This window comes from Bidens hawaiensis, unplaced genomic scaffold (assembly GCF_021521415.1).
Source record: "Bidens hawaiensis isolate Kalapana, Puna unplaced genomic scaffold, B.hawaiensis_p1.1 tig00002935_1, whole genome shotgun sequence".
In the NCBI taxonomy this organism is placed as follows: domain Eukaryota; kingdom Viridiplantae; phylum Streptophyta; class Magnoliopsida; order Asterales; family Asteraceae; genus Bidens; species Bidens hawaiensis.
The window spans coordinates 218200-290288 of record NW_027491158.1 but is presented as its reverse complement, the minus strand read 5'-3'; the positions used below and the strand labels follow the sequence as shown (position 1 = coordinate 290288).

The 72089-nt window shown below is 35.0% G+C and overlaps 6 protein-coding genes across 7 annotated transcripts; 5 read left to right on the top strand and 1 right to left on the bottom strand.

The window, feature by feature from the left end:
- The first annotated feature begins 18893 nt into the window (after window positions 1–18893).
- On the top strand, window positions 18894–21438 carry LOC143621713 (cyclin-U4-1-like). Its single transcript, XM_077093047.1, has 2 exons — window positions 18894–19304; window positions 20985–21438. The coding sequence occupies exons 1-2, from the start codon at window positions 18970–18972 to the stop codon at window positions 21289–21291; spliced, it is 642 nt and encodes a 213-aa protein (XP_076949162.1). The 5' UTR covers window positions 18894–18969; the 3' UTR covers window positions 21292–21438.
- A 3273-nt stretch (window positions 21439–24711) lies between these two features.
- LOC143621752 (brefeldin A-inhibited guanine nucleotide-exchange protein 5-like) lies at window positions 24712–35436 on the top strand. 2 transcript variants are annotated; one of them, XM_077093082.1, is made up of 34 exons: window positions 24713–24911; window positions 26414–26492; window positions 26600–26852; window positions 27064–27185; window positions 27281–27339; window positions 27438–27495; window positions 27573–27657; window positions 27753–27869; window positions 28024–28082; window positions 28181–28250; window positions 28342–28410; window positions 28520–28642; window positions 28723–28776; window positions 28848–28930; window positions 29100–29196; window positions 29516–29614; window positions 29727–29915; window positions 30048–30158; window positions 30254–30438; window positions 30695–31303; window positions 31378–31795; window positions 31889–32128; window positions 32206–32329; window positions 32418–32566; window positions 32795–33148; window positions 33243–33409; window positions 33495–33628; window positions 33691–33747; window positions 33889–34055; window positions 34128–34244; window positions 34323–34459; window positions 34539–34809; window positions 34897–34992; window positions 35082–35436. In XM_077093082.1, the coding sequence occupies exons 1-34, from the start codon at window positions 24809–24811 to the stop codon at window positions 35142–35144; spliced, it is 5118 nt and encodes a 1705-aa protein (XP_076949197.1). In that variant the 5' UTR covers window positions 24713–24808; the 3' UTR covers window positions 35145–35436. The 2 variants fall into 2 exon arrangements, with proteins under 2 accessions (XP_076949198.1, XP_076949197.1); XM_077093083.1 differs by lacking the exons at window positions 34128–34244; window positions 34323–34459; window positions 34539–34809; window positions 34897–34992; window positions 35082–35436 and having other exon boundaries at window positions 24712–24911; window positions 33691–33788; window positions 33852–33905.
- Window positions 35437–38631: 3195 nt separating this feature from the next.
- LOC143621711 (casein kinase II subunit beta-2-like) lies at window positions 38632–42446 on the top strand. Its single transcript, XM_077093046.1, has 5 exons — window positions 38632–38764; window positions 40033–40251; window positions 41700–41809; window positions 41893–42058; window positions 42153–42446. The coding sequence occupies exons 1-5, from the start codon at window positions 38632–38634 to the stop codon at window positions 42281–42283; spliced, it is 759 nt and encodes a 252-aa protein (XP_076949161.1). The 3' UTR covers window positions 42284–42446.
- Window positions 42447–50374: 7928 nt separating this feature from the next.
- On the top strand, window positions 50375–51964 carry LOC143621678 (uncharacterized). The gene is made up of 2 exons (XM_077093027.1): window positions 50375–51601; window positions 51682–51964. Exons 1-2 carry the CDS (start codon window positions 50375–50377, stop codon window positions 51877–51879), a joined length of 1425 nt encoding a protein of 474 aa, XP_076949142.1. The 3' UTR covers window positions 51880–51964.
- A 162-nt stretch (window positions 51965–52126) lies between these two features.
- On the bottom strand, window positions 52127–53618 carry LOC143621710 (large ribosomal subunit protein eL43). The gene is made up of 5 exons (XM_077093045.1): window positions 53537–53618; window positions 52774–52813; window positions 52562–52650; window positions 52399–52481; window positions 52127–52317 (listed from the first exon to the last, which is right to left on the bottom strand). The coding sequence occupies exons 1-5, from the start codon at window positions 53537–53539 to the stop codon at window positions 52254–52256; spliced, it is 279 nt and encodes a 92-aa protein (XP_076949160.1). The 5' UTR covers window positions 53540–53618; the 3' UTR covers window positions 52127–52253.
- A 14215-nt stretch (window positions 53619–67833) lies between these two features.
- LOC143621751 (disease resistance protein RUN1-like) lies at window positions 67834–70105 on the top strand. Its single transcript, XM_077093081.1, has 2 exons — window positions 67834–68412; window positions 68605–70105. The coding sequence occupies exons 1-2, from the start codon at window positions 68207–68209 to the stop codon at window positions 69431–69433; spliced, it is 1035 nt and encodes a 344-aa protein (XP_076949196.1). The 5' UTR covers window positions 67834–68206; the 3' UTR covers window positions 69434–70105.
- Window positions 70106–72089: the final 1984 nt, after the last annotated feature.

The window sequence follows — 72089 nt, the reverse complement described above, 5'->3', positions numbered from 1 at the left end:
TGTTTGGAATTATCTGAGCTAGCAGAATGTCAGAATCATATGAATCAGAATCTTCCTCCATTTTTGTTTCGCATGTACTTTCATCGCTAGATATAGGAATTGGGAGAAAAGACGTTCCCATAAATCCTTTTCCTTTGCCAGATCGAGGCTTAACCGATTCTTCGCTAGATTGTCGATCACACATCTGTACGAGGTTATATTAGGGATAGGTAGACGCTCATATCTTATTTGTATTGATATATCTTATCCGTATTAGTTTTGAAAAATCTCTAGCTACTTTTCAACTAAGTATCTAATTTGCTTAAATCAATATTTGTATAATAAGTTTCCATAACTTATCCTTATTCAAAGCCTAGGTATAATTAAATACCTAATTCGCTAAGATTGATGGCTCTGATACCAACCTATCACACCCCGACTTAGGGCCTAGGCGTGTGACCAATAATTGGTACATGTTTTGTAAATAAATCAGAGTTGCGGGTTTCATTTTAGCGGAAGTCTTTTTTAAAAATATTATTATATTGAAAACTTATTAAACTCTCGGGTTAAGATACCCGTTTGATATTTCAAATACATTTCTTTATAAAACATAACTCTTTATAATATTTTAAAATAAAATATCTGGGCCATCAGATAGCATCTAATGACTATAACTTCAATCCTCTATTCCTTCTTGCTTGTCTGTTCTAACCTTTCTTGTTTCCCTGTAACATGGGTGGGAAAATACGTCAGCACAAAGCTGGTGAATAACGCTGACTCTAAAATCTCTTTTCAATACCTTTGTTAAACCAACAATAATACCTTTGTGACTACTCATTAGGCACCCAACTAAATTGGGATCAAATTACCCTAAGTATCATGTACAATTAATTATATACACAATATCATTTCTCTGAACAGTCCCGTAGACCTTCAGAGGCATGTTGATGATATGCATGGCCTCGGGGAACTCCGAGTCACCATGTATGTTTGGATCCAGACACATGTATACTCTTAATCAGAGTGTTCGTTTCTTATTATTGTAACACAAAGTTTTTAAGGATTCGTAAATCCTATGCAAGCATTCAAACTCATTATAAAAGGTTCGGGGCGTATTCTCCTTTTCTGTTTATAATCACTTTCTGTTACTGATTCATGTTTTCTGTTTCCTTCTTCTTGTTTTGTCACCTCGGATCTATAGTACGAGAATAACCTTTGTATAAATAACTAGTTCAGCGATCTAGCTTCAGACCTTTACTCCGTTTTGTATAGCTTTAACCTTGATAAAAACATTTGTTTATTCAAAACATTTGGACCTTTAGTCCCTTTGTTTATTTACCAATGATATGCAACGTTTCTTCTTCAGGAAGAAACGTCTTTACTAAGTTTCTTCTTCAAGAAGAAACATTAATCAAACTATATTCTTTGAATAAAGAAATACTATTTTAACTATAACCTTTGCTTAAGAAAAGTTATATTATTCTTAATCGTAATCAAGGTTCGGGCTATACCCTCGACTATGGTCTAAGCCATTTATAATAATAAAATAATAACTTAAGCAGAACCACTTACCTCGCACGGGTATTCGGAGTTAGATATTTCTAAGTTTATATGGGCAGCACTTCTACTCTACGCACGTTTATCGAGACGTTCTTGATTAACTCTTCTTGGCACGCAAATCGAGACGATGTTCAGATGTCGCCGGCTCGTGCACGTACTTCGAGGTAGAATGTCGAGTTATTTTGGTGGCATGCACTTTGAGGAAAACGCCGGGTAATTGGCACGGATTACAATGTGATATTTGTCGAGTCGGTGGCACGCAAAACGATATTCGGCACGCAAACCTAGGTAGAGAGAGTGGATTTCTAGAGAGAGAGTGGGTGGTGTGTGAGAAAATGAGCCGATGGCCTCCCCTTTTATAGCCAATTTTGGATCCCATCGCGGTACGCGATGGGCTCCTCTTTCAACACCGTCGCGTATCGCGACGGGTACTTTTCTGAGATCGCGCCACGTGTCGCAACGTGGCCTGACACATCTGCCACGTGTCCTGCCAAGCTGACACGTGTCACCAGAGTGTGACACGTGTGTGATACGTCATCACGGCCCATCGCGGTACGCGATGGCCGTCTCCTTGGACTCATCGCGTAGCGCGATGGGTCTCTGAATATTACTTTTCATTTTCAGTCCCTTGTCTTTTATAGCTTGTCACTTCTGGTCTAATTCTCGTTGTCCAAAAATATTAAGGCGGCCCTTAAGCGGCGATGCAAGCGTGCGAAGTGCGCCATTAAAGCGCCACATTGCGCCCTTCGCCGTTGCCCGTGCCCGTGCGCGTCGAGTGCTTCACACCTCCGCTAGGACCATTTGGTGCATGATATCCATAAAAGAATATTACTATGGAAAATCTCTTCCTTATAAAGTGTTTTCATTTCTTTACCACTTTCCATGTGGGATGGATTCCATCTTCCTTATTTATACCTTAGTGGAATGCTTCCACTTTCTTACATCTTTCAATGTGGGATAGAATTTCTTTCATGTAAGTAAACTTTAATTTAGGAAATATTTTTATTTCCTTTTCTTATATTTCCTTATTTAATATTTTCTCATGACTTGTCTTGATATTATTTTTGATCCCTCAACTTTATTAAATTGTTAATTTTGGATCGAAATTTTGGGGATGTTACAATCAAATACCACATTTCACATACAGCCCCAATAAAACCTCATAACACCCCTTTAGAGCCCCTTCTATCATGAATACGTGACAAAAATTTTTTCATCTTAAAGCCCTTTTGAGCCCCTAACAACATATAATCGTACATTTTTCATTCTCAATCCAATCACCTTTTTTCTTTGTTTTTTGGTATGTTAATCGTTTAGTATTAAGATTGGTTTTTGACTTTGAGCCCTTATAAATTATGATGTACGAAACAAACTAGTCAATCATGTCACATTTTCTAAGAGATAAGGACGCTAGAATAAACTGTAAATTTTGTGAAAATAACAATCCATAAAGAGAAAGGAGCCGTGTAGTATACAGGAGACATTAAGGGGGTGTTTGGTACAGAGAATGGAAAAGGAGAGAAAATAGAAATGGAAATGGAATTGTAGAGAAAGAGAATTGGTATGGAGAATGAGAATCATTTCTCTTGTTTGGTACACGAGAAAATAAACAGAGAACTCTTCCATACACAACCCCACCTCCACCCAACCTGACACCACTCACCACCGCAGCCCCACCACCACAGCCCCACACCACCAGCACCACCACCACAGCCCTTTCTTCAACCACAGCCCACCACCACCGGCTGCCGCCACCAAATCCCCTTCTTCAACCACAGTACACAAGAAATTAAAAAGATTCAAATTTTTGGAACATAAAATATAGAAAAAGGAGGCTCAGATCTGTCATCACTGCCTCTTTGGAGATTTTGTGGTGGTGGTTGTGGTGGCGATGATGATGATGATAATCAGAAGCCACCTGCGACCACCGCCGATTTCCACCACCACTGTCACCCACCTGCGATCATAATCACCCGACCATCTGAAAACCCTAAACTACCACGAACCACCACTTGAAACCCTAATCTCCGTTCACCCGTACCACCTGCAACCTACAACCGGTTACCATCTCTGTGTTCACCACTACGAACGGCGGAGACGGGGTGGTGGTTGCAGACTTGGAGACGAGGTGGCGGTTGCAGACTTGGAGACGAGGTGGCGGCCGGAGACGGGGTGGTGGCCGGAGACGAGGTGGTGGCCGGAGACGAGGTGGTGACATGCTATGAGGAGGCTGCTGAGAAATGGATTTCTCTTTGTTTTAAAGAGAAATGGAATTCTCTAGTTTTAGAGAAATAGAAAGAGAAATAGAAATGAAAAGTAGAAAACAAACAAAAGAAATATTTCTAATTCCATTTCTCCCCAATCAAATCCCTCTACCAAACACCCCCTAAGAGTTTCAGATGTTTCCTCTAGCTCTAAGAAAAGCCATGGTCTCACACATGAGGCAAATATTTAAACCCTACAAATAGTTTGTTGTAAGTGGAATTCTTCTGTGTATGTTGGTTTGCCTTTCAGTATTCCTTGGTTTCGAATTCAAAGAAAAAGAATAATCTTGTTATTCTTTTTAAAAGTCTTATACAAAGTAGCTCCGCGGTAAAAACAAAAGTAGGGTTTTATGTTAAGAGTCGTTTGGATTAGGGTGACAATTGTGACTCATGGGTTGAATAGATTATATCAAAATGTATATGATGGGTTAGAATGGGTCAAAATAAATATAAAAAAATGATTAAAATGTCAAAACGGGTTGGCATTTCTCGCGGTTTTTATTTTTTTTATTTTTTTATGGAACGAGAAAAACGGAGGAAAGTCTTTAGTATTTTTTACTTTTAGGTTATTGATTTATATTTCGAATTATAATTTTGAATTTTTTGGTGAGGGGTTTTTGAGATTTCAACCCATTTTGACTCATTTCAAAACCCCTCATCAAAAAATTCAAAAAAATAGTTAAAAAATTATAGCTCGAAACATAAATCATAAACTTAAAAAGTAAAAAATACTAAAAAGTTTCCTCTACTTTTTTCGTTCCATAAAAAAAAACCCTCGAGAAATGTCAACCTGTTTTGACTCGTTTCAATCATTTTCTTTTTTTAGTTTCACCCCTCATATACATTTTGATACAACTCATTCAAACCAATGGGTCACAATTGTCACCCCTAGTTTGGGCTGTTTAAGTATATCAACATGCGATCACAAAGCAATAAAGGTTCAGTATTTTTTGTACTGTTTTTTTTCTTTACATCGAGGTTGCTATTACATGTAATTATATTTATTTACATGTCATGTATTTAATGTAAGAATAATATATAATAATATATATATATGGTCATTATAATCATTTATATTATAATAGATCAAAATATTAAATATACCTTATTATATATTAGTTTGGTAATTGTTGATGGATCATATTACCTATAATTAACTAATAAAGGGTTTCCCATTGGGTGTACATATAGAGAGATAAATATAACATCATAACCTAATAACACACACATAAAAATTTTGTGTGCGACCTCTCTCATAAAATCGGGTTCCTCTCAAGAACCCTAACACCATCCTTAACTAAACATCCTAAAGGGGAACTCGATCAAGCTGACAACTATGTTGTCTACATCCATACTCTGCTGCGATTACTACTCTCCATGCTGTAACAGGTTCATATGTTTAATATTTATTATGTTTTCTATTACGTACATGAAGAACTGATCAACATGTGGCATCAGAGTGATGTTGATTAATCAGTTCTTCATGTTTTCCCTAAATCTGGAATTGAATCAGAAGACATGGACTAAAACTTGATAAACCCTAATTTTTCGGTTTCTTTTTCATGTTCAATTACGAAAACAATATATGAAACTGTTTAAATTCGCTAAAATTCATATTTAATAAACCCTAATATTTTCGAAATCTGTTAAAATCATGTTTAAAGATTTCGATTCCAGTTTTTTGTATACGTTTAAATATTAAAATTTTCAATGATGTTCTTCGTGTTCATCATAATTTTTAAAAAATTATAACATATTTTGGTTTAAATCTGGATTAAAATCTGTTAAATTAATTTAGAGATATAATTTTTCAAATCTTGATTTAATTAAAAGTTTTGGTATTTTCTTAAAAAATTTGAATCCTATTAAAATAAGAAATAGATATAATTGTTAATCCTTAAAAGATTTGAACCAAATCTTATTATTATCCTTTTAGTTTTCGAAATCTGCTTAGGGATCAACTAGTTTACGGAATTATTTGTATGAGTTTTATTATTTTTTTGTGTTTTCAGTTTAATGAGGATAATATTAATTTTTGGATTTTAGAGTTCTCGGATTTTAAATTATATCGCCTTATACGAGTTTTTTTTAATGGTTTTCCAATCTTCTTCCCGACACGCTAATTTTCCGAAAACTCATTACTTTACCCAAAAACCCATAATACTTGAAAACATATTAACCAAGAACCCATGTCATCCGAAAACTATAATTTACCCGAAAATGTTATTTCTCGAAATCCTTAATTTTACCCAGAAAGTTTTTACTATTAACTTATTAAAATGTTTTGTTGATACTTAAATATTATAAAATTTTACAAAACATAAAGGCTTAACTTAAATAAACTTTTGATGTATTACTTCTGCCCAAAGGTGATGTGTTACAATTTTATTCAGCAAATCTAGCATGTGCTTAATTAAAATAATTGTCTCACTTCTGCCCAAAGGTGATGTGTTACAATTATTTTGCGCACATACTTAAATAAAATTTAATTCTGCCCAAATGTGATTTATTTTTTGTTTAAGTAGAAATTTTAATTATAGTCTATTAGTTTGATGTTAATAATAGACATATCACATCTTCAATAAAATATAATGATCCTCACATTAATGATCCTTCATTAATTAATAATCATAAATTTTAATATGTATTATCTTAATATCTCATAACATTACTCACTATAATTTTCTTCTATAAATAGCTATCTCATCAAAATCATCCACTCTAATCTCAAAACACAATTGAATTTTGTCTCATAAAGAGTTTTAATAACAGTTAGCTCTTCTCAATTTTAATGATCTATTAAGACATTATATGACTATCATACTGCTCTTTCTAATAACAATTATTCCATTGAAAACTAGAGCCTAACAAATGGAATGAGTCAATCATAATGTCTATTACGATAATGATAATCAAGAACTTATATAAATAAATGCTATCATTAGAGTTATTCTAGATTTAGTTTTTCCTAATACTAATCAAAATAACTCCCAAGATTCATGCACTCCTTAAAAATTCTAACTATAAGGTTAGATGGTATTATTGAATATATCTTAATGTACAATCATGACCCAAAAAATTAAGGGCTAACACATGATATTAAGTATAATATTCTAGTACATTGCATACTCAAATTTTCAATAGTACAATTTGGTGCCTTAAAAATCAACTATAATACTCAGAAGTACCAAAGGAAAATGAGTGTGTTGATCATCAACATATGTACAAGAAAAGAAGCATCCAGTACTGGAAAATAAGATGTTATTCAACTCACTACCACTAAAACCTAAAAGAGGATTATTCTAAGATTCATAGACAAAATACAAGTATTACTTCTAGCTTTAAGTTCTCTAAATAGAAGTCTCATTGCAAAAATATGCCATTGGATTAGGCATATGCATTACAAGATTATCTATAATTCAAAAGAACAACTGGCTAAAATTGATAGTTATATATTAATGATATTTAAGTCTGCTAACCTAATATTCTCATTAACGCATGATTGGTTGAGTCTAGTTCTATATGTTTACACAAATAACTAACATGAGGGTTAGTGACAAATTTAAATGTTAAGGTTATTAGAACCATGATAAACTGTCTTCAAATTACGCTTTATGATACATTAAATATTCTGGAGATTAATCAGAATTTAGTATCAACACTTAAGCTACATTATGACAGTTATAAAGTTTGCATAGCCAACATAAAGTCACTATTACCTTAAACTCTCATATGATTTGTTATCAATATTTGGATTGAAACATTTATAAAATACAACTAGATGATACTATATATTTTCACAACTTTTATTATCATGCAAATAAAAATGTAACAAAAGACAAATGAGGCATATAAAATTCATCAATTAAAATCAAATTTCATGAGAAATCATGACATGGTTAATAAGGATGATTTTTCATATAATCTCATTCTCAGTGATTTTAAATCATGATTGTTTGGCTTAAGAAATAAGTATGGGTCCACCAGAAGTAATATTTCACTTACATTAGTGGAACTTATTCATACTGAATATTCAGACATAATTATTTTATCATTTAAAATGCTATTTACTTGTATCTAGTCTGTCTTCTATCATTCATGGTCTTAAAGAGACCCATTCATATATAGTTAATATGATTTCTTCTAAATATGTCCCTAAGTTTCTTATGACACATAAAGGAAATCAAATTAAGTCTAACGTATGTATGACAAATTCCCACATCACGTACATCATTGAAACTTCTCATGTAGTTTTTCCTAGAGATATCGAATATTAGTGGGAGCCTTAAGTGTCTCAATCATAAGTTACAATATTTGCAAGAGGTGGAGGAGTGAAAACTTGATATTATCTTAATTACACCTCTTGTACAAGACACTGCTCCATCACAACACTATTTCATCAAAACTTATCTCTGTAGAATTTACTACTACTCTTACAAAAGTTTCGGTGTTTCTTAAATGTGGGCATACTCCGATTTCTTACTGAAATAATCCTCACAAGAGAAACTACGACGACTTACATCATTAACTCGTTTTTCAATTAGAATCTATTGGTCTTTAAATATTGACCCTAGGCATGCAAATTTTTCTAAAGGCTTCTAAGGTCAGTGAGAGCAGTAAAAGTCTTTATAAGGACTTGTAAGAAGTACAAGATGAGGGGGAGAGAGTCATTAAATTTTACTCCATATTTAAACTCCAATTACACCTCTTGTACACCCTACTGCACCAACTCTTATATACTTAGAATCCTAAAACTGATAGCAACCTAACCAAGAGCTAATCCATAAAACCGAGACTTTTAAAATTACCCAATAATCAACTCAGGAGGCCATCTAGGTGTTAAAGCCTACTAACATTGATGATTATGTAACCTCCCTAACTAAAGTCGAAATGGATGTTGGAAAGTAGGGGTGTTCAAGAAATCCGAAAAAAAACGAAATCCGAACCGAAACCGAAACCCAAATAAACCGATCCAAATTCTTTTTCGGATATTCGGATCGGATCAATCCGAATATCCGAAAAAGAATTCGGATTCGTATCGGATTCGGATATGGAAGTTGAAAAAATTCGGATTGTTCAGATTATTCGGATATCAGTTTAATCCGAATAAAAAACATGTTTTTAGTGGTATTTTCCGGATCAATCCGAATATCCGAATAACTAATTCGGATTCGGATCGGATTCGGATATGGAATTTGAAAAAATTCGGATTGTTCGGATTATTCGGATATCCATTTAATCCGAATAAAAAACATGTTTTTAGTGGTATTTTCCGGTTTCGTATATTTATTAGACTATTATTTGAAGTTTAAACTTTAAATTTGTGTTAAGAGTAATTCGTATTTTTTGGTTTGTATGTTTATTGTGATTCTAAACTATTAAATGTTAGGAACAAAAAAATACAAAAATTTTTTAGGTTTATTTCGGATTATTCGGATAATTTCGGATTATTCGGATATTATCCGAATCCGATCCGAATTGAATTCGGATAGATTCGGATCGGATAGGAGTATTCCTAATTCGGATCGGATCGGATTTCGGATAGGGTCCAATAATTTTCAAATCCGAATAACCCGAACCGAATAACCCGAATAATCCGTTATCCGATCCGATGAACACCCCTATTGGAAAGTTTAATGATCCTACGCCTTATAATTAAACCATTAACATCAATCATAATTGACTCCATAAGTCAGGATAACGTTTTGAAATTTGGTTGAATCACCTTAGAGTGTTCATAACTAAACTAAATCTCAATACGAAACGTTAAGACAATAAGAAGCACGATTGATTGTTAAAGGTTATATTCAAGGATAAACCAATTATCAAAGAATCTTCTTACATATATTACAAAAGATTTCTTTTAAGGATCATTATTGTTCTAGTAGCTTACAATAGTTAAGAGCTACATTAGATGTACATTAAAACAACTTTCCCTAACAATCGGCCTAAATATTTATATGTTCAGAAAACAACCTAAAAGCTATAAACTGAAGGTCAAAGAACATTTAGTTTATAAGTCAATAAAATCCATATATGGGTTAATGCAAACATCAAAATATGATGAAATATTTATACAATTATTTTCATCAAAAACAAGTGGATTAATGTACCTACATCAAGATGAGTGGGAACAACGAAAAACAAACTTGTCCTTTTATAGATGACATTCTTCTGACAAGTATATGTTACATGAGTCAAAGAATTTTCACACATACTTTGATATTATAGATCTCAGAGATATTCCTTACACATGTAACAAACACTATTGCTCTACTTTAGAGGATAATATGAACACATAGATTATTTCCTTATGCTTCATTAATTAGAAGCCTTATATAAGTTCAAGTCCATACTTGTTTATATATTACTCAAAATTGCAACACACTAGATATGTCTAGATTAATGTGAAGCATCTAAAAGAGTACTAAGATATCTTTAAAAGAAACGAAAGACTTAATTTAAAAGAAGAAGTGAGAATTCAAACCGGTAGATTACTCTAAACTTTGTCATATTCAAAGATAAGAAAATGTAATTTTTGGGATATATTCTTATGTCAGTAGACAAATCTATCTCATGGAGGAGTCATAATGAACTGATAACAACAACCTAAGTCACAACGACATAATATGTTGATTAATTACAACGTTGTTGTCAATAAATGTTGTTGAACATTTATTAGTGGACTCATAAATTTTTATTAAACTCCAAATAAATTTATCTTATGTCAGTAGACAAATCTATCTCATGGAGGAGTTAATGGCCATTTTCGTCCCTGTGGTTTGCTACTTTCGCCACTACAATCCAAAATTTGTATTTTTGTCAATTTAGTCCTCATAGTTTTAAATATTAGCCAATTACGTCCTATCCGTCTAACGGCATCCAGCTATGCCGTTAGTTTAAGGGTATTTTTGTCTTTCCCCTTTTTATTTTGAGTTATTGGTCATTTTCGTCCCTGTGGTTTGATACTTTTGCCAATTAAGTCCAAAGTTTGAAATTTTGTCAATTTAAGTCAGTTTTTTTTCTATAACCCTAGAGAGCATTATCCAAGCCCAAACAAGTCTGCATTTACTCTGTCGACAATAGTAATCATACCCCCTTCTCTCGTATTTAGTTTCTAGACGGTTCCTAAAATCTCCCCCATGGTGGAATTCAATGGTAAAGTGGTCAAAGCAATTTCGTGAAACCGAATTGTACGGAAAAAACTAAAAATCGTTTCTTTGATGAATGCATAATATTTAGGGTTTAGAGATTAAAATATCATAACGAAAATCTGGGTCGTAATCAACTATTATACATTAATCAACAAAACAATTTTTAGTTTTTCTGTATAATTCGATTTCAGGGAATTACCTTGACCACTTTACCATTGAATTCCATCATGGAGAAGATTTTAGGAAATGTCTAGAAACTAAATATAGGGGGGTGTGATTACTGTTGTCAACAGAGTAAATGCATACCAGTATTTGAGGTTGCTCGATGGTATTGGGCTTGAATTATACTCTTCAGGGTTATAAAAAATAAAAAATAAAAAAACTGAATTAAACTGAACATTAAATTGACAAATTTTCAAACTTTGGACTGAATTGGCAAAAATATAAAACCACAGGGACTAAAATGATCATTAAATCAAAATTAAAAGGAGAAAGACAAAAATACCCTTAAACTAACGGCATAGCTGGATGCCGTTAGACGGATGGGACGTAATTGGCTAATATTTAAAACTATGAGGACTAAACTGACAAAATTAAAAATTGTGGACTGAAGTGGCGAAAGTAGCAAACCACAGGGACGAAAATGGCCATTAACTCTAATTTAAAAGAAGAAGTGAGAATTCAAACCGGTATGTTACTCTAAACTTTGTCATATTCAAAGATAAGAAAATGTAATTTTTGGGATGTATTCTTATGTCAGTAGACAAATCTATCTCATGGAGGAGTCATAATGAACTGATAACAACAACCTAAGTCATAACAACATAATATGTTGATTAATTACAACGTTGTTGTCAATAAATGTTGTTGAACATTTATTAGTGGACTCATAAATTTTTATTAAACTCCAAATAAATTATATTGAAGACTTATTGTGATAAAGTCAGCTACCATGTTTTTTCAAACAGTAACAGTATGAGAGGTGCTACATTAAATTTTGATATGAAATTAATTATTCGTTTATGAACGAATTGAGGAATCTAAATTTTCGTACCGAATACATTCATGATATGCTTAAGGATCCGATAAATAAAAGTCTCACCCATAAATATTATGAAAACGCTTATAATAATGATGGGTTATTGATGACTATGCGCAACTGCATATCATACTATGAATGATTAACTATTAAATTTTCTCATCAGTTTTGATTTGTATGTCTCTTAATATGTTCTACATGCATAATGATATATACACAAATTATTATACAAATCAAGCGTTTGAAGGGCTTACTTGAAAATTTTGATCATAACTACTTAGGTTTTAAATAAGGACTGCAGTATGATTAATGGAGGTCTTGAGCTGATGTTCAATTCAGTGACTGTATTTCTCTGCGTCAGTTTAAGTTTAAAGCTAAAATGAGTGTTAACTCCTGATCAGGCTTATCTAATACTCATAATAAATGATTACTCGGCCAAGTGGGAGAATGTAAGAAAAATATATAATAATATATATTTATATATGGCCATTATAATCATTTATATTATAATAGATCAAAATATTAAATATACCTTATTATATATTAGTTTGGTAATTGTTGATGGACCATATTATCTATAATTAACTAAGAAAGAGTTTCCCCTTAGGTGTATATATAGAGAGATAAATATTAACATCATAACTTAATCACACACACATAACAATTTTGTGTGCCTCCTCTCTCATAAAATCGGGTTCCTCTCAAGAACCCTAACACCATCCTTAACTATACATCCTAAAGGGCAACTCGATCAAGCTGACAACTATGTCATCTACATCCATACTCTGCTGCAATTACTACTCTCCATGTTGTAACAGGTTTATAGTTTAATATTTATTATATTTTATATTACTTACAAGAAGAACTGATCAACATTTAATACATCTTTGGGTAGCATTAATCTCCATGATAAGAACTTCTCAACAAGCTAAGTCACGTCTAAACTAAAGTTAAGATAAAAAAACAAAATTTTGCCAGCTAAAAGAAAGCTATATTAGGTCTCTTTATTGATCAAAATTTTGATGGATCAAGACCTGAGTAACATCTCCAAGTCTCCAACTACACCTAAAAATCGTCCATGATGAGGTAAGCTAACATGCCTATTTTTCTACCTCGCTTAGTTTCACTAGGCTCATGCACATTCTTTCACATGGTTGAAGTTTGATCTACAAGAGCATGTCTACTTTAGAATAAAGGACTAAGGTTAGTTTCATTTCATCATACAATCGTCATACTTATAACTAAAATATCAATATATATATTATTTTGAATATTTTTTTTTCAAAATTAACACGAAATCTATATTCATTTTCTATCTATATTTCTATGCATTCACAATATCCTAATTCCCAAAGCCTAAGGGTACTTTGGGCAATTCTTCTCTAGTCTTTTAAGTGGAAGAGAGATCTTGTGGAGTGGCTAAAAAGGAATTGAAAACTTGTTGTAAAGTCACTATCTTCCTCATTTCTTTCTTTCATGTCCTTCACAAAACTTTAAAAAAATTTGTCACCACTGGTTACCGACAATGTAAATGACCATTTCATCCGTTGATATTATATAAAAATTATTTATTATATTATACTTTTCTTTCTATGCAAACCTAAGTTTTATATTCTCATCAAAAGCCACATCTTTTCAATAGAAAACAAGTGTAAGAGTGTAATTAGATGATCACTTATAAAATGGACAAATGGTATTGTAACACATAACTATACTTTTATTTTGTGTTTTTAACATTTTCTAATCTTCATATAACACTATAGCTACATGTTTATATAAATATGGTACTAAAATGTCTTGGATATTTATATATTATAAGATTATGATATCTTGTTGATAATATATTCCTTTAGATAGTGACAAGTTATTTATTAACTTGTATGTTTATTCAAATTTTATAAAACTATGGTCTGAAATTCATACTTATCATTTCTCCATCTCTTGATTTTGATCTCATTTATAACTGATGTTGACATTGTTGTCTTAAGTTTATAAATATCCATATTTTGCATGTGGTTTTCACTCTTTAGCTTCAACTTTTCACCGCTTAAACTGTTTATTTTACTATTAGTTATAAAAGGTAAAATGCTCATAACTATTATTTTACTCTTCTAATTTTACATTGTTTTTTGTAATTCATTTATATAATAATAACCCGTTATATTAATATATATGCATAACTTTGTAGGCTAGTATTGATTTGCCGGTCCCACTGAGATTATTGGTTTATTGGCTTATACATATCCCTACTAGTTTTGTTATCTATACATTTTTTTATGGATCATGTTTATAACTTATAAGATATGATAGTGGTTATAATGCTGGTTACTTAAACTAAAAGATAAAAGAAAAAGGTATGAATATTCTTACCTCTTTTTTAATTTGACGACTTGGTAAATGAACAATAAAAAACATTGGGTGGTTGAGTTGAGAATTGTTTGGTAAGAGTTTGTGTGGTTGGGTGAAACAATTTGATATTTGAATCTAACCTTTTGATTTTCTAAAAAGTTAAATTGTAATTTTGGATAATGGTGTTTTGTTGGTGTGATGGAAAGTGGAAACAACGGTTAGCTTAGGTGGATATATAGTGGTTTTGTTAGCTTATATAGTTATGTTAGAAAAATATCACCGCTATAGTCAAACAAGATTCTCATGATACGTGATTGAAAGATGATAGATACACAACAAGAGATCATATTAATAATGCATTTATGAACACAGTAACGAATTATGAATGGGTGGTACACATATAAAAGTACACATATATAATATGTGACTATAGTGGTGATTTTAACGTTACTATAAAAATATACCACGTCTTAAAGGAAAATAAATAAGTTTATAGAAAATATGTGACTAGTTTCATTACTTAATATGTGACTAGTTTCATTACTTAAGTTTATATTTTTCCCATCTAATCTTTTTAAAAAGGTTAGATTTGGGAAAATAAATAAACTAAATCTCAATGATGGATTGATGGCATCTAATCACCAACAAACACATATATATCAATTTTTATATTTGATTTGTATGTCATGTTACATTCATTATATATTGTTTATGTAATAAAATAATTAAAAATAGGGATTCTAACACATGCTGTTGTCAATTATTATGAGGTAACAACCATTAATTAATTTATTCATGTGTTGCTTAAGGTATTGTATTACTTCATATAATTAAGTGATTTGTGATCCACAATTTGGGATTTCTACTTCCCGGTTCTTCTATTTGTGTGGCAACAACTTGCAAGTGGTAACCATACCCCTATTATGTTTTTTTATATATATTGTAAGATTAAATATATAATATATTTATATTTATATATAGCCATTATAATCATTTATATATTAGTTTGGTAATTGTTGATGGGGTCATATTACACTTATTAACTAATAAATGGTTTCCTCTTGAGTGTGTATATATAGAGATAAATATTAACATCATAATCTAATCACACACACATAACAGTTTTGTGTGCCTCCTCTCTCCTAAACCGGGTTCCTCTCAAGAACCCTAACACCATCTTTAACTATACATCCTAAAGGGGAACTCGATCAAGATGACAAACATGTCGACTACATTATACTCTGTTGCGGTTACTACTCTCCATGCTGTAACAGGTTCATAGGTTTATTTTTATTCATATTTTCTATGAATTACATGAAGAACTGATCACCATATATAAGGTATTTGTAATTATATAATTAAAAATATCATGATTATCATAATTCTATACTTTTTTTTATTATGAAATTTATTGGTTAGTGTTTTAATGTGGTTCTTTAATTAGTTTGATCTTATATATAATTTTACACTATCTTTTTAGGTAACATTGTATGTTTATTTACAGTTACAGTGTTATTGTTCATTGGCCCTTTCCTTCCCGTCACCCTCTGATAAGACAAACTCTTTTCTCATCTTCTTGTTGGCTCGACTCCGAAGACACGTTCTATACATATATAGATTAAGTTTTATTTATTATGTTTTTTCATATTTTCAGATGTTTTATCATCGTTATCACTACCGTTGTTTCTCTCATCACAATTGCATCTTCTTTCGCACACGCTGCAATTACCGCCTTCTCGCAATAATATTTTTGTTTGATATATGTTTTATCATATAATATTTTCGTCGGCGAGAGTTTACATATTTTTATTTTCTCTCTTTTTGTCAACCGCAAGCAATACTCACCAAACACCACATTTGTTGACTATTTTTTTGGTTGACCAAATGTTGGTAACGTCCTTCTTTCCTTCTCAACAATCAAGTGATTGTGATTTTATACCATATAAATGCATTTTTCTTATAAATTCTATTTTCTAATGTTTTTTATATATATATTGTTTTCCCTCTATTCCAAATTATCACTCCTCTTACATAACACTGTATGTTAATAATTGATCATGTAAACACGATGGTCTTCGTATTTATACAATTTTACGATTTTTACCATAATTGTTTAACTTGCATTGCGTGCATAGTGAAAATGATTGCTATTGTCATATAAGGCATTGAGATCAAACATTTTGGTTTTACGGCTTTAAGCAAGATATGATGATTATACTTTGAAAATTTTGGTTTTATGGTTACAAGCGCTACATACTCGAATTACAATGAGAGGTTACATGAGGGATTTAGCCATTAAAGAATACCCAACAAGATCCAGTTATTCATAAACGACAAACATTTCTACAAACTGACATCATTAAAAGTTCAACTTATCATACGTATATAAAAAAACACTCAATTTTATACAAGTTGACACATGGAGTATTAGGGATTTAGAGTATACATGACTTGCTATTAATTTAAATATAACTATCGTTGCAAAAGATTTAAAAAATAATAGTGATAAAATAACTTATATGAGGTAATAATAACCGTTGTTATGGGTAGTGGACCTATAAGAATGTAAACACATTGAAAGTGATGGCGAAAAATGTTATTGGTGATTATCTAATATGCACTCCACACAACTTGTCATGTAGACGAAGTATCGTAAGTGAACTCAATACAATTCTAATATCTAAACCAATGAGTCTATATACCATGGGTTAAACCGACATGTATAATTAACTAGGTTCAATATCATATCTCTTTAGTTTTCAATATATATTTTTTTGGGTTAACAATGCTAATTAAAATTACACTCATTTTGATTTTAGGTTCAAATTGATTTTAATGCAGAGATTTTTTTATGATATAGTTTGATTAAAAGAATTACAATATTATATGATATATTTCATAATTATGATATTGGTTTAGATAAATTGTCAAAATGACACTTCAAATTAAAACCAATAACAGGTCTGTGATATTTTTCTATTGAGATCGTTCTTGAAATAGATGTTTGAATCAAGATCACTTTACGTATACAACACATCAGAAAACCAACATCAAATATTACGTCACACTAAAAGAAATTCTTTGATGGCACTTGAGCTATGTACCCGACATTTGGGTATGCTCTAAATAAACCTAATCTAACCTTTAACCAACAATTAGACCAACCATTAAAATCATTATGTTTGTGGTGACAACTAACTAACAGTTATAAAGGGTAGTTCTAGTCGGGTCGTTTTATCGGGTTCGGACCTAACAAAAGATGCTCTATGACTACTTACAAAAGAATCACATAACATGCAAAAACCTCACCAAGTGGGACCCACAACCAATAATCACCATTGATCCACATGTATTCACATGATAACATTTTGGCAACCGTCACCTTTTTAATTAGTTATTTTTTTCTATTTTCACAAAAAAAGTACCCATTTCTTTATCATTATTATTGTTGGTTCATTTCCAACTATAAATTGCATTTGGGAACCCTTTTTAATGCTTTTCAAAACCATTTTTCAATGCAAAAGTTTTCCCTTTTTACAAATAAAACCCAACATGATATTGATATTTTTCTAACCCTCTTTTAGATTTTGTTTCACATGACATCAAATACATTGCTGTCTCCTTTGTTGATTAAATGGGTACTTTATAGTAGCTAAAATGTTTATCTTTTCATGTTAATAATTTTTATTATGGGATGCGTTTAATACATGGCCAACTGAAATATAGAACTATGAGAACCGTATAAATGTTGATACATTATATTTGTGTGACAAAATGGGACGATTGTATGGTTATATAATCGTCTTATGTATCAAAATTAAAGTAAATGATGCAAATATTTATATGATTTGGATATTTGTTAATATTGAATACTATTGTGCTCGATGCAAGTTAAACTTGGTTATAGTTGGTTTCCCTTCGAGAAGGCATTTGTTGAAGGTTGTACTAAAGAAAACAATGTAAAGAATCGTTTCTGTGGAAATAGATAATCTATCCAAACTTAAAAGAACTAAAAATACGAGTTTAGATAAATGATAAAGTGGCCATTTTTAAAAACTCAACGACTTCCACCAAAATATTAAAAGTGCAAGCAACCAACAAAAACATCAACCAAATTCATAAACGTAAAATAAGTATAAAATCTAACGAAAAATTTCATTTTAAACAAAATCATGCATTAATTAATGTAATTTATTTTAACCTTTAGAATTTACTACATTGATGGTTAATCTGGTATACCGGTATTGCGATTTTAATCATAATTTTCCAGAAACTATAGATATAGTCCTGCCGAATACTATTCATTCGACTATTTTTATCCTTTTCACTAACCAACGTATACATAAATGTGAATTCATATGAAACGACTTATCATAATTTCATTTAAAAAAAAAGTTAAAAAGCCAAAATAACATACAATACTTTTTATAATAAATATCACATGGTCGAACAGCCTGGTGATAATATACTCCAAACATCTCAAAGGGTAAAACCGTAACTTCACAAACACCTACCAGCTAACGACCACCCTACCACTGGTCGTTATATATACATATACATATATATACATATATCATCACCCCACCTTCTCTTTCTTCTTCACCTGTAGCTCATTAACTCATCAATGGCGGACCTCGAATGTCCAACAGTGATGACCAACATAATCACATTCCTATCCTCTCTGCTTCAACGCGTAGCCGAATCGAATGATCTCAACCCTCGGTTCCACCCGCAGAAGATCTCGGCCTTCCATGGCCTCACTAGGCCCACTATCTCTATTCAAACCTACTTGGAAAGAATTTTTAAGTACGCCAATTGTAGCCCCTCGTGTTACGTCATCGCCTACGTTTATCTTGATCGGTTTACGCAGCAGCAGCCCGCGCTTTCGATTAACTCGTTTAATGTCCATCGGTTGTTGATTACCGGTGTCATGGTTGCTGCTAAGTTCATGGATGATTTGTAAGTTGTTTTTGGTTATAATTCGAGTAATTGAGTATCGAATTATGTTATAGTGAATGTAATTGAGGGTTAATTTGGATCACATTATTGAAATCCAATTCAATTGCGGTTAGGGTTAATTTGTTTTATTGATTAATCGGGTTTCGGTTAATCAGTTTGGTTCGGTTGATGACCAAAGCCAAACTTAGGCTATAATTTATGCTTCAAGATACATGAAATTGAGGTTTAAAAAATGAAATCGAGGTATAAAAGCTAAAATTATATGAAAATGTGAATGTTTCGGTTCAATTCAGTTAATTTCGGTTAATTGATGGTGTAGAAAAAATGATAACTGATTTTCAGTTATTTGTTTTTCGGTTAATTTCGATTCGATTTTGTCGGGTTTTGGTTAATTTTGGTCGGTTTTGTTGGGTTTTGGTTAATTTCAGTTAACCGAGGGTATAGAAAAAATGATCACTGATTTTCAGTTAATTGATTTTCGGTTAATTTCGATTCAATTTTGTCGGGTTTTGGTTAATTTTGGTCGGTTGTGTTGGGTTTTGGTTAATTTCAGTTAACCGAGGGTATAGAAAAAATGATAACTGATTTTCAGTTAATTGATTTTCGGTTAATTTCGATTCAATTTTGTCAGGTTTTGGTTAATTTTGGTCGGTTGTGTTGGGTTTTGGTTAATTTCAGTTAACCGAGGGTATAGAAAAAATGATAAATGATTTTCAGTTAATTGATTTTCGGTTAATTTCGATTCAATTTTGTCGGGTTTTGGTTAATTTTGGTCGGTTTGTTGGGTTTTGGTTAATTTCAGTTAACCAAGGGTACACAAAAAAAACGACACCAATTTTCAGTTAATTGGTTTTCGGTTTTTGGTTTTCAGTTCAGTTTTGTTAGTTTTTGGTTAATTTCGGTTCGATACAGTTCGGTTTTTGGTCACCACTACTAAATTCTTTGCTTCAAACTTCTGTTTTCTCTATTGTGGTTTTGAATCATATAATATTCAATGAAATAATTGATATAAGTTCAAAAATTCTGACTTTTTATGATTGAATGAGAATTGTTATACCTTTAGTAATTTGAATTGTGCTTGAGACTCATGGAGCATCTTATCAATCATTATGATTGTAAAGAAAAATCTACTAGTATGCATTAAGTGGTTGTACTTAGGTCATTAGTAGTTGTAACTTGCTCTTATTGTCCCCCACATCATGAATGGTCCCTAGAAAAGAGTATTTGCACCCACCACATAACAAATCATGGGTGTACCTTCTTCATATCTTGGAGTTAAAGGTCAACTAATCTTTAAAGTTAATTAGAGTAGATGATTAGTGGTTGATTAAACATATCAAGAATGTTAATTTTTAGTGATCATTTTGCACTTTATGCTTCAAAGGTTGTAACTTTATATCATAATATCTTATTGTCTTATAGTCATAGTTTGTAGTTTGGAAGGGCAGTTAAGGTATAATCACATAATGGTGGTTGATTAGATATAGACATAGATAATAGATATAAAATTTGGTATAGTTAAACCTAATTTGATCACTCACTTGCAAAGCATACAATTAGTGGTGAAAGGTCAATTTCAGCATAATTATGTGACTTAATGTGACTTGTCTTTTATGCATTAAATTTGTAAAATCATGTTTTAAAAAAAAAAATTATTGAATTTTTTTTATTTTTTTTCAGATACTATAACAATGCATATTATGCAAAAGTAGGAGGAATTAGCACAACTGAAATGAATTTTCTTGAAGTTGATTTCTTATTTGGATTAGGGTTTCAATTGAATGTGAATCCCACAACTTTCCACACATATTTCTCACACCTACAAAGAGAAATGTTGCTTATTCAACCGCCACTAGAACACCATAATCTAAACTTATCACCGTCATCGTCTCCATCATCGTCGCCATCGTCGTATAAGTCTATATCAACAAAGCTTCTTCATTATGAGGATGATCATCAACAGCACCAAGAAGTGGCTGCAGTGTAATGAATCTTTTTAAAAAATTGGATCTTTTATCTTGAACTTTGTTTGTTGTGTTTGTAGGTAGATTTGTAGAGTATTGGATATTGTGTTAGCAGTTTAAACCTTTTTATGGCAGTGTGTTTTTTTGGGGTGCATTTGACTTGAATTGATTGGTTGTTAACAGAATATACAGATTAGATGATTGATATAATAATATAATATATAATATACAAATATATAAATATAATTTAGAAGTATAAAGCTGAAAAAAGGGAACAATGTGTAAGATCCAATCTGGAGAGGTGGAGGAACATAAGTGGGTGTGGGTCAATGACTATATATGATAATGGGTTGATTTTTGTCAAATAGGAAGAGATGAATACTATATGGAATAAAGATCCCATCCATCTATTTTATATTTACAAATTTAAAGATATTTTTTTACAAAAATTCCAAAATTGATATGGGTCAGGTCAAAGAGAGGTAAGAAATAACGGATATGAAACTTACTCTAAAAACTTGTAATATTATGTCGAACGGTGTAATCGGTATATATGATCTTATAATGTAGTGCAACAATAAAAATCTGATAAAAATTTGGTTTGATAAATAAAGGAAAAAGGGGAAACCAAAAGAAAATGGGTATGAGAAGTAGTGGTTATTGAATCTTTTGGGGAACATTCAACATGTGATTACATGTACATTTATAGTTGGCCATGTGCATTGTGGATAGACAGATTCAAAGACACTACTACAAATATTAACCCTAGACATGGGTATGGGAATAAAATAAAACAAAGATTATTGTCCTTCCTTTATTCATAAATGAGACCAAAAGGTAACAAAACTGAAAAAAAAGGTGACCATAAATTTAGTAAACTAAAGTTGCATTAGTTGCTCTCAGTTTGTTGCTATAATGGTGATGTTACATATCACCCGAAATGGAATCGAATTTGAAAGGATTTGTTTGAAAATTTATACGGTATTTGATTCGTAACAAGTTTTGTTAAAAGAAAAAATAAGGTGAGTTGTTATGGTATCGCATTTGCAGCTACAAATCAAGGTTAATTTGAACTTACAAATACCTTAATAAGAGATCTCTTGTTAAAAATATTAATGGTCAAATTTGTAAAAATATTTGCATCATAATGTAAAAAATTAAGTTTCTGATGCTTAACTTCTATTTGAAAAACCAATAGTTAAACTCATATGAAACCAAATTTTAAAACTTTAATCATTAGATAGAGTTACAGGTAGAAAGGACATGTCATATTGTCATGTGGGTTGGGTAGTGGGTCCAAACACAATTGGGTCAAAATGGGTTGGGTTGATATAGAGTAGCTGGTAACCTGCATATACACTTTTAGATTTATATAAACAAAAATAGGAAACAACTAATGTGTAAATTAAATGCATAAACAATACTATTACAATAATAACTTAGATAGATACAACGATTTAAAAGGTCGTATGCATTATAAATAAACAGTCGAAACTTTCGACTATGTGGTACATCCATAATACATGGAAGATTTGAACTTGACCAACATTATGAAAACTTTAAGATTGGTTTAAAGACACCCGTATACGCCAAGGTTTGAGGCTATAGATCATACAATTTTCCTCGTCTGAAAAAAAAATCCAAAAACAACGTTATGAAACATCCGCTAACAAGTTCTTGACGACATTATAAGGTTCGTTTGAAGAAAAGTTGCATGTTCAAAGAGACCAAGATATGGATTTTATATTGTTAGGCTCACTCCCTAGTGAGTTTGATTTGAAAAGAAGAACACTGGAAGATGTTGGAGATCCAAGTACATGCAGAGATCAAGCCAATTATCCAAATATGAATGCATACCATGTGTTTAGTTCCACTGCATACTATGTGGTGGTTTATTTAATAACTAGAATTCTAATTTTTTGTTTATTTTCACAATCTACTTATTTATTTATATTAAGTTGATAACAGGTTTTAAAACCTTTCAACAAAATACTAAATTTCAGTTGTTTGATCAACTAGTTAACTCTTTGTAGAAGACTGGAAGTTATGCATTTAACATTTGCAATTTACAAAAATTGGTAAGAAGAAAAGTCATTCTCGCAATTTATTTAATATTTTAATAATCTAATTATTTCAAATGAACGAAAAACTAAAAAATATATATGATTTTCTAGAAAGGATGAGTTAATGTAAGGTTAATACCATAAAAGAATTTGAAAGTTTGGGTTTGGGCTTATATGAATCAAGACTAAAGAGAGCATGTCGTGGATCAGCCAATGTGGCCTGGGCCCAGGTCCATATTCCCAAAAGGGAAAGAAATTTGATGTGAGGTGGGCTGAGGCCTGAGAGGGGGTGGAGTAGGTCTAAACTTTTCAAAAGTAGGTAATTTTCAGAACGGCATGGGCTATATAGATACCGGATACCAAGTCCAATCTATATGACTCGTATAGGTCCGTCTATACGGGTTGTATAGATGGTAGAGTGTGTCAGAAGACGTTTAATTGGAAACTGGAAAATATACGCGACGTGTAGAGCTATACATGTCATATATAAGTAATATATTTATTCAATTTATGTTTTATAGTTTTAAAAATTACAACTTTTAATATGAATTCATAACAAATTCCTCTTTTTGTGTTATCTTTTATACAATAAGTGAGCTACGTCCTCTAGTATATAACAAGACAAGTATTTCAGACAACATGTAAAACTAGTTGCCTATATGATTTGCGTAGGTCTATACATATTGTATAGGACTAAGGCTCTGTACGAGACATAATGTCCTACTTGCTTTGTATATGCATAGGTAAGCGAGTAGGTCTATCACTTTTGTACCTATAATACTCCTATTTACCACACATTGAATTGAATGGAAACTTTTTAAGATATGGAAATTTACCAAAGTGGAAAGAATGAGCATGTAACATCGTGACATATTATTCTTTAAGAGAAGACGTAGCGGATTGTAAAAGAGTTAGGGAAAGCCATCTCTAGACTTGGAACTTTTGGGAAATCCATCTTTAAAAGGGATATTATAAAAAAAAATCACATATTTATTCTAATTTTTTACATTACATTGAAATTGTATGTCATTAGCACTACACATAACCGACTGTAAGAGATGATACATGACACACAATCACACACACATTTCCCCCGTTAAAATATCATGAAAAAGACAGAAACACAAACACATATCATATTACACCCCAAAATTAGCCACATCCTAAACAAATCATTTTCGTGATTTACTCCTAAAAAATTTAATTTAACACTACATAAAAATTGCGTATCTATATTCTATATCTATAAGTATAATATTATTGTTTCGACACAGCAATAGTAATAAAAGTCTTAAACCCACCAGTTGAATAAAAATCAAGGGTTCCTTGTTAATTAATAAAACTTGATCCACCACACCAGAGATCTGAAGCTCCAACTGAAACCAATATCTATACATTCATCAATCAATCAATAGCTACCAGATCAACGACTTCGAATTCAAACCATTTCACAACACAGACTAATTGTTAATTGAAGATGGCTGCGGGAGGATTCGTTACTCGAGCATTTGAATCGATGCTGAAGGAGTGTTCCGGCAAGAAGTACACCTCTCTCCAGACTGCAATTCAATCCTATTTAGGTATTCTTCTTTCTTTCATCTGTTTTCTTACCTTCAATTAGCTTAGATCTTGTAATTCAATGCGAATGTGTGTGTAATTTCTGATAACTTTATTGTTTCTATTAACATTTTGTGCATCGGTTAGCCGTGATTCAAGGATCTATGTTATAGCTAGTTAGTATTTGGGGACTGTGTACAAGCTGTTCTTGATTACATACACTTAGGAAGTTGTAGCAAGGGTATCAAACAATTGGAACTGAACTCTATGATGTTACATTTTAGTTAGGTTTTCACTTTTCTATTTCTAGTTTCTACATTTTACAACTTTCTTCAGTTTTTTCCTTCATCATTGTGTGTTATATTTTGCGATCCATTGAGTCTTTGTACTTTTTCTAAATTTAGGAGACCGTGTAGGATAAACTTAACCTGTGAATATAGCATATAAGTGTCGATGAATTAGAAAGTTATAGTATGGCAAAAACACAATGCCTCAGCAGTAATGTTCATTTGACAGTAACATTGATCTATTTGGTGGTTATTGAGTTGTTGTTATTAAGATGAACACTTTGCATACTGTTAGAGATGAGCTTTGAAATTCTTGTTAGCTTGGTGTGAGGTAAAAGTCAAAGTGATAAAATCGAGTTCGTTTTTAGGGGATGAAGGGAGGCTTTTGCTCTCATCACACATTGCTTTAATTTTTATGCTTTTACATATATTTAGTTGTTAGAAACTATTGTAAGTTAATTACTAATTGGTCTTTGGTATTCCGTGTTTAAAAATGGTTTCTAGTGACTTGCCCTTTTGATAAGGGGAGAATGAAATAATTAGATTTGAGTCACTAATGCTGCTTTAAGTCAATTGATACGGGTAGGAATTGGTAAATGAAGGCGTGGACTGTGGCTGTCATTAACCATTATCATTGTTAAGAAAAGTTGAATTAGCAGTGGCTAGAATCCTACATTTGTATAGAACAGAAATCATTAATTTCACATCACTTTCTTCCAACATTTCTTTCTTTAAGGTGGGAAAACCTGGGAGTTATATAGTATAAAGGACATACTTAAGTTTTTGGGTAGCATTTATTGGAATGTGATGATATGTGAACGCTGAGTCACTAACCTAAGTAATATCAGGTGGGTACCATTGATTAGAATGATTATTACTGAAGTTTGAAACATCTAAGTGTTATGGAGTGTTGTTGTCCTTACTTTCCCCTTCATATGGTAGTTAAGATTTTGATTTGGTTTAACTTCTTGACTAGCTAATCTTCAATCATCCGTTTCTTTTCAAAGCAGTTTATCTGATGTAAAATTGGAAATGTGTTTTAAAGGAAACTGCCTTATAAATTAAATTTCATATTTTAACAGTTCTATCCAGAAATTAGTACGTACACTAGTTAACAACCAGGTATACACTAAAGTAGTTTAATCGTGTACAGTGACTGAAAATGCTGAGTCGTATGCTAGTTTTTCTTATTGGTAATTTCATCCCATATTAATTTTCGCTTCTTCTTGCATTTTCAGACAATTCAAAGGATATCAATAAAGAGTCGGTATCAAGTGACACAAACAAAGTGACATCTTCAGATGGAGGCGAAAAGAGGTGATTACCATTTATGTTGTTATAAATTATAGTTGACTTCAATTATATATGTTGTCATTGACTATGACCTAAGAGTTTATAACCATTAAACTTACATGTCGTTTTAGTGTGCCTGAAAATGATGATGGGACTGCAACAAAGGAAGCGGAGTCGGATGCAACAGCTTCAGCTTCACACGACACTGAGGCGGTGGAAACCAGTGGTGGTCCAACAGCATCAAGTGGCAATGTCAAGACAACTTTGGCTAGTGCTGGCCATGCCTTGGAAGGATCTGAGTCTGAGCTTGTTCTTAATCCATTAAGGCTTGCATTTGAGACCAAAAGCCCCAAAGTCATTGAGCTTGCATTGGATTGTCTTCACGTAAGTCAATCTGTTCTATTCTAGCATTAATCCTAGACAGGCTTGCAAAATTTGTTTTACTCTACAAAAGTTGTAGAATTACTCATATCTTGTAGCCCCATTTATGTTTAAATGTCTATATTGTAACAAAAGTTTATAAAGCTTATGATTAGGATGTTATGTACAAGAGATGCGTGTTGAAAGTTAATTGTCACTTTTTTTGTAAGTGCAGAAACTCATTGCATATGACCATCTAGAGGGTGATCCTGGTCTAGAAAATGGTAAAAATGGTCCTCTGTTTACAGAGATTCTGAATATGGTCTGCAGTTGTGTGGACAATTCCTCACCAGACAGGTAACTTATTTTTGTATTTTCTTTGTTCTTCAGACTAGTGCTCTTTCCCAAAGAATACCATCTAATTACAATAATGTATGTGGAAATTCATGCAGTACAACTCTTCAAGTCTTGAAAGTGCTACTTACTGCTGTCGCATCTGCCAAATTTAGAGGTAATCTTGTTATGTGCTGTGAAATAATGACACTATGCAATAAGAGGAATTTACATTTAATTTTGCTTATTTGTTTGTCTTCTTTTTATTTAACACAGTACATGGGGAAGCTTTGCTGGGGGTAATTAGAGTGTGTTACAACATTGCTCTTAATAGGTAACTGTTAAAGTTATTCCAGAGTTCATTTCACTTTTGACGAAGTGAACTAATCAACCTCTCTTTTGAATGCTTAGTAAAAGTCCTATAAACCAAGCTACATCCAAGGCTATGCTAACACAAATGATCAGCATAGTTTTCCGGCGAATGGAAACGGATCTGGTTTGTAATTTTGAATTCTGCATTGATTATTGTTCTTGATCTATTCACAAGAAGAAATTAGCAGATTGTATTATATTTCTTTTTTTGCAATTCAGATGTCATCAAATAGACAAAGTAGTTCAACCACAAAGCTTGAAGAAAGTTCTTCAAACGATACCCCTATTGCACCTCTCGAGGAGCTTCAAAATCTTGCTGGTGGGACTGACATAAAGGTGCTTAAATGCTCGTTATTTTAGAAGCTCATGTTCCAAATATTAGTTGCATTAAAGTTGTGGTTTTTCTCACACTGGCCAATTGAATAAGTTTAGCGACGATTCCAATATTTTTGTGTTTGCTTTGTAAGATGCGTGATTGTTTATTATACAGGGTCTAGAGGCAGTTCTTGACAAGGCTGTGAAACTTGAAGATGGTGGAAAGACTACTCGGTATATATTATATATTCTTGTCTAGAAACTTTGGTTACATATGATACATGGAAATACTTACACTTTGTCTTGTTTATTATTATTATTATTATTATAAGTGGGATTGACCAGGAGAGCATGAGCATTGGACAACGTGATGCTTTGCTCCTTTTCCGCACCCTTTGCAAGGTTTCAAGTTTTCCTTATACATGCTTCTTGTAGCCAAAAACTTTTTGGCTACAAAATGAATGGAATTTTTATTTTATTTCGGTTATTACAGATGGGTATGAAGGAAGATAATGATGAAGTTACTGTGAAGACACGTATTCTCTCTCTCGAACTTCTACAGGTTAATTTTTTTTTTACTCTTTTAAATTCTAATGGTTGGATCCTTGATCTTCCTTAGTTCTGACCGATGGGCATTTATTAAAATAAAATCTGACCGATGGACTTTGCAGGGGTTGTTGGAGGGTGTTAGCAACTCCTTCACAAAGAACTTTACCATCATTGACTCTGTTAAAGCCTACCTATCATATGTGTTATTACGCGCATCAGTTTCACAATCACCAGCCATCTTTCAGGTAAGTTGGATGCTTACATCAATGTTTTTTGAAATGATTGTATTTCTTGCTTATAACATACATTTTTTTTATCTTGCCAGTATGCAACAGGAATTTTCGCTGTGCTATTGTTGCGTTTTAGGGAAAGCCTTAAGGTACTCATAAACTTTAGACAACCCAAATTTATATATGTTTTCTTATATCTTGCATTAATACTATTTTTCAGGTTGAAATTGGTATCTTCTTTCCGTTGATTGTTTTGAGGTCTTTGGATGGTTCTGAACTCAACCTCAAATTAAGTGTTCTCCGGTATGTTTTTTCCTTAATTATTGTCTCATATTTGTTTAAATCCTTGTTTTTCATACTATTCATATTGGTTCTCTCAAATTTATTAAGTTATTTCCTTTCTCTACAAAATTCAATTAAATCCCTGAATAGATTTGTTTTTTATCTCTCTTATTTGTTATAAACGTTGCAGAATGCTGGAGAAAGTTTGTAAGGATCCACAGATGCTTGTTGATCTCTATGTGAATTATGACTGTGATCTTGATGCTCCAAATTCATTTGAAAGAATGGTAATCTGCCACTTTGATCTCTGTACAGATGCCAATTACCACTCATTTACTTATGAATCAGTTGATTTAGGTTATGTTTTGTTCCAAACTAGCCAAGTTGAAAAACTTAGCGAAAAGGGGAACTGATCAGGTGGATTAAAACTTAAAAGTCACCCAAAGTTTTTTCTTTTCTTAACGCACTAAACATCCTAAATCCTATTTTGTCAAAGATCTAAGTTGTTATTTCAATAATATTGTTTTTGTAATAGCAATTAACTCATTATAAATAAAAGAATAAGAAATGAACAAATAGTTATTGTCATTTTGTCTTTACATTTAGGTAACAACCCTATCAAGAATTGCCCAAGGGACACAACGTGTGGATCCAAATTCAGTTAATGCTACTCAAATTGGATTAATCAAAGGCTCATCACTGCAGGTTTCTATATATTCTTGTATAATTTTTTTTTTTTGCATGCGCTTTTCAAGGGTGCCAGCATTGTTTATTCTTTAAACTTTAAACATGTTTACTTTTGTTCCTCATGTTATAGTGCCTCGTGAGTGTGTTAAAATCACTAGTTGACTGGGAGAAGCTGCGAAGAGAGGCAAAGCAGAATGAAGACCAAAAATCAATTGAAGAAGATTCTTCAGCTACAGAATCTCAAGGTACTGGTGATGTGGCAAATAACTTTGAGAAAGCCAAAGCTCATAAATCTACCTTGGAAGCTGCAATTGCTGAGGTACTTCATATGGTTTGACTTTTGAGGTCAACGTGGCTTTCTTTCTATCTCCAAAGTTACATGAATTGATCTTAAGATTTTATAGAACTGCATTCAGCTTTATAGTAATTCTTAAGTATTAATAATTTGCAGTTTAACCGTCATCCTGTGAAGGGTATTGAATTTTTGAAATCGAATAATTTGGTGGAGAATACACCAGTTTCAGTTGCCCAGTTTCTTAGAAATACACCCAGCTTGGACAAAGTATGATAGTTATTTTTTTAGTCTTGACAATTTAAGATAATAAGATACATGCAGAATTAGCTTTTTATTATTTATTTATTTTTCTGGACTTTTAGGCGATGATTGGTGATTACTTGGGTCAACATGAGGAATTTCCTCTTGCTGTAATGCATGCTTATGTTGATTCTATGAACTTTTCTGGAATGAAATTTCATGCCGCGATTCGTGAATTTCTGAGAGGTTTTCGGCTTCCTGGTGAAGCACAGAAGATTGACCGTATAATGGAAAAATTTGCAGAACGGTAAGCATCTTTGTAGATTTTCTCTCGTTAAGTTATCATACCAGTAGCCTGTTTTATGGTCAAACTTAGAAGTGACAAAATGGATAGATTGACCTGTTTATAAGTAATATGGTTGGAAGTTGTCTTTAGTTCAACTTAACTCTAATCTGTTGTATAATTTAGCTTTTCTTTGACCTTTTTTGAGAACTATTATCATGCATGTATCTTTTTTCTGATTACTGAGTGTTTCTTATACGGCTTGTTGCTGTTTTTTCAGATACTGTGCAGATAATCCAGGTCTTTTTAAGAATGCAGATACTGCTTATGTTCTTGCATATGCAGTTATAATGTTAAACACTGATGCTCATAATCCAATGGTGTATCCCAAAATGTCTAAACCCGAGTTTGTGAGAATGAATGCAACAAATGATCCAGAAGAAAGTGCACCAACAGAACTTTTGGAGGAAATTTATGATTCTATTGTGAACGAAGAGATAAAAATGAAAGATGACTCTACAGGTATGGAGAAAAGCAGCAAAAAGCCAGAGGGCATTATTGGTATTCTTAATCTTGCTCTCCCGAAACAGAAAAGTCAAACCGATACCCAGTCAGAGAGTGAAGCTATTATCAAACAAACACAAGCAATTTTTAGGAACCAAGGGGCAAAAGGGGGAACATTTTATACATCACATAAGATTGAGCTTGTTAGACCCATGGTTGAAGCTGTAGGGTGGCCACTGCTTGCTACATTTGCAGTAAGTATGGAAGAAAGAGAAAATAAAAATAGAGTGTTTTTATGTATGGAAGGGTTTAAAGCTGGAATTCACATTACACATGTGCTTGGAATGGATACCATGCGTTATGCTTTTTTGACATCACTCGTCAGGTAATTTTTTAAATTAACTGCCTAACTATATATATGTTGTAGTTCTTAATGAAGTTATGTGTTGTGTATTGCAGATACACTTTCTTACACGCGCCCAAAGATTTGCGTAGTAAAAATGTGGAAGCAATAAGGACATTGCTTGATATAAGTGACACAGAGCCCGATGCACTTCAAGACACTTGGAATGCAGTTTTGGAGTGCACCTCTCGGCTAGAGTATATTGTATCTACTCCTGCTATGGCTGCAACCGTTATGTTTGGTTCTAATCAGATCTCTAAGGATGCTGTTCTTCAATCTCTAAGGGAATTGGCGGGAAAACCATCTGAGCAAGTTTTTGTGAATAGTGTAAAACTCCCGAGTGAGTCGGTGGTTGAGTTTTTTACCGCTTTGTGTAATGTTTCTGCTGAGGAGTTGAAGCAGAACCCGGCTCGTGTTTATAGCTTGCAAAAACTTGTGGAGATCAGTTATTACAATATGGCTCGTATTCGTATGGTAATCACTTCATCCAGTCAATTATGTTTGATATTAAAGGTGGCAAAATTATTCTCTTTTGAATGACTTAACATTATGCATAAAACTTTGCAGGTGTGGGCTAGAATATGGTCTGTTCTTGCTAATCATTTTATAGCAGCTGGGAGCCATCATGAAGAGAAAATAGCAATGTATGCTATAGATTCATTAAGACAACTTGGCATGAAATACTTGGAGCGTGCAGAACTTGCTAACTTCACATTCCAGAATGATATATTGAAACCGTTTGTTGTGCTTATGAGGAACAGTCGGAGTGAATCTATCAGAAGATTGATTGTTGATTGCATTGTTCAGGTATGCCTACCTTTTTTTAAATTTATTTGACCATGGAATTGGATGTTTGAAAGTGAAACATGATGTTTTCCAAACAGATGATCAAATCAAAAGTTGGAAGCATTAAATCTGGTTGGCGAAGTGTTTTCATGATATTCACCGCTGCTGCAGATGACGACTTGGAACCAATTGTTGAAAGTGCTTTTGAGAATGTAGAACAGGGTATTTTATAATTGTACTTATTAATATTTTTATTTCCTGATTATAAAGAATAATGATCTTAACATATCAACGTTATTCAAACTCGCAGTTATATTGGAACACTTTGATCAAGTTGTTGGGGACTGTTTTATGGACTGTGTCAATTGTCTAATTGGTTTTGCTAACAATAAAACTTCTCACCGCATCAGCTTAAAGGCAATTGCCCTTCTTCGCATATGTGAGGACCGACTTGCAGAGGTTTGTTTCTTTACTTGTGTTAATTTTTCTACTTTATTTTCAAATATTTATTCAGTTTACCAAGTACGATTATGAGAATTATGTTGATAAGAACCTGATTTTTTGAATAAATGTTTTAGGATATTTCATGCATTAAAAATTCTGTTTAGGAGGTTTTCACACTGTTGACCCATTTGACCATTTTTATCTGTTTCTACTGTATGAATCCACTTTTTGTTTTTATTTCAGGGCCTTGTGCCAGGTGGCAGCCTGAAGCCCATTGATGACAATGCAGATGCAAGTGTTGATATCACTGAGCATTATTGGTTCCCAATGCTGGCTGGTTTATCTGATCTAACATCCGACCCACGACCTGAAGTCAGCAACTGTGCCCTAGAAGTATTGTTTGACTTGTTGAACGAAAGAGGAAGCAAATTCTCATCAAATTTCTGGGAAAGCATTTTCCACCGTGTTCTATTTCCTATATTTGATCACATACGACATGCTGGAAAAGAAACTGCATCTTATGGAGATGAATGGATTCGTGAAACTAGTGTTCACTCATTACAGTTGTTATGCAACCTCTTCAACACCTTTTACAAGGTATGTAGAAAGCTGAAGCATATGTGTTAATTGTATTTAACCTTTATAGTTTAAATTCATTATTGCTCATTAAATTATTAAAATTGTCTTGCAGGAAGTATGTTTCATGCTTCCACCACTGCTAAATTTGCTTTTAGACTGTGCCAAAAAGACAGACCAATCAGTGGCCTCAATTTCCCTTGCTGCATTGGTCCACCTCATAGAGGTTGGTGGGCACCAATTCAGTGACAGTGACTGGGACACCTTGTTGAAAAGCATAAGGTATGTTTTTTAAATTTTTTAACAATAGTTCGTATTTGTCTGTTTGCGTTTCCTTGTTTATATTCACACGCACTGTTTTTTACAGAGATGCTACATACACAACTCAACCTCTTGAGCTACTCAATGCTTTGGGTCTAGAAAGTGGCAAGAGTCGGTCGGTTATTTCTAGAGATTTAGAGGGCCCCGCAAATGATAATGCCTCAGTTGTGTCTGCTAATGGTAAGTGATTTGATTGTCATATTTGTGCTACATATTTGCAAATAATAATTTTTCTGTAACAGGTCAAGTACAAGACATTCAAGAAGGAAGACCATCAATGGATCTGCATGAATCTGAAGGTCACGATCTTTATAATTCTTTACATATAACGATTTTAATCGTATTTCAAAATGCGCATCCAAACACAGAATGAATATGTCAACACTTCAAGTTGACTTGATAGATTGAGAACAAACACAAGTGACACTTACTTTTTGCAGGTCAAACACCTTCACCCAGGAAGATCCAAAAAGCATCTGAATCTGCAGATTTGCAAAGAAGTCAAACATTTGGTCAACGACTAATGGGAAACCTCTTTGCTAGAAGTTTTACCTCCACGCCCAAGAATCCAGCTTCAGATGCTGCAGTACCAGCTTCACCATCAAAGGTAATTTGCTTTTGGTTCGTGGGCCCCATCTTTTTAAATTTTAAATTAACTTTTAACTTTGAGTATTTGCAGTCTATGGATATTGTGGAAAATGAAACTGAGGATTTGACCGAAAGTCCATATATGGGAACTGTAAGGGGCAAATGTGTAACACAGTTGCTACTACTAGGTGCCATTGATAGCATCCAGGTAAACAAATGTTTATTCAAAACATGACAAATAATAAAATGATAATGGATTTTTAGTAACTTTTGTCAAAATATGCAGAAAAAGTATTGGAGCAAGTTAAAGGCGTATCAAAAGATTACGATATTGGAAATTTTGTTCTCTATGTTGGAGTTTTCTGCATCATATAATTCATACGCAAATCTCAGACTACGTATGCAACACATCTCTTCTGAAAGGTTAGTCCTGCATCATATTGAAGTTTTTAATGTTCGTATATTCTGTTATTCTGACACATGGCATTTTGTAATTGGTCAGGCCGCCATTGAACCTTCTACGTCAGGAGTTAGCCGGGACTAACATTTATTTAGACGCATTACAAAAAACGACTTCTCGGGTCGACCCGGCTCAAAACGGTTCTGTTAATGAAGATGATGACGTGACAGTTAAAACTAATGCTGAAGAGAAACTCGTGTCGTTTTGTGGACAAGTACTAAAAGAAGCATCTGAATTCCAGTCAAGCATTGGAGAGACAAATAACATGGAGATTCATCAAGTTCTCGGTTTACGTTCCCCAATCATTGTTACGGTATCGCCGTTTTCCATCTGATGTCATTATTTTATTCTGTTTGAAGGGTATTTAGTCATTTGATGTATACAATTATGCGCGTTTCAGGTTCTTAAGGGCATGTGTATAATGGACAGTCAGATATTTAAGAAACACCTCAGGAGTTTCTACCCTTTAATCACCAAACTTGTATGCTGTGAGCAGGTAAATTTTTAATTATACTCGACACTGATTATTTATGAAGGTTATAAGATTATAAAATATAACGAGTGAACATGTCTGTTTCATCTCAGATGGACATTCGTGGTGCTGTTGCCGACCTTTTCAGCATGCAATTAAACGCACTTGTGCAGTAGTGATTCGTATTAGCAAGTAACATTTGGATACTTTTGAGCAGACATTAGCCGCGCGATATGTTTTTGTATTTGATGATGTATACATGTGACGACTAGTTTTATTGTAGCATAAATACAAAACGACATGAAGTCTTCTCGGTTGTAGGACATGTCCGTTGAAACCTTAAATCAGACATGGGTAAAGCTAGTTAATTGGTGTGGTCTTCTTTTGTACCTAGGTTTTCTATTTGAGTGTTCTATGGTGCCACAAAACAGTTTGTTATTCTATTGTATTCTAAACAAACTTTTATTGCTAGTAAAGTGCATTGGTCATGGCTTTGATTGAAGCTTGTCCTGAGCATTGAAGCATAGAGAACTTGGTGATTGCTTTTGAATAGAGTTTTTAAAAATTGTTGAGATTATTTATCAGATATCTTTAATGTTATTAAGAAAGTGAAACGTTAAAGTTAATTTGGAAACACAAATCAACAACAATACAAGTGAAATTATTTTAAGTAGAATTGTGTTGTGGGCTAACTAAAAAGTGTAGAACGTTCAGTCACATCATCGTCATGTAGACAATGGGCTGTAACTAACCCACTTTTTAACTATCACGTTGTGGTTTAACTAATATTTAAATAAAAAATATTATTGTGTGTTTGCATCTGATTGGTGAAGAGAAATGGACCACACTCACTCAAAGTGTGGGAGGGCATTAAGGAGCTTGCCCCCAAGGATCATCATCATCATCATCGAACTCAGTATATCCCACCAATAGCAAAGCTATGGTAGGGTCTGAGGAGGGTAAGATGTAGACAGCCTTACCTCTACCCCATGGGGATAGAGAGGCTGCTTCCGGTGAGACCCCCGGCTCGATAGTAGTTTTGCATCAAGCCTTGGACATAAGGCACATAGCACTCAATCATCGGGACGCCGGCTGATTGGTGCATGTACCCTTGTCTTTCGGCTATCAACGCCACCATATGATGCCTGATTAACCTTCCATCACTTTTAACGTTATTTTCACAAAATTAGTAAAATAACGTCAAAATTAGTGCAATTTTACTTTTGCCCACCCGAGGGTTCACACATATATACATTATATGCCCCCAAGGATGATAGTGGTTTTGCGAATGAAATTTTGTTTAAATGGTTGTAAGATGGGGGTTGCCACCCCACAACGGATAACCATACAATAACAATAATAAATAATAGCTCTCTCTCTCTCTCTCTTCTTTTTATTTATTTATTTATTTTTATTTTTGTAAAAAAGCATAATAAAAACAATGTTCTTAGGATAAGTGAAATTAAGAGTCAAAGCACCATTAATGAAAATGTTTTTCTCGTATGAATTTTAATGGGATGCTAGGTGGAAGAAAGAGAAAGTTGAGATTGGAAAAAGTGAGTGTGGTTCATCCGGAATTCAAGACGTGAGCGGACAACAAATGTGACGATAGGGAGGATCAGGAAAAACATAGAGGCGTTGAGGTAGCGGTATCCGGAATTCCAAATATTAAACATGTTCCATGTTGTAATAATGCCCTTACCTTTCCTAGTAACCCTTTCTTAGTGTTCCTAAGAATGTTAATGGCCTATTACTAAGGATGTCCGTACATATATGATTGTTACATTCATGGACTATTAGTCTATTACTAAGAATAACGATGATATACAAAGAAAAGTTGATACGAGTGGTTAAAAATGCAAAAGGTCTAGATACTATATTTCTTGTAATATTATCTCCAAATCGATTTAGTGGTATGTCTTATGTTGATTTGTTGATATAAAACCAGGGGCGGACCTATGTAGAGGTTGGGGGGGGGGGGGGTCGCCCACCTTAAAAAAATTTTTAGTGTTATTTGTATGTGAAAATCCCGATCGCCCCCCTTAAGATTAGTGTTAAGTCTCGATATTGGCCCCTAAGAAAATATTTTATGAGTCCGCCACTTATAAAATGTGTAAAATAAAGTCCGAATTATTTATGGGAAGCAAGCTAGGTCTAGTAATTTCTTTTTTCTATTAATAAAGAATTCCTTTTTATATATAAAAGTTTAAATTTCATTACTTTAGTGTGTTTTCATACCATTAAGTCACTAACTCTTAATAAAATGGTGCATTCATTCTTCATGTGTTAACTTATAAGACTGAAAAAAGTATTATATTAGATTTTCTTATTTGTTGGGCCTGGCCTACTTTAAACATGGGCTACGCCCACTAATGTTGAGATCAGGTCCAAATATGAAATGTCCAATCTTATTGAGAGACCCAAATTAGCTGTCTCATCATTTTCACAAAGTTCAAATGATATTTGTATTGGTTGAATAACTGAATATTAAGAAAACTGTAATTTGTGTTGTTGGGTGAACAACCTTGAGCTGTACATGAAATCATTTGTCATTTGATAAATTATTTTCAAACAACACTATTTTTTATAAATAAAATTTCCATCTACCCTCTTCTAGGGAAAATTCAAGAAATTTTAGGAAGAGTCTAGGTATTAGGATCTAATGATCTTGAAATATTGAGTTAAAACTTAAAAGTAAAAGCAAAATAGGTACATGCTTACCTTCTATTTTTATAATTTCATTTTTTAATTATTATATGACAGGTTATATGATTACATATTCCTTTTAGTAATTTTTTTTCTAAAGTACTAATATGAAAAAAAAAAGTTAAAAAAAAATAAGATTAAATTTTTCTGCTTAAACGGATCGTGTTTGTGTTCACGCAACCCATAAAAATAGTGTTGTGTTCACATTCATGTATATGACACGATTTTTAGATTCCACCTTTGCATATAGCATTAGTTCGTTTTGTTTAAGCTATGTGTTGTGGAGGTGTCATCCATGTCATATAAGCATGATGGCGTCATGAACACCATGCCATGCACTTTTTGTTAGGCGCCATAGATGTGGAGCGCCACCACAATAACATTGATACCAAAGAAAATGATGGGTCCCCACTAACAACCAAATGAATTATTTGTGTAAACCAATAAAAAGATCCACCTCATTTTGTATTTAGTTTTGAAATCGTTTAATTATTATTTTAAGGAGGTAGTGACTAGTTATCCCATAATGGTTAAATTAACGGGTAACTAGTTATCCTACTTGGCAGTGATGTGATGCAATGGCTATCTTTTGCAAAATATCCCATAACACATAGCCTTATGAAAATAGTTGTTCTATGAGTGATTAATTTTTATTTTACTTATTCAAACTAAACTAAATTAAACTAAACTATTTAATGTACTAAACACATTTTTTATGCATCTTGAAAAAAAAAACAATAATAATAATAATAAAAAGGCATAATAATAAATAAAGAAGATTTCCCTCTAAAAAATAAAAATCAAGAATAGGAAAACAAAAACAATGGGTGTCTCTTTTGAGCCCTAATTTCTTCTTCATCCCCAAATCAACCTTCAGTTCAATTGATTCATTTACTAATATCCAATCAGATCCATTAGATAGATAAGCTTCGGGAGAAGAAGACATCAACATCTAGGATGGTTTTCAATAATAATAATAATAATAATAATATGCCTTCAACTTCTTCTGCAGCTGCTAATGCTAAATCTCATCATCATCGTGATAATCGTTCGTCGTCTACTCTTGTGGATCCCAAAAACAACTCCGATGGTTCGTTTTTCTTTTCAACTTTTTTAATTTACTTGTTTTGCTGTTGTTGGCTTAGGGTTTTGTTGATGCTTTTTATGGCTAAAGTTTTCGTTTTTTTCATGCATATTATCAATTGGATCTAATTATGTTGTCATTCCTGTTGAACTTGTGTTAATGTTAATTCTGCATGAGTTGCAGTCTGATCACAACAGTTTGTATGCCAACGCTAGCCTGTTTCAGCGATTATTTGGTGCATTTTTTATTAGTTGTTTGTTTTGTGCTTTTAGATAATTCGCTATTTTAATAACATATTTGAGTGTATGATAAGATCGAGATGTTTTGTTACAACTACTGGAGTTGGTAAAAAGAAGGTGAAACCGTATCACATACAATTTACTAGCACTTGCGTGTGTATATATATATATATATATATATATTGAAATTTTTAATCTTAAGTTCAGACTAGTTGGATGGTTCGTTTACATTTAACACTTGTTTAACGTGTAGGTTTTATTTATGCAAATTATTGCTTTATTGTATGCATATTTTTGCACTGTATCATTTACTGGATTCAGTTGCTTAGGTATAGCACTAGCCTGTTTGGTTAATCGTCTGTTTTGTGCTTTGATTAGATAGTTTACTATTCTGATAACATGTTTGAGTGTATAATAAGATGTAGATATTTTGTTACAAGTATTAAAGTCGGTAAAAAGAAGGTGTATTTGTAACATACAGATTTTAATGGTAGATTTGGTTGGATGTTTTTGTTTTGAATCTTAAATTCAAAATTGTTGTGTTTTGTTATGACATGGACCATCATTGTGACAACTGACAGTCAGTCTTCATCTACTCTCGTCGATCCCAGAAAACAAGTCTGATGGTTCGTTTCCGTTTAACAGTTGTATTACTTGGTTTTCTCGTCACATTTAAGAATTTTTGATGACTAAAGTTTAGGTGTAATCCATGCAAATGTATTGCTTTACTGTATGCAAGTCATTTATTGGATTTTAATTGTTTAGACATTACATTTTTATTGTCATTACTGTTGAACTTGTTTGAATGTTTTAATTGTGTTTCGATTAGATAGTTTACCATTTTAATTACTTGTTTGAGTGTATAATAAGATGGGAATATTTTGCTACAAGTATTGGCAGTCAGTATGTGTCTATGTTGTGTTATGACATCAACTCATTATTGGTTTGCTATATACTTTTTTTTTCTAAAAAGAAAATACGCCTCTCTTTTAGTTATACATATGGGAGATTCACTTTTTCTTTTTTGTTTTGCAGAGGAATCTGAAACAGACAGTGAGGAGTCTGATGTTAGTGGTTCTGATGAGGATGATACATCTTGGATTTCATGGTTTTGCAATTTGCGAGGAAATGAATTTTTCTGTGAAGTGGATGATGACTACATTCAAGATGATTTTTATCTCTGTGGGTTAAGCAGTCAAGTTCCTTATTTTGATTATGCCCTGGATCTAATCCTAGATGCAGAGTCTTCTCATGGTAAGTTATCTTTTAGATATATCTGATATCTTTTCTAAACCTTTGGATATCAGACTATATTTTGGGTGGTTTGTTTGTTTTATATATCTCAAAAGGGTGTTAGTTTTCAAAGAATCATCATACTGGGCGAATTTTCTTTGAAAGAAAATCTTCAAGCATAAAAACATAATGTAAGGGGGGGAATAAAAGTTTTTCAAAAAGTTAACTGTGGCATGCATTTTTAAGTCAACTGCCGGTGCTAAGTGATGTTTGCTGTTACGATGAAACAGTTTATCAGTTAACGAATAACTGTCAGTTGGAAACATAGTATTTGGTGCCGGTTGGCGTTTATGTTCATATCGGTTGTTCTTTGTAAGTTTATCTTTTGTTTTTTATTGAAAGTGTATGTTAATAATCGATTCATGTGTTCTTCTTGTTGGGTTTTTCACAAAAGGCATAACTGAAGTGATGTTTTTTTTAATCGGAACATACATCTAAAATTTTAAAACAAAATTAACAATATATTTTGAATAAAAACTAGAAAAAAGTTAAGAACTTAAATATGGCCAATGTTATGTTCCACCAGACCCATTACATGGCCCGACCTTTGAAGCCTGAAACTGGAACACCCTATTAAAGGGTGGGTGCCGTGCTGCAATGCAGCCATAGGCATGGATGCTCATGGGTTGTGAATCGGATTGGCCCTGACCGAGCTTGGGACTAGAACCGATTATGGATGCTTCACAGGGCTTATACCTGATCCATATTTGAGTGGTCTTGTTTTACGTTTTGTTGGTTGGGTCGTATAGTGGGTCGGGTAGGACCTAACATGTACCATCATTTAAGTTTTGATATATGTTTTTTATTCAAAATATATTTTTTATTTATATAATTTGAAATATATGTTTCAGCTTAAAAAACATCACTTTGTTTTGTGGCGTTTGTGAAAAAACGTAATGACAAGAACAAACGAACCATTAAATATTTACATACACTTTCGTTAAAAACAGAAAATAAACTTACAAAGAACAAATTTATGATTACGAACTCTAGTCGGGATGAATACACAAACGTTTATTTGAAGTTTTAATGTAGTTGAATAAGTTTTGTGATTAAGGGTGTTTAATAAAAATTTTTATCTGTTCCTCAAAAGTCACTTTAGCAGTGACATGCAAGACACAACACATGTCTTTTTGCAAAGTTACAACATTCAAGACATAATAAATTTTTAGATGGATATATAAATTGAAAAGATGGTAGTTAGCTCTATTAAACATATGTCATAATATATCAAATAAGAGTGTTTGTAATTGTTAATAATATCATTTTCTATTGACAGTTACATGAGCAGACAAACACTAAACACTAACACATTATCGTTGTATTATAAGAAACTATTAGACTGCTACAACTAAGATAAAGCAAAATGTTAGTTTGAAACTAACTTATGTGGCATAATTCATAAGCAGGAGATATGTTCACCGAAGAACAGAACGAACTGGTTGAATCAGCAGCTGAGATGTTATATGGTCTGATTCATGTTCGTTACATATTAACAACCCGGGGAATGTCTGCAATGGTACACCTCTAAACCTCTCACTCTCGTTGCCTTTTTTTCAAGAATAAAAATGTTAAAAAGATTCATATTGCAAAACTTTATAGTTGGAGAAGTACAAAAACTATGATTTTGGAAGGTGCCCGAGAGTTTACTGCTGTGGTCAACCTTGCCTTCCTGTTGGTCAATCGGACATACCACGATCAAGTACCGTGAAAATATACTGTCCAAAATGTGAAGATATTTACTACCCGCGGTCCAAATATCAAGGCAGTAAGTATCCTTTCATTTGAATATTATTTTATTAATTATTATAATTGTTTAGTTTGTAGATTGTAAATTTATTTTTCTTTTAACTATGCCATAGATATTGATGGTGCTTATTTTGGAACTACATTCCCGCACTTGTTCTTGATGACTTACGGTCACCTGAAGCCGCAAAAAGCTGCCCAGAGTTACACCCCAAGAGTATTCGGCTTCAAGCTTCACAAACCATAACAATGGTATGTCTGATAATGTGAAAATTTGATTTATATAATGATATGAGATCATTTCTAGCTTGTATTTTATCCAAAAAGAGAAAAAGAAAAAAAAATATTTAGTTGATTTAGTGGAGTTTATGAAACAAATGTTTTATTTCTGTAGTTTATAAATTTGTTATTATGTTACTAGTAGAGTTAATATCATGCTCTGTACAAGTTAATTTTCTTAATTATTTTCTTCAGTTTTGCTTGTGGTACTATATTGTTTATACGTCTTTGGGTATGCTGATTTATGGTTCTTCAGTTTTTACTTCAAGCTCACTCGTGTTGCCACATGTTGTTTTCCTATTAACTGAAGTATACCCCATGTATTGGCCATTAGTACTCCTTAGGACCACCACCATCCGGATCACTAAGCTCAAGTGAAAGTTCCGGATCACTGTAAAATGGACCGATGAAGCTTATAACTAGTACGTCCAGAGTCATGACATCCGAAGCCCCATGCAACAATGTATCGTGACAATAAATGGCCGAACCAATATTCATACCACAACGACACATCCTTGTAACTAGGTAAACATTTTCTTTATACGAAAGAAAGTATAGAAACATTTTACACGAAGTGACTTCACCTACGACACGGTAAATGCTAGATCTCATCAATGACTAGGAAAATGTGACAAGGCATCGCGTACCATGTTCCACTTGCTCTGCACAAAGAGGTTTACTATAAAAAACCTCAATGTCGGGACAAAGAAGGTACCAAGTATGCTCTCATTTGATCCGCACATTTACAATCCTTCCTGTCGGAACATATTTTTCTCATGCCTGAGTCGGATCAACATCCGTTTATCTGTAGTGACGAAGTCTAAATTGAAGACATCCGCTTGCCGTTGCTCGTTACCTCGTTATATCCCCAAATTGGTTCTGCCCCAACATGTTTTGACCTAACACATAGAGGCACCCATCTAAAACCCATGTTTTACTTGTCATCGGTACATAGGGGCATTTCACCCTCGTCATGAGGTGTTTTTTTTCCTCAATACATTACATACTGATATCCTTTATTATGAATGCAATATGTCTACTGGTTATGGATCCGATATCGGGTGAGTGTTGGAGTGTGATCCCGACTCCCGAGGCTTCGGCCATGAATCCCTTCTAATGAGTTTTTTTTCATGGTTTTACGTATTTACTACCTGGCGGAGAACACATGGTGTGGTTGGTTCATCTCCTTGGCTATTGTGACGAGCCAAATCTTCATTTTGACATATTCATGCATATCTTCATTTTCGTTGCTAAATGTTACCATACAACCTACTCATTTAAATTAGTTCAACTTAAAAAATATTTAAATACATTTTTTATGTAAAATAAAAAACCTTAAATGAAATTCCACGTCATGACACGAGCCAAGTCATTGTGAAGTCATCATTATAATGTTTTTGGCACATTATACGCCGATGAGGGAAAAGGTCCTTTTTTGGAGTAACATTTTGATTCATTATTATTTTTCACCATTTAATACATGCCACACTTTATATTGTATAAAGATCCTATTCAATTCCATCAATATTCAGCCACAGTCAAAGAATATTTAATGTCGAAATAAATAAGTTGCCGTCTTGGGCATTCAGTTGGTGGCCAAATATCAAAATGGCCCATTTCTTTATTTAATTGGATTTTTAATTTAATTATCAGTAAATATGATGCGCACTTTGAAATAAAAAACAACATATGAAATGTTCGTTAGAAACAAAATAGAAGAAGACAGGGTTTGGAGGCCACTAGGAGTCTAGGCTAGGGTCGAGACTTGGGACGAGTTTACGTAATCTCAATATCGTACTCGAGTATGAAACTTTGTTTCATAGACGACCGCGTACATGTAGCGCACCCATTATGTATGTTCCTCGACGTGTTCATGTGTTACATGTGTATACATGTTTATGATCTTGTGTGGTTAAATTTGTTTGCCAAAATTCAATTTTAAACTCATCAAAACTGACATGTGATATTAAATATGCGACTGCACTTATAAAAGTTTTATAATTTTAATAGTTGTAAATTTTCAAAACTTCGACACGTCATTTTTCATGGTAGTCTATAATTCCCGATACAGGTTCTTTTTTACCATATCTAAACATCACATGTCTAGTTACTTTCAACGTGTTAAAATAATAGTAATAATTGAAAGATTTAAAAATATGGATTAAAAATAGAGCCAAAAAGGAAATAGACAGGTGAAAATATCAACATAAATTACACAGAGATCTTCATATATATATATATATATATATATATAAATTCACCATTTTTCTTGTAACAAAGTAATGGAATAATGATTTGTTAGTTTTGGAGTTACTAGAGATTATATTGAAACACAATAAAAGTGACTTTTGATGAGGGTTTCATGTGAAGGTATGCTTTTTTACTTGAATGGTTCATGTGAGATCAAAATGTTGACATCATTGCCTCCTTTAGGTGGCCTATACTATTCCTATTCCTATTCCTTTTTCTCAAAGGCATAGTCGTCATAGAAGGATATTTAGTATGTTTTTATAACATGTTATTTGAAAATTTTGTAAGGAATATAGTAAATTATAAAGATAAAAATGAAGACTTCACACTAAACCATCAATTAGCTTTAAGTTAAACATTTGCTCAGTTTTTAACTCATAATTAACTTTACGGAGTTACAGTTGAGCCAACTCGCCATATCTTGTTACAGGCTCGAACATTAGTTAATACTCATACATCTCAACTTTCTCATTTAACAACCCGGTCACAGTTCACTACCGACCCATGCATGAAAGTTACTACATCTCCCACCCATTCTCCCTTCACTATTTAGAATTTTCCTCTCGTCTTCTATTCAAAACTCTAATTGTTATTTACGTCATATCTGCATGTTCTTCACTTGGTGAATCGTGCAAAAACACATCTTAATTTTTTTTTACTCGGGGTTTCGATTTTGGATTTGGTTTTGGATTTTGAGGCTAGATACACTATTGATAGAGAGCTAGGGACTTTTAAGGAGAGACCTAATAAAATTAATACTTGGTCAAAATAAACATTTATACAAACAAGTAATATAGAAATTATTTCAAATCTTCTCCCTCTAATACCTCTTTAATTTTTGGTAAAACATCAAATACATCCAAGCTTTAGGATTATGAAGCTACTAAGGTTACATTATATTTTAAAAATTATCACTAGATTGTTAAGGTGAAAATAACTTGAGTATGTTTTTAACTTAGCATAAGACAAATATTTGACCGTGGACATGTTTTCAATTACAAGAAAGTTTACTTATTATAAGGAGAAGATGCTATGTAATTTCAATTGTTCTCATATCCCTAACACAAACGACTGACTAATAGATTTTTGCAATTAACAATACTAACGTTTATTTGTTTTTAACTTATAAGATGTATGTTTATAACTTTTTTTAAAGTTGTTACTTTAATACATTGGCTAAAAATTGAAAGCCTGTAAGTAGATAACTAGAATGGACTTTAGCACTCCCTCAGTCCCTTGCCAATGCCTTCATCATATGCAAAAGCTTTATTTGATCTAAAGCTACCACGTGACGAGATCCATTCATGTAATTTTATTGTTTTTTAATATGAAATTTTTTTAAAGGTAAATTAAAGTACTAAATTTATTTTTAAAAAATGGAATAGTAATTTTCTCTACTCTTTCCAACGAGTGAAACTTTAAGCTTTTAACAATTTTAGAAATAAAAGTTTACTTTTTTGTTAAATGTAGAAGTGAAAGTTTCTTTTTAAAAATATCTATAATATATATAAACGAAGACATGAAAATCCTATGTGTCGCGATGTGGTCGCTTCCCCTTTTTTTGGAGTCACCAGATTTGTTTGATTTTTAAATGGAGGCTTCTAATGCATTTGACCCGAATTCATAGATATGGGTCTTACCAAACCCAAATATTCCTTAAACGAGTTATAACATCTCATTAAATTAAAATTTATTCTCACCAAATTATTGATGTAAAAATCCTATAAAATAGGATATAATAAAATTTAATATCTTATTTATTTTAAAAAGATATATATATTATTTAAATTAGAAAACCAATTTGATAATAAAAAAATAAACGGGTGTTGGGTCTCATCAAACCATAATTATATTATTAACTTTCATACATATTATTTATAATTAAAAAACCAATTTTATAGTTAAAAAAATAAACGGTTCTTGGATCTCATCAAAACCATATAGCTTTTAAACCGGGTTATAACATCTCATTTATTTGTGGAACAATTTATCATCAAACCATAAGTATATTATTAACTTTCATACAATAAAAAAAATATAAATTCAAAAACTAAATAAATATTAGAACAAACAACATAAAATAACCCCCGTAATACGGGGGATAAAAACTAGTATATATATAATGAATCAAATATAACTCACTTTTGTTGGAACTTTCCTTAATTTGATAACATTAAACTTTTATTATTTTATAAAAGAAGAAAGTTAATGCATCCTACTTGATCTGATTTATATTTTAAACACACTTTCTAACAACTTTAACTATTATTATTAAGTTATACAAAAAGTAAATCGTCACATTCATTTGGTTTTACGAAAAGTATTAATAAGAAAATATCGAGTGTCTACTCTTCTTTTGTCATCAAATTCAACATTTAATTAAAATCGTGTAAATGGGTATTCAAAATTTCATTATTATTGTCATTTATTTTCATTAGCTTCTTTATGTAAGTTCATGTTATTTACTAAAATTCTTCAAGTTGTTCAACAACCATAACATCGTCAAGCACGACTATGGTTTGGCGTTAAAAGTTAACTTTTTTTAATTTTTAATTATGTAACAAATGATTCACATCCATGATCCATGAAGATATAAGGTGAGTTGAACATGATCTTAGATCTCAAAGAGGGGTGTTTTTTTTTAAAGATGAAATATAAAATTAGGATTTTGAATCTAAACATGAGGTTTAAGTATATAAAAAGGAGTTAAATAATTGATAATCAATTGTTTACTTGTCTAGTTATTGGACAACTTTGGGTTTTTTTTAAAATTTAAATATAGAAAAGATCAAATCCAAGAAAATGCAAGATTAAAAAATAAATTTTAACGGAAACTAATTACTTATTTTTAAGATAAGTAATTATAAGTTACAATTTTGTAATCTTTTAACTTATCTCCTCACATACCAAATAAAACACATTTTAACTTATAAGTTATAAGTATAAGTTGAATAAAATATGCAATCTCAAACACATCCTAAAATTAAATGAAAGTGTTTTTATCTTTACTCAATCAGGTGTACAAGGTTGTATGATTCATTAAAGAGATGTATGAAACCACAACCCCTTATCGGAAGTAAGGCTTAAACATTAGTTCTCTATGTATCATTCAATTATATAAATATCAATTGATACTTCGCAAGTATTTTATTAGGTCACTTGATGTAGTTTGAGTGGTCCACGCAACTTGGTTTTTTCAATTTTTGTTAATGTTATAAAGCTTTTTTGTTTGAAACTAATTCATGTAATCTTTTTTTACAAACGTTGATTCAGTCTACGTTGGCATCGGTTCATGCCCACTCATGTTCTTTTCTGTTCGTCGTCTTTTTTTAATGTTATTTTTATTTACATGTTGATTTGTTATATTTGGGTTTGGAAGAATTTATTTAATTTTGTAACTATTAGTTTTTAACCCGGTATCGATCGAATATAAGTCTGTTCGCCATCACAACATACGATCGCGGTTTTTTGGCTCGCAATCATTTTTAATTTTGTTTTTGATTTTTCACATATGCTAGTTAGTTGTATTTGGGTGGCCACAATTTTGCTTAAGTTTCAATGTCATAACCCGATAATGACTGAATTCGAGCCCGTTCAGCATCGCAATGCACTGTTTTTGTTATGCTAACTTGTTCTAACTGGCTAATGGCTTTTTATAGTTCAGAATACCCAAACCTATGTTGAACGGATTTACATCGACTCGTAATTGCACCGCACAAGTTGATAAACTATACGACTAGCAATACCCATTAGCCCGGCCTAATGCACCAGTTTTGAAACCTAGTTTTGATTATATGCAAACCCATCTATAAATTAAATTAAAGGCAAAATCTTTAGTGGTATCTAGCCATTTACATTTTTGTTCACGTAACACGTTTTCCTCCTTTACTTTTGACAACACAGAACGTGTATTACACTGCAACACATTAAATCCTTCAAATATAATTATTCTTCTTACATATGATATTAGTTGCTAATTTAAATAAATAGTTAAATTATGTGCTAATAAAACATAATAAAATTTTAAAGTATATATGAACGTCATATCACAAACCGGAAACGTGGTTGTCGACAATGTATCCGTAACTTGCTAACTAAGAAATTAAGAATATTGAATACCGGTGAAATACCTTTAATTAAAAATAAAAACCCTTCAAATATTTGGTTGGACATAATGGCAATATAAATTAACCATAACTTTTATTCTATGGGTTTACATAAATAGCTAGGTAAATTGAACTTCAATGTCACAAACCATAACTTATTGATTGGCGAACTAATTATTTCTTTGTATAAGAATATTTTATAAAGATACATCTGAATTTTCAGGTATAAATAACACTCATTTTTTTCATGAATGATAGCTGCCTCCATTTTTTGTGTGTGGTTACGCCCTCAACTCATACTTACATTATGGCAAATGACACGCTTTTCACTTTTATTTAGAAAGAAATCCTACTTTAACATAAAAATAACTCCGGGTGTAAATACCATAAATATTTATCTAGTTTTGAAACAAGTTACTCGTAACTTATTGGGACAAATTTTAGTAAAGTCAGTTGCGAAGGATAGTGAAGGCAAGGGATGACCCCGACCGATCCTGTTTTTTTGCGCATCAATGTAATAAATAGCGTAAATTTACCCGTCTTTTACTGAAAATTTGAGCCCAAGTTCATACATTTTGAGTATGTCCTTCAACTCGACATTCTCGTTCAAGTTTCGTCACTAAGGTTGTGTTTGTTTTTGCTTCAAACATCTACAATAGGCATATATCTGCGGGCACGCGGACATAAGCCTCTGAAACAGTTTGTTTTTAAAAAAAATATCTGAAATTTTTTTTATGGTCTTAAAAATAAACTAATATCCACTATCTTCACACTTCTTAACATCCTACCAACACCCAATGTCCAACACCACCACCACCCACCGTGCGCCACCACCACCGCCGCCCACCACCCACCGTCAACCACCCACCACCACCACCCACTGTCGACCACAACCATTGTCCACTACCTCCACCCACAGTCCACCACCACCGTCCACCACCCACCACAACCGTACACCACCACCATTCACCACCTACAACAATTATCTACCACCAATCGTCCACCACCACCCATTTACATTGTTCCTACACTACCACCAATTATTTTAGCAGACTACATACGTTAAATGACTTCTATCTACTGTGATATGTATGATAAGTAACTAATTTTCAGCTTACGCAGACGATATCCAGTTTATAAAACAATATTATACTTTCAGATTAAAGACCTTCAGATTACATTTTCAGTTGCAAACATAAAATCAAATTATATACAGTTTTTGTTTTATAAAACAAACCGCACCTAAGTGAACTATTCAATAAAGAACGATTGATTTACTTATTAGTTAAAGTGAAATGATCATTTCCAATACGGATTATCATCCACCAATTTAAAATTAAAAAAAAAAACATTTACAGCTTAAAACCAAAACTATTTAAAAAAACAAATTGTTTGCCTATAAATAGAAACAATAAATTCAACAGCCATGACATTAACATAAACCATCCATCAACCCAACGAAGACTCCGGTCTTCTTCTCATTCAAACCCACATTCAACATTCCATCATCAATCAATCAATCACTCAATTCTTGTTCTAAATCTATATTTCATGCAACTCTCCATAATAATAATAATACCCAAAACCCATAATAATAATAATAATAATAATAATAATAATAATAATAATAATAATAATAATAATAATAATAATAATAATAATAATTTGTCACCAAGAAACAAATTTCATGCATCAAACAACAAATGCATCACAAGAAATCCGATATCCAAATCGGAACAGATAGCACTGGTGTCTCTTCCGATTTCAATCCTAAACCCCATGATCAACACCAAATCTTGATCAATCATATTATTGATCTTCACAACCTTGATCATTCACCTACACCAAGATCAACCCCTCACAAACGCTCCGTTTTCACCCAACCCGTATCAAATTCGCTCCGTAACGCCTCCTTAACGTCGAAAAACCTTTACCCGAAGCGTTGTTTACGTCTCTGTAACGCCAAAAAGACCCTCGTTTGCTTCGTTAACGGTCTCTGTCGCCTTAGGCGACTCCGGACCCACCTCCGGTTAATCTTGCTGTTATGTTTACCCGTTTTTTATTTTGTCGTGTCGAACCCGAACCCGACCCGGTCATTCGTTCTTGATTTGGTGTCCGCGTTGGCGTTTTCGGGTGCTTTGTTGTTTTCGTTGAATCTTGCGATACCTCGTTTGCCGTCGATTCGGTTGTTTCTGGCGAGGTCGTTGTCGCTGCCGTGTAAGGTGTCGAGACCGGGATTGCCGGTGTTTTGGTCGATCGGGTCGAGGAGAAGTAAAACGGATAACGGGTACGGGTCTTCGGGTTGTTGGGTTCAGGTTTATAACAATGGGGATGTGTATGAAGGTGAGTTTCATAAGGGAAAGTGTTCAGGGTGTGGGGTTTATTATTATTACATGAGTGGGAGGTATGAAGGTGATTGGATTGATGGGAAGTATGACGGCTACGGTGTCGAGACATGGGCGAGAGGAAGTCGTTATCGGGGACAGTATCGTGTCGGGTTGAGACATGGGTTTGGTGTGTATAGGTTCTATACGGGTGATGTTTACGCGGGCGAATGGTTAAATGGTCAGAGTCATGGGTTTGGTGTGCATACTTGTGATGATGGTAGTAGATATGTTGGAGAGTTTAAGCAGGGTGTTAAACATGGTTTTGGTCATTATCATTTTAGGAATGGTGATACATATGCTGGAGAGTATTTTGCAGACAAGATGAATGGTTTTGGGGTTTATAGTTTTGCGAACGGGCATCGGTATGAAGGATCTTGGCATGAAGGTAGAAGACAAGGGCTCGGGATGTATACTTTCAAGTCAGGTGAGACGCATTCGGGTCATTGGAATAATGGCGTTCTTGATATCCCGAGTTCACATAATGCAACGCACCCGGTGTCACCTGTTGCAGTCTATCATTCCCGAGTTCTAAATGCAGTCCAGGTAACTGAGAAAACACTATTTATGATCTTTATTGTTATCTTTGCTGTAAACTAACGAAGGTAACCGTTATATTGTTTTAGGAAGCGCGTAGAGCAGCAGAGAAGGCGTATGATGTATCAAAAGTGGACGAAAGGGTTAACAGGGCGGTGGCAGCCGCTAACAGGTCAGCTAATGCCGCTAGAGTAGCCGCAGTGAAAGCGGTACAGAAACAGCTGCCTAACAGGAGTAACCGTCACAAGCTTCATAGCATCTATCTTTCTCAAACTGACTGTTACTAACAGCTTAGCTTGTGACAGATTTAGCTAGCTGTAGGCTTGTTTTGAAGGCTGGCTTTGTGATGATATTATTCATGGGTATATAGAAGTTTAGTTAGGGTAGTGGTAGTGGATAGTACATAGGTAATGTTTGTAACCCAACTGGCCTTGTATGTTCAATGTGAAATTAAAATCAAATATATGTTTGATGACTTTGTTGTTTTATAAATGAAATTTGAGTCTAAAAAATGCAAGAAAAGACATGGCATTTAAAGTTCAAACTTGCCTTAAGATGTCATTTGCAAGGTATTTCAACATTAAATAAAAAACAGTAAGTAAAAAACTCTCAGAAACATGATATAGGATGGAGAATTACATTAGATCAAAAATGACCAAATCTAACTCTCGGTCTGCTCCCTCAGCCTACGGATGGTACTCCTGACAGTAACTGCAGAAGCAGTGCTGCAAAAAAAAAAACGTAAGTTAGTATCGTAGTTATGAAATAAAATAGCTATGGATGTAAGGAAATGAGATTTTACTTACTTCAATGTATAAGCACCGCCTGCCTTCACTTTCCCGCAATCTTTGCAGCCCCAGATTCCAACAGCTTTCCTTTTAACGGCATACTGCAAGAGTAGGCTCAAGATATGAGGTTCACCAAAGAACAGTTTAATGTCACATTTCCATACATGAAAAAAGAACATACCTTTCCGCAAAACTCACAGAAGAACTTGCTGTGCTGGCTGACTTCCATCTTCTTGATCTGCTTCCTCAAACTAGCACCATAACGGGTTCCTAAAAGTGATACATATAGATAAGTCAAATCTAAGAAGCTAATAAACCAACATGACAGTTAAAAATGAAAACTAAGTTGAGTTTGAAGCTAAGTTTTCTTCTTTCAGTATTCATATTTCATACCATACTTCCCAACAATGCCAGCTTTCTTGGTTCTCTTAGTCTGCGTAAAGAAAACAATCTTATTAATACACGAGAATAACAAAAACAATAAGCAAAGAAATAATAATAAAAAAACCTAGAAAACATGGAAGAAACAAAATGCCATTTATTGGTATACTATCATCATAAAGCAGACCAACAAGAATTACATACGTTACACTAAATTAATATTTTATTACTCAGCCTTACATCAGGTTCCCAACATAGACAGTTATAGACACAGCACATAGACATACAAAAACAATGGACACAAAATCATGAACATTGTTTCTTTTGTGGTCTTCCTCTATGATCTATCTATACATTTTTTTAACTATGAAACTAATTTTTCAGAACTACTATAATCAAATGACTTGATACACTGAATATTCACACTTACATTCACATTGCAAAACAAAGCAGTATCCTTTTATTAAAAATGTTAACGGAAAAATTGAGCTAACAATTTCTGAGCTAAATCATTCATCCTATCAAAACCCTAATCATACTTTAACACCAACAATGGCTTATCTATAGTTCAAATTCAATCAAACTAAACATATTAGCAAAAAATAAAAACATCGCTCCTTATCTACTCAATTTCAAATTCACCAGCTTTCACAATCACGCTATTAATAAGCTCAGTAATCAAATGAACCATCAATTGAATCAATAATCGGTAAACATGTACAATTAGAACAACACGTATATAGAATAATAATACATCAAATCAATAATAACATACCATGTCTTGAAGCTGGGTGAAATTGTCAACTGAGGCGGAGTTAGAAGCAACAAAAACCCTAGTTTTTGACTCACCAAACTGCGTGATATGCTAAATGAAGATTATATGGACTGACTGCAGCATAACCTAGCTTTGTTTTGGGCTTACAGCCTCACAATATACACTAGTTGGGCTGATATCAACTTTTTTCTAGGCCCAATTTCAAATCAAGTATGAAATTTATTTTTCAAGACTCAAAAGAGTGGTATAGTTTATTGGCCATGGGTATAAACTATAAAGACGGTTATAGGTGCACATTTAAGCCGGTTAACCAGTTTCAACCCGAAATTGGTTTATATTATTGATCTTCGAAACCGGTTACAAACTGCTTAACCGAACCAGTTATTTGGTTTTCTTTTTATTACTTTTTAACCAGCTTTTTTCTGGTTATTTATCGATTAACCGGTTTGGATATATTCGAAACCGATTATACTGGTAGGGGGTTTCTCGTCTCAAAACCGGTCTAACTGGTTATTTGACCGTTGACCACTAATCGCTTTCGAAAATAACCGGTTTTCAGCTAACCGGTTAACCACTTTGTGCACCACTAAGTAGGGGTGTGCATGAGTCAGTTCAGTTCGGCTTTAGATTTCCAAAAGATAGGTTGTGTTATGATTTCTCTCCTTTTCTTCTTTAAACCAAGAAATAAAGTTTGATATCATTTTTAAAGTTTAAACTATGGTACCTTTTTGAGACCAACAAACCGTGCATGGAAGAAAAAAAATAGCTATAATGAGAATAATCGGTTACATTTTATAACACATTTCACTTTCGGTAGGAAAAATAATAATTATAACAACAATATATATAATTATCGCTAAATTTGTTTTGTTATGTATGTTTTAATGCGAGCTCGTCAAGCTTTGATCACTGGGTTTTAACTATATCATATTGGGTCATTCGTGTGGAAGATCAACGTAAGGATTACCAACTATTAACGTTAGCATTGGGAAATTTTCATTCAAAATATGAACTACTTTCGTAATATCAATGTGAGAATCCATTTATAAGGGAAAGATTTAATACTTGGTTTGTAATATCATGCATACAGTGACTTGTAAAACATCTACGTTGATCCTGGCTAACGTTGAACATTTACAAGTCAATGTACAAAATTTCCTAGTGATTTAGCTACATTTTAAGGATCTTAGATTCAGCTAAGTTTATATATGTGTCTTGGAAACGTGGACAATAATTAATATTTATTAGTATTTGTTACTAATAAATAAATTAGTAACGTGTCCAAAGAGTAAAAATGAATGTGATATCGATACTACAAAGTGTGGACTTGAGAACTTGAACATTGGTAAAAAGACAAACGGCTTTGTCCAACATTGGTAGAACGTTTGAGAGCCGCCTTAGTATTTTTGGTGGTCGGAACAAGTCTTGGGACACGTGTCAGTCCAAGTGATTAGTCATCATGACATATGTCATCACCAGATAAGTCATCATACTATGTGTGACAAGTATCCCATGATTCACCCATGCCTATGACATGTGTCGAGTGCATGCTGACAAGTGTCGTGTGCCCGATTCCGGGAGTGACACGTGTCATGCTGAGTCATCATTACACTACTATATATAACAAGTGTTGTGACACTTGGATGCATCGTTTTATGGATCAGTCACATCACGTATACGCACTCGACCCGACCAAACAACGCCAAACCAGTTCGTGTTCTGAATTCCAACTCTCTCTCGATCCCGATCTCTCGTTATAAATACAGTTCGGGTGCTAGGGTAATCCCGACAGCACATATGTAACATCCCGTTTGGGTTAATAAAATAATAATATGAGTATTTACGAGTTGAGCTAGTGTTGGGTTAAATAAATATGGGTAATGGACTTGGGTTAATAAGGAAAGAAGAAAGACCATGGGCTTAAGCACATTGTCACACCCCGACCAAAGGCGACTGTTACACCCCCATCTTAGGCCTAGGAGTGCGACCCAACAGTTGGTACCATATTTGTATATAAATCAGAGTTACGTTCAATTAGCGGAAGTCTTACAAAATATAAGGATCAAAGTTGTAAAATATTTACAATACAAAAGATGGAACGAAAGTTCAATTCACGTTTACTTGTTTTTAGTTTACAAAACCACCATTTAGTTATATTTAAGTTTAACAAAAATTATCCGAGCCATCGGATTCTTGAGCCCTTCGTCTTCACAAGCTCTATTTTTGATTACCTGCAAAATGTTATAAAATACGTCAGCAACGAATGCTGGTGAATATGCTGACGCGAAAATATTTTCTTTACTTAATCACCCCTCGAGACCACGTAAGTCTCGGCCCATCTTGGCTTAGGAATAATTAAGTTAAAACAATATCATTATAAACTCGAGTCTCTACACTAGGTCACCTCAGCAAAACACCGCAGCGTTTCGACATAACTTAGGTACCATAAATATACACATGATCAGTCTCACTCGGACATAACTTAGGTCCGGCCCATCGTGGCTGGAGGTCGTTACCAAGCGTGGTGCGATGTGCCCACCGCATTATCCACATATGTAAGGATCCAGACAAACGTATACTACAGCCTGAGGGCTAGGCTTATACTCTTATTTACAATGTTTTTAGAGACACTCAATCTCGTGTAAAGTTTTACACATAACACGTTTATTTATTTGAAAACAAGTTTGTAAAAGTGGGGCGTATTCACCTTTTGATTGGGATCGGTTTCCAACACCGTCCGTGAGTCTTTCTCTTGCTATCTCGCACCTATAGTACGAGTATAACTTTTGTTAGTCGGATATACAATCCGGTTTAAGACCTTTAGCCTTAATTTATCTCGATGAACCTTTAGTTCACTTCTCTTTTACTTAAAAACTTTTAGTTTAAAAGTATTTCATAAACATTTAGTTTATTTTGTAAAACCCTACGTTTCTTCTTCTTTAGAAAACATATTCCTTTCTTTATTATTTAAGTACACTCATTATACTTAAATAATATTTATAACAAAGAATATTTATATAACACACACACATACACACACACACACACACACACACATATATATATATATATATTTCTTTTTTTTTCTTTTCTTTGTTATTTATTTTCTTTTGAAGCATCGAGTATAATTACGACTTTAGGGTTGAGCCTTTATAATATTTTATTATTATTTAATTCGGCATTATGCCTACCTCTTACTTGGCTTTAAAATCCCTAGACACAAGTTCTTTTTCAAAAGCTCAAGTTCAGTTCATTACTCAATTTTCAAGCTCGAACCCATATCGGGCACAGCTCGTTTATAATTATTTTTAATAAATTTAATACATATATTTAATTTATTTTTTCATCTTTGATAAAACCTTAACGAGCCTAAGCTCGGCTCGTGTTCAATACCTTAAACGAGCAAAAGCTCGGCTTTGCAGTGGGAAATCAATACATTGAAGTTAAAAAAAAAGTTAAAACTCAAAAGTACACTGGCTCGTTAAGGCTTGATGAGCCTAAACAATCATCCCTACAAGGTTAGAGCTTTGGCTCGATAACTAAACGAGCTTTATTAATGCTATGGCTTGGCTCGTTAAGGCTGTGTACTATTCCTTTTCCACCAACAGCAGGCTATGCACGTGCCACGACAAGGGTTGGTGAGTAGGCAGCGGCTGATAGTGACATTAAGTACTAGAACGTGCTGCTCGTCGTACTGTTGTCAGTGAGCTGTCGCAGCTTTGGTCAGATCTTTTGTCCATACCTTGGCAGGTATAGTACAAAAGGTCCTCCAGTAGCGTACGGACTGGCTCATTTGGGCGGGAGAATTCCCGGCTTTGGGCGGGAGTATTCCCGGCTTGCTCATTCCCTCTTCAGGTGACATTACTGAATTATTTGAGAGTTAGTGCCTTGTGCGTGTAGCCTTGCTGTGCGGGTAGCCTTCCCTGATGGCTAGTATCCGTAGCTGCGGGAACAGGCGGAGTACGTCACCATTGGGAGGCTTTTCCTGCGGGAACAGCTTGCGTACTGCGCGTAAGGACGTCGCGTCTCTGAGCATGGTTGGTCTTGCGGATCCAGTTGGTCTTTGCGCAGACATCCCTCTTAAGGAGTCTTGCGAGTTCAACTGCGCAGACGTCTCTCTTCGAGGTGAGTCTTGCGGGTCCAACTGCGCAGACGTCCCTGTTTAAGGTGAGTCTTGCGGGTCCAACCGCGCAGACGTCCCTGTTCAAGGTGAGTCTTGCGGGTCCAACTGGGCTCTGCTGGGACCTACCTCTTCAAGTCCCCCCAGTCCAATGTTCTTCTCATGAATTGTTAATAAGTGAGGTGAACTTTTGGACTTAAGCAAGGGGTTTTGAAAAGGGTTTAGTTTTAAGGTTTTCCATGGGGATTCTTCCCGCGGAAGTCCTAATGTCACGTGCAGAAATTCCCGACTTTTCTGCTTGATCTTTGGGTATGATGCGGGTAGGTCTGTAACCTCCTCGCAAGTCAGGAGCGTTGAGTTCCACTTGTGTAGATTCTCCATGAGGTTTTGGTAGTTTTAAACATAGTGATCAATTATGTTAAACAACCAATTCCATCTTAGAGCTTCAAACAATCTAGTTCTCAACGTTCCCGCTATGCGGGGATGTTATTTCCGTTTCCGCAAGCATGGCCCAGAAGATCCTTCTTGGTTTCAATTCCCTGCGAGTGCTAAGTATGTGAAGGGTTTTGCCTTGACACTGTACCCGCACTCGTCTTATAGTTACTTTACTTCCAAGGTATTGTTGGCTTCAATTCCCTGCAGGTGCTAAGTATGTGAAGGGTTTTGCCTTGACACTGTACCCGCACCTGTCTTATAGTTACTTGGTTGCCAAGGTAAGGGGGTATAGTCCCGCTTACTTTTGAATCTTTTTGACTTGCGTTGTAAACGTTATATGACTTGCTCATGCATATTTTAGTTTAACTTAGCAATTTTCCAAGTGTTTTGAATAAGTTAACCTTTCGACGCGCGGTTGTCAATAGGTTAATGTTCAGTTTCCTCTATCATGGTTGTGCGGGTAGGACCGTCACTTTCATTTAGTGGGATGACCAAACTTTACCTATAACTGACCTGCGTGAAGGTTTTCCTCATCTTTTCCTTAGAAACTTTTGCCGTTTTTTGTGTTTATGCGGGTTTTGCCGCCGTCTACACGCAACGACTTCTTTCCATATTTATGCGGTGAATACCGGCATATCCGTCCGGAAAGTTCATAAGTATAAATGTGAAGCGATCAACACAATGTGATAAAGGAGAATCATTTCCATTAGAAGTGGCTCTAGGCCGTTTATAAGTTTGGAATTGATCTACATGTAACATTTGCGTAATTGAGCTCCATTCCATGTTCTTGGGATGGGGGTGCCATCGAGCCTTTCGAGCCGGTATGCGCCCTTTCCCAAAACTTCTTTGATAATGTATGGCCCTTCCCAGACCGGTGCCAGCTTTCCTGGGCGTTCTTGGTTCGAAGCCACGTTGTTACGCAGTATGTAGTCTCCGACATTGAAGTTGCAGAGTTTTACCCGCATGTTGTAGTACTTTTGCATTTGTCGCTTGTAGTTCTCTTCACGCGCTGCGGCTAAGTCTCTGCGTTCCTCGGTTAGCATAAGGTCTAACCATCTTTCCATATCATTGTCCTCTGGTTGAATCAAGACCCTTGGTGAGGGTAGACCAATTTCGACCGGGACCATGGCTTCAGTGCCATAAGTGAGGCTGAACGGGGTTTCTCCCGTACTTGCCTTTTTCATCGTTCTGTGTGCCCAAAGGATGTGTGGAACTTCGTCCACCCAGCCGGATCTGTGTTCCAGGAGTCTTTTCTTAATGCCGTCGACGATGCTCTTATTTGCTCTTTCCACCTCACCATTACCTTGCGGGTGCGCCACTGAGGTAAAGGTGTGGGTGATTTGAAGTTCTTTCAGCCACTGTTGTAGCTTCTTGTCAGCAAAGTTGGTGCCGTTATCGCTCACCAAATTCTGTGGAAGTCCAAAACGACAAATAATAAATTCCCAAATAAATTTTTTGAAATGTTTTGCGGTTGTTTGGGCTAAGGGTTTTGCTTCTATCCACTTGGTGAAGTAGTCGATGGCTACCACTAGATACTGAACGTTCCCTGCTGCTGTGGGAAATGGGCATGTCACATCGATGGCCCACTTCTGAAATGGCCATGAAGAGGTGACTGGAACAAGTTCATTCTTCGGGCGATGCGTGTTGGGTGCGTAGAGTTGGCAAGACCTACACTTTCTGATGTATGCCAGTGCATCCGTATGCATCCCCGGCCAAAAGTATCCCGCGTTGTTTAGCTTAGCTACAACTGCGCGTGGACCTGTGTGTATCCCACAGATGCCTTCGTGTACTTCCCTTAGGAGGTAGTCGGCATCTTGGTCGTCAACGCATCTGAGGAGTGGGCCAAGAAAGTTACGTCTGTAAAGGATGTCATCGATGAGTTGATAGTTCAGTGCTTTACAGCGTAGTTTTCTTGCCTGTGTTTTTGACTCTGGTAGTATACTCGTCGCAAGGTAATTTATTATTGGTGTCATCCATGTTTCTGTGCCGGTTTGGATGACACAGATTTCCCTGTGCGGGACTGATGGTGTGCCAAGGAGTTCAATGCGGATATCCTTTCCCAAGTGGGTGAAGGCCAATGACGCAAGCTTGTTTAACGCATCCGCAGATTTGTTTTCGCTACGCTTGACGTGTATGACCTTACAATCGTTAAAATCGCGCATGAGGGTTTTTGCTTGTGCGAGGTATAGCGCCATTGTGTCGTTCACGGCCGTATACGTCCCGTTTATTTGGTTGGCTACTAACATGGAATCCACGTGGGCTTCCAAGTTCGTCACTCCCATCTTACGTGCAATTCTCAGCCCGGCCAAGAATGCTTCATACTCTGCTTCGTTATTTGTGCTTGGAAAATCCAGTCGAATAGCGTAAGTGTATTCTTGGCCCGCTGGGTTGATTAGTTTCAATCCTGCGCCTGAGCCCTCGTTGCTGGCTGCTCCATCAGTGTAGAGTCGCCAGACATCATCGATGTCCTGTGCTGGAGAGGGTTGAGCCTCTTCCTGGCACTCTTTCTCCCGCGAGGCGGGGACTTCTGCAATAAAGTCGGCCAAGACCTGGCCTTTTATGGCTGGTCGCGGCTTGTACTTTATCGCGTATTCTCCCAATTCTATTGTCCATTTGGCTAGGCGTCCCGATAATTCGGGTTTGCCTAAAACGTTTGCGAGTTTGAAGTTGGTGAGAATGGTGATTGGGTGACCTTGGAAGTATCGTCTTAGCCTGCGTGAAGCCTGTACAAGTGCTAAGACTAATTTTTCCAGGGTAGAGTACCGGGTTTCTACATCTGTTAGGACACGGCTAACATAGTAGATTGGCATCTGGATGCCATTTCGTTCGACTAGCAGGACGGCCCCGGTTGCTCTATCTGTGGCGGAGAGGTATAGGATTAATTCCTCCCCCGCTTTTGGTGCTGTGAGCGTTGGGAGTTCGATCAAGCGTGACCGAATTTCCTGAAAAGCTGCTTCCGCTTCTGGTGTCCAGCGGAAGTGCGTTTTCTTTTAACAGTTTCTCAGCGTCGACACGAATGGGAACGACCTATCCGCATGGTTTGCCAAGAAGCGGTTAAGTGCAACTAGGCGTCCATTCAGTGTCTGAGCTTGCTTGATGGTAGTAGGTGATTCCATTTTGATAATGGCTTCGACCTTTTCAGGGTTCGCTCTGAAGCCATCTTTGGTAACAATGACTCCTAAGAACTTCCCTTCTTCCATCCCAAAGGAACACTTGCTCGGGTTGAGCTTCATGTTTATCTTTCTGAGCGTGTTGAAAGTTTCTTCGATGTCTTTCAACATCATTTCTGGGTCAAGGCTCTTGATGACCAAGTCATCCATGTAGACTTCCAAGTTCCTCCCAATTTGGGTATGAAACTCTTTGTCCATCAGGCGTTGGTATGTGGACCCGGCATTCTTAAGTCCGAATGGCATCATTTGATAACAAAATGTGCCATCGGGCGTCCGAAATGCGGTTTTGTCCTGATCGTCAACGGCCATGTGGATTTGATGGTACCCCTTGTACGCATCAAGGAAGCATTTAAGGCGAAACGGTGCTAACGAATCTACCTTAAGATCAATTTCGGGTAACGAGTAACAATCTTTGGGGCATGCTTTGTTCAAGTCTTTGAAATCTATGCACATGCGCCATTGTTTGTTAGACTTCGGTACCATGACGGGATTTGCAACCCATGTTTGATATATGCTAACGCGTACGATGCCCGCGTCAAGGAGTTCCTTGACTTGGGTTCTACACGCGTTAGCTTGTTCCGCCCCCATTACTCTGCGCTTTTGTATGACTGGCATGAAAGCCGGGTCACACTTGAGCTTATGCTCTGCCTTACTTCGAGGTACACCAGTCATGTCAGCTGGTGTCCACGCGAAGATGTCAGCGTTTTTCTGTAGTAAGCGTTTGAGTAAGGTGCGCGTAGGATCAGTGACTGTTGGGCCAATGGTAACCGCCTGGTCGGGGTATTTGCCATTGAAGGCCCATTCTTCTGGTTCGGTGATGGTTGGTTTAGCCATCTTTGGTTTGGGTGTTGATGAGACAGATGCGATGCATACCTGGGGAATACCGGTGACCATCGCTACTCCCTCAGCTGTTGGCCATCCCATCATGCCGTGGACTGAAGATACCACGGCATTGAATCTTGCCATCCCGTCTCTCCCGAAGAGAATGTCGTATGTGTGGTGTGGCTTCCTCATTACGACAAAGTCCACGTCTTCTGTGCGGGAGTGTTTCCCGTCTGTGAGAATGACGGGGAAGGATAGGATACCCAGGGGGTGTTTGTGCTGCCGTCAAACCCTTCCATCGAGGCGTAGACCGTTTCCAAGCGTTCCCTGTCTTCGTCGTCTAGCTTGTCGAAGAACTTCCTGTACATAACCGTTGACGAGGCGCCGTTGTCAACAAGAGTGCGGGAAGTGATGTAATGGCCCAGCTGGCTTTTGATGACGATAGGGCCCTCTTTGCTGGGTCCTCCTGGCACTCGCGGGAAGCGCACCTCAGCTTCCTTCCATGCGCATGGTTCTGTCGTCCGTCTTTTTCTTCCTCTGATGTTACTATGAACCATGTGGATGCTGATGTCAACGGGCTTTCGTCCGTTGCTTTTGTATCGGTTGTCATTCTTCCCTCCATTCTTGGTTGATGCCACAAGGTGTGTAAGTTTTCCATCCTTGACGAATGTTTCAACAATATCCCTCAAGGATATACACTTCTCAGTGGTGTGACCCTTTGTCCCGTGGAAGTCACAGGATTTGCTCTGATCCGCGTCAGGTCGGTGCCGGACCGTTGGAGCTTTTGGCCATGGGAGTTTCTCAGTGGCAAATATCTTCGTGACGCTTTTGGTGAGCGGCGTCCACCGGGGGTATCGGCTTGATGGGTGCGTGTTATCCCTTCCGCCTACTAAAGAGCGAGAGTTGGATGAGGTGTCAAAGTTTACCCTTGACTGCCAAATGCCTAGCTTCCTCTTTTTGTTTTGCCGGGCGGTCCGGACGTTGTTTTCTCTAATCCTTTGCGCGTAGAGGTTTGTACTCTGGGGTAGATCCCCACCCAGTTGCTTCTCTGTTTCGGCAAAGCGCTTGGCCGCCGTCATGATGGCATCCCATGTGGATGGCATGCCGTCTTTACCCGTCAACGTGCGGATAAGCTCTGGGTATTCGGCGCCCTAGATGAAAGCGGCGCGAACAAGATCTTCGCTTATAGTGCCCAGACTCAGCTTTTTCGAGTTGAAGCGAGTGATGAAGTCTAGTAAAGATTCATCCTCCTCTCTAACGCAGTTGAGAATCGTCCATTGCTCTTCAGTATATTTCCTCTGTTGACTGAAGTGTTGGCTGAACTTATGTTGGAAGTCCGCCCAATCGTAGATGTGGTGGACCGGTAGACGGTCAAACCACGCTCTAGCCGCTCCCACCAACGTCATCTGGAACATATAACACCACGTGGGTTCCGTCCAGTTGCTGACGGTTTCCCCCGCTATGAATCTGTTCAAGTGATCATCTGGGTCGGATATACCATCATAAGTGCCGATGTTGGGCATCTGCTTGGCACTCTTCGGGGCGATTGCTTCCGCAATGTCCCTTGCAAACTTGGATGTTCCCGCATTTGCAATAGTTGGTCTAAAGGTTTTGGAGAAGTCACGTGGGTTTCCCCTGCGTTCCTTTGTTTGAAGGTTTCTCCAAAATTCCTTCTCGGTTGGAAGTCCGTTTCGTTACGCTTCCCTTTCGCCCTAAGGCGAGGGTTTGCGTCACTGTCGGATTCCTCCCGATCATCGTCCGAGGACTCGCACTCATTGCTCATGCTGAGCCGTTGTCGAGTGCTTCCGAATTCGTCAGCCTGTTGGAGTGAACGTAAGCGTTCGTCCAACTCAGCTTGGAATTCCTTCTGACGTGCTTCCGCCCACGCTTTAACTTGATCAAGTGTTTGGCGGGGGAGCCTCGTCTGTTGTCTTTCCGCCTGGGTATTAATGAATCCCAGGGGATGATTGTTTACTGCACTTGCCCCAGCTTGGGTAACCGGGGTAGTGTTCGTAAAATTTACTGCACTTGCCCCGGCTTGAGTAACCGGGGTAGTGTTCGTAAAATCTGTGTACTCGCCGGTGTTCCTCCCAGTAGCTGGGGTTGTGATTACCGGGGTTTCTTGGTCACTCGCTGGCCTTGGGACCGGAGTAACGTTAACCATCTTTCTAGAAGTTTTGAAAAAACTGAAAGAATAAGTTCTAGCTTTTATGCACGGATGGTGCCAATGAAGAAACACTAATCGGCCCCCGGCAGATTACGGATAATCTGGGGGGTTAAATAGATGTTTCCCACGAGGGTTAGGTCCGGCAAGATGGTTATTCTTCTGATGACCTACAAAACAGACACCGTGAGCTCGTCACTGAGAAGGGGGGGGGGGGTACCTCCTTGTGACCACCCTCCGGCGTGAGAATCAGACTAGATTGCTCTTGAATATAAGTGTATATTAAGAGAAATAGCTAGAGAGAAGATGATGATATCATTCCAAGGTGTTGGAGTATTTATAGCCGAAGGTAGGTGTCCAAGAAGGTACAGCCGGCTGTATTATATTCCTTTTCTACCAACTGTGGGCTTCGCACGTGTCGTGCTGGTGGTTGGTGGGTAGGCAGCGGCTGATAGTGACATGGCCGGCTGTGTACTATTCCTTTTCCACCAACTGCAGGCTATGCACGTGCCACGACAAGGGTTGGTGAGTAGGCAGCGGCTGATAGTGACATTAAGTACTAGAGCGTGCTGCTCGTCGTACTGTTGTCAGTGAGCTGTCGCGGCTTTGGTCAGATCTTTTGTCCATACCTTGGCAGGTATAGTACAAAAGGTCCTCCAGTAGCGTACGGACTGGCTCATTTGGGCGGGAGAATTCCCGGCTTTGGGCGGGAGTATTCCCGGCTTGCTCATTCCCTCTTCAGGTGACATTACTGAATTATTTGAGAGTTAGTGCCTTGTGCGTGTAGCCTTGCTGTGCGGGTAGCCTTCCCTGATGGCTAGTATCCGTAGCTGCGGGAACAGGCGGAGTACGTCACCATTGGGAGGCTTTTCCTGCGGGAACAGCTTGTGTACTGTGCGTAAGGACGTCGCGTCTCTGAGCATGGTTGGTCCTGCGGATCCAGTTGGTCTTTGCGCAGACGTCCCTCTTAAGGAGTCTTGCGAGTTCAACTGCGCAGACGTCTCTCTTCGAGGTGAGTCTTGCGGGTCCAACTGCGCAGACGTCCCTGTTTAAGGTGAGTCTTGCGGGTCCAACCGCGCAGACGTCCCTGTTCAAGGTGAGTCTTGCGGGTCCAACTGGGCTCTGCTCGGACCTACCTCTTCAATACTATATCTATCCTAAAGAATCGTTACTAGGATGACCCACTCTCAAACCCAACGTGCAGCTTTTCTAACTTAAATAAAACAAGACACTTGCAGCAAAAGACTTTAGCAAACACACTTCCAAATACGCAGTTAAAAAAACCCTTTTCACCTTGGACCATTTAATTAGTCTCTTGACCCGCAACATGCTGACCCATTTGACCATCTCACCCGCAACACGTGAACACTCGTTTAACCCAACAGCGAGCGGCTCGGCTCGGCTCGGCTGCCCCCCTAGTAATTTGTATCACTGTTCAAGTAAGATCTGGTAAGTTTGCCCTTAAATGGTCAAATCTATAACAAGTTAAAAGGTATGTTCTTTGACATATGAGTTCTGAGTAACCATGTTACATTGCTTGTGTCGTGTTACTGAACATGTAATATTTATCTTGTTAAAAGGGTCGTGTTGTGTAACACGTTTATGAACATGTCCATGTTTGTGTTTGAGGAAATAACACATTCAATTAATCGTGTCGTGTTAGTGTTTAATACTTGTGTCAATCGTTTCTGACCCGTTTAACAAGTTCAGACCTGTTTTTCTGTCACATTAAGGGAATACATGATGCCTTTTAAAGTTATAATCTTTATGGTACTGTTGTTCTTTTTTAAAATGCAACTTTTATTTTAACTCCAGCCTGTAAATAAAAAGATTGGCAGCTGAACAGTTGGAACCTATAAGCGGCTTAAATGACGTATGCAAATGGGTAGAAGATCTTGGCTTGAAACGGGCTGCGGTTACGAACGCTCCAAGATCAAATGCTGAGTTGCTGATTTCAATGCTTAAACTACAAGATTTTTTTGAAGTGACAGTTCTAGCTGAAGAATGTGCAAGACCAAAACCTTTTCCTTATTCGTACCTCAAGGCTCTAAATGCACTTAAAGTTTCCTCAAATCACGCATTTGTGTTTGAGGTATGAACTCAACTCAATCATCTCTCAAAATAGCCAACTGTTTCAATACGTACGCCGTCCATTTCAAGTGATATTTTTTGTATGCTGCCTAGGATTCTGTTTCTGGAATAAAAGCAGCTAATGGAGCCGGGATGGCGGCTGTTGGTATGGCTACTAGAAACCCTGAACAAATGCTACTAGATGCAGGTGCATCGCTCGTTATCAAGGATTATAACAACCCTAAATTATGGGAAAATCTACAAGAGATGATACAACAAAAGTTGCCTATTTGATCCAACTAGCTTTTGACAACAAAGCGTGTTAAATATTTTTAGATTAGTTGGTTCTTCAAATTGAATAACCATTTCTTTCACTAAATTGTGTTATTTCTGATAATATTTCATACATATGCTTTTTTTCCTTGAAACATATATATTCATGTGATTAAGAACAATAAGTTAGGGGATGTGAATATACCTTTTAATTGATAATTTGTTAGTTATCTTAAAGGCAATATAAATATACCATAAAGAGTATTTATAGATTGTTGAACTTGATAATTTAGATTTTATCCAAACTATTATGTAAGTAATAGAAATTAAGGCATTATTGTGTAATTAGCATCAAAATGTATTGTTTAGTAAGTTTGGGCGGTTGATTCCCCAAACAACACACGTCGCTTTACCAAAGGGTTTGTACCCTTTCGAAAACTATAAATAGCGATGCAAACACTCATTTGTAATAGAACAATTGAGAATCAAATAATTAAAGTATTGACATTTTATCCTAATAATTAAACTTTTGTGTCGTCTCGCCCCTTCATAGGTTATCTATTTGTCTATAAATACACAAAGAATTTACGAAGAGTGATAATTACAATAGCTGTATTCATAAATCGATTAAATGTATGAATTTTATGTTTTAACCTTTTCATTTATCATATCATGACATTGATTTCTATCAGCTAGGGCAAGGTGCAAACATGGTGGGGTATGAAATACAATGGATACAAAACTCATTACATCATATAATAAGAAGACTTTGAAAAGTAAACCCAAAATAATCAAAGAGAGATGGCCCATTTAGGATCCAAGTTGTTGCTTGTCGGTTTCTTGTGTGGCTTTCAAAAGTAAACCTAAATTAAATAGATAGGTCCCGTTTATGATCCAAGTTGCTGCCTATGGCTTTCGTGGAAATTATATTGCTTGGATTATTTGTACTAAATTTTGAGGATGATGTTTAAGTTAAGTGTTTTCTGTGGGTTTCATGATCTTAGTTTGTTTGCTTTCCATATATAATGATGATATTTAAGTGCAATGAAACTAAGTATTTTAATTGAATTAAAATCTATTACTTTTAGTAAGACCTTATTAAGTTTCACGTGGGAAATTAAAAGATATAATAACTGTAAATTAAAAATAACAGCCATGATACATTATGTCGACACTATATTGACTTTAATATATCCTTGTGTTCACATCTTCCCTTATCATATTTTCTTTGTAATCAAAACATTCCTTACATCATATTTTCTTTGCAACCATCTGGTGAAAAATTCTTCAAAACAGATTTGATCTTTTATAATCTGTCAAGCATTAGCATACTTTCAATGGCTTCTTCAAGTTCATACCTTCCAAACAAGAGCTACCAGTTCGACGTGTTTTTGAGCTTCCGTGGTGAGGACACACGCTAGACCTTTGTTGGTCATCTTTATGCTGCTCTTGAGCAACAAGGTATTCGCACATTCAAGGACGACCAGAGACTCGAGAAAGGAAAAAAGATAAATGATGAGCTCTTGCAAGCAATTTAACACTCTAGAATCTACATTATTGTTTTTTCCAAACGCTATGCTTCTTCATCATGGTGTTTAAACGAGCTTCTGGAGATCATGCGGTGTCATAAGACGAACGAGCATATTGCTTTTCCCGTGTTCTACGATGTGGATCCCTCTGAAGTCCGAAAACAAACTGGACCAGTTGGAAAAGCCCTTGCCATACATACGGACAAGAATGAGTCAGAAGTTGGAGAGTGGAGAGAGGCTCTTAAACAAGCAGCCAATTTGTCTGGTTGGGATTTGAGGAAGACCGCCGATGGGTAAATTCCTTCAACATCTCATGTTCTATTGTCAAATTATAGAAGTATAATTAAGTCTTGTTGAAAGATGAACATTAAAACATGAAATATGCACACTTGCTTTACAAATAGTGCAGTATAGACCTAAAAAATAATTATTCGCGTGGCTTCTTGTGCAACTTGATTAATTAAATTTTCTTCTGCGATCTACAGGGATGAAGCTAAAGTCATAAAATTAATTGTTGAGAAGGTTTCACTTGAGTTAAATCTCAATGATATTACTGTTGATAAGAATTTGATAGGCATGGAACAAAGGATGCAAGCTCTGGATCAGTCTTTAGAGATTGGTTTAAGTGATGTTCGCATGATAGGCATCAAGGGCATGGGAGGTGCAGGGAAAACAAGTTTGGCACGTGCTATTTTTGATAAATTGTCCATTAATTTTGATGGCAAAAGCTTTGTTGAGAACGTGAGGGAAAAAGCTTCTCAGTCTGGTTTGAAGAAGCTGCAAAAACAAGTCCTTAAAGACGTCTTAAAGGAGAGCATTAGTGTTAGTGGTGTTCATGAAGGGAGAAACTTAATGAGAAAGAAGTTGTGTGGTAAAAAAGTTATGGTTGTTCTCGATGATGTGGATCATGCAGATCAACTTGACGCATTAGCAGGTGATCTTAATTGGTTCAAGCCAGGAAGTAGAATTATAATTACAACCAGAGATGTGCAGGTGCTGAACAGTGATAGAGTGAAGTGGATCCATGATGCCAATTTGTTATCGAATGAGGAAGCGATTTGCCTATTCAGTAGGCACGCATTTGGGATTGATATTCCAGCTCATGAGTATGAAAAACAATCGCTCGAAGTTATACGTTATGCTGCTGGTCTACCCTTGACAATCAAAGTTCTGGGTTCATTTCTTCGTAGTAAAACCAAGCCTCAATGGAGAGATGCACTAGCAAGACTCAAAACGATTCCATTGAAGGAAACTCTTAAAATATTGGAAATAGCTATGAAAGCCTGGAAGATGATTGCAAGGAAATATTCCTAGATGTGGCATGCTTCTTTAGATACTAGAAAGAAGACGATGCAATAAGAATGCTTGAAAGCTGTGGTTTTCATGCTATAAATGGTTTAAGAGTTCTTGAGCAAAAATCTCTAATATATGTAGAAAAATATATTGATGGTTCATATATACAAATGCATGACCATCTAGTAGAAATGGGGATGAATATTGTACGTCGTGAGCATCCAGATGAGCCCTGTAGATATAGCCGATTATGGGTTCAGGAGGAAATCGAGAGTGTCTTGGCTCATAACTCGGCAAGACTCCACTTTATATGTAAGGTGGAGATGAAACTCACAAAATTTTCATTAATCATAACTCAAGTTTTATGATCATTGTTCTTGAATTGCAGGGTAGTGGAGCAGCAAGATGTGTATATCTAAGAATTACCCCTACTATTTTTTTGGGAGGTCTTGAAAACGTGAAGAAACTTGGATGCCTAATTGTGGACTGCGCAGAGCTCAATAATGATTTTGATGACTTGTGAGGATTGACGAAGCCTGTCGATACTTTCCAAATTCTCTACGATGTCTGTATTGGCGCGGATACTTTCATCGGTGTTTACCCACAACGTTTGAAGCAAATAATCTTGTTGCACTAGAAATGCCTAGAAGCAAAATCGAACATCTTTGGGAAGAGGGAAAGGTAATATGGTTGGTTGGTGAATCTTGAATGTTATACTAGTTATATATGTTTACCTTATTTTGTTCTCGTTTTATCTTGTGATAGGTAATGAAGAATCTCAAACCCTACTTGTTATATATTGTGATAGTCTTGAGAAATTACCAGAGGATGTTGGTGAATTAGAATCTTTGGAGATATTAAATCTCAAAGAGTTGAAGCTTGGAGATTGCTTTAGGATTGAGAAATTGCCTGCCTGAGGAACTGGGTAATTTAGGTTGTTTACAATTATTAGATATTAGTGATACCTGCATAACTCATCTTCCACACACCATTTCTTTGATAAAAGGTCTGAAAATCAGCAGATCCAATTGATTAAATGAAACAATCGATCAGATTTCTGAATTCATTTTTATGCATACAAACATAGCAATGAGGGATGCAATTGATTAAATTAAACAATCGATCAGATATCTGAATTCATTTATGTCTCTTTAGTAGTTTCAGAAAACCAATTGGTTTCGGTCAGTTCGATTTTAGTTTAATGAATTTTGGGCTAAAATATTTGGGTTAACTATATATTAAACTATTATAAATTATTTACATTTTAAAATAAAGTTTAAAAATCTATTAATTTGGTTAATTATGTTTTTTCGGTTTTAGTTACACGCAAAACCGAAACCGAATCGAGAGTTTGGTTTTTAAGAAAACATAAAACTAAATTGTCGGTTTTTGCTTCGGTTCGGTTTTTAAGAAAACATAGAACTTATTTGTGTTTTGGATCGATTTTTTCGGATTCATGCAAGTACTCTACTAAGTACTAACTGAACAAAGGTATTTATTTACTTATTTTTGATGTTGCTGATCTCATAATGTTTGACTAAAGGTCTACTGTCATATACTCTGAAAATCAAGCCATCTCTATGTGTTTTCAAAGCTGGTTTTATCGTACATATACTCTCTAAAATTTTCATAGCAAGCTCCTCCTTTTATACATAAAACTTCTGTTCTATTTAAAGTTGTGAACCCAGTTTGATCATTATGGAAAGTCAAACTAATGTGATTGCCTTTGAATTTAATCTAATTACAAACATTATAATATTACTTATTTCTAGCTAGAGCATGTTTAAACATTTCTGGAAGATATTTGTTTCTCTTATTCCAACTCAACTAAAACTGTAACTGGATGAATAACTTAAATGACTTGACAGTGATCTTGAGATTATAGATTTTAAACGTCTATGTTTTTCTTTTGTGTTCATAGATCTATTATCTACACCAATGCAATGAAACAGTGGACAGTCCACGCAAATGAATAAGGTGGTTGCTCATATGCTAAGAGACAACAGGTGTACGGCTTTCAAAACTTTTCTTTTCTATAATTTTTGTTGAACATTAGTATTAATGACTCTTCTTGTAAGTTGATATATGTTTTGTATAGATGGACGAAACACTACGTTTTCTTTTTCCTTTGAACAGACAGCTTAATGTATAATAATGTTTACTTATAAAGTTTTACACATTAAAATTAGTTGACTTTCATTAGTCAAACACTGCAAGTTTGGCTGACTTTGATTACAATTACCTCTCTCCTTACTATTTGCGTGTAGAAGTAACTTAATAGATTTTGCTTAGCCTCTTTAACTTGACAATAAACAACCGCTTTGGGAATTGTGCTCCTAAGTGTATCTGATACCATATCAATATACGATGACACGTTTGACCCGGTCCTTCTAAAATGTGCTTCTGCATATCGGTCTTAATATAACGGTTAGCTAAATATTAAACTATTTTAAATTACCTAAATTTTAAAATAAAAGTTAAAAATTCATTGGTTTGGTTCAGTTTTTCAGTTTTAGTTACACGCAAACCGAAACAGAATTGAGACCAAACTGTCGGTTTTTGCTTCGGTTTGGTTATTTGGGTTTGGTCTTTTCGGTCATTTCGCTTTTTGATCGATTTTTTTGGTATTGCTTCGGTACAGTTATTTCGGTTTAGTGTTTTCGGTTATTTTCTTATT

Bases quoted from the DNA above. Each gene is read 5' to 3' on its own strand.
- LOC143621751 (XM_077093081.1), top strand. From the start codon at position 68,207: ATGCGGTGTCATAAGACGAACGAGCATATTGCTTTTCCCGTGTTCTAC. The intron at 68,413-68,604 runs GTAAATTCCTTC...TGCGATCTACAG, and splicing joins TTGAGGAAGACCGCCGATGG to GGATGAAGCTAAAGTCATAA.
- LOC143621711 (XM_077093046.1), top strand. From the start codon at position 38,632: ATGGTTTTCAATAATAATAATAATAATAATAATATGCCTTCAACTTCT. The intron at 40,252-41,699 runs GTAAGTTATCTT...ATTCATAAGCAG, and splicing joins AGATGCAGAGTCTTCTCATG to GAGATATGTTCACCGAAGAA. The intron at 42,059-42,152 runs GTAAGTATCCTT...ACTATGCCATAG, and splicing joins GCGGTCCAAATATCAAGGCA to ATATTGATGGTGCTTATTTT.
- LOC143621752 (XM_077093082.1), top strand. From the start codon at position 24,809: ATGGCTGCGGGAGGATTCGTTACTCGAGCATTTGAATCGATGCTGAAG. The intron at 27,870-28,023 runs GTGCTTAAATGC...TTTATTATACAG, and splicing joins CTGGTGGGACTGACATAAAG to GGTCTAGAGGCAGTTCTTGA. The intron at 29,615-29,726 runs GTTTCTATATAT...CTCATGTTATAG, and splicing joins TCAAAGGCTCATCACTGCAG to TGCCTCGTGAGTGTGTTAAA.
- LOC143621713 (XM_077093047.1), top strand. From the start codon at position 18,970: ATGGCGGACCTCGAATGTCCAACAGTGATGACCAACATAATCACATTC. The intron at 19,305-20,984 runs GTAAGTTGTTTT...ATTTTTTTTCAG, and splicing joins GCTAAGTTCATGGATGATTT to ATACTATAACAATGCATATT.
- LOC143621710 (XM_077093045.1), bottom strand. The intron at 52,651-52,773 runs GTATGAAATATG...TATCACTTTTAG, and splicing joins TGGCATTGTTGGGAAGTATG to GAACCCGTTATGGTGCTAGT. The intron at 52,482-52,561 runs GTATGTTCTTTT...CTACTCTTGCAG, and splicing joins TCTGTGAGTTTTGCGGAAAG to TATGCCGTTAAAAGGAAAGC.
- LOC143621678 (XM_077093027.1), top strand. From the start codon at position 50,375: ATGCATCACAAGAAATCCGATATCCAAATCGGAACAGATAGCACTGGT. The intron at 51,602-51,681 runs GTAACTGAGAAA...ATATTGTTTTAG, and splicing joins GAGTTCTAAATGCAGTCCAG to GAAGCGCGTAGAGCAGCAGA.